General features: G+C 47.5%; 1 pseudogene; it reads left to right on the forward strand.

Annotated features, from left to right (window-relative positions):
- Window positions 1-3,530: 3,530 nt before the first annotated feature.
- LOC109750087 (uncharacterized) lies at window positions 3,531-24,400 on the forward strand (annotated as a pseudogene).
- The last annotated feature ends 47,689 nt before the right edge of the window (window positions 24,401-72,089 follow it).

Genomic DNA, 72,089 nt, shown 5'->3' on the forward strand with positions numbered 1-72,089 from the left:
GGATTTGCAAATGCATCAGATTATTTAGAAGCCTGGGATGACTCGGACAGCATAACGGCTGTAAATGCTCAAAGGATTTGAGACATCCTACAAAAAATGGTGGAATAACCACTTAACATTACAATATCAATGTTCTGAGATCAACTAAGAACACATGGAAGTAGTAGAAACTGAACTGGGGCTTAAATCCATCAATCCTAAGATTCTACGGATTAGTAACACGTGATCCTGATAGAAAGATGAGAAGCCTAGTTCTTAATCCCCGTAGAAGAGAAGAGGGTGACTCAGATCAGAAGGGCATAAGGTAAAGGAGTAAAAAGAGCCATACGTTCCCTTCCACAATCAATTCCCTTATATAACTAAAGCATTTCTAGACTCAACTTCGACCAGTTTGGCTTCGTAAACCTACAGGCAGTCAGGCTCTGATACCAACGCTGTCGGGACCCCGATTCCAAGTCACACCGATCTAGCCTGTAACACCTCATATCACTTTGCGGCCTCACGCACGGTACCCCCACGGGTGTCGCCTTACCATGGCCCGGGACCGTTTGCGCCTTTTGGCTCACGTATATGACAATGTCGCTAGCATCCATATGACAAAGAACCCGGGCCGACATGGCTAGTCGTGAACCCAAAGCGGCACTAACGTATGGGGACAGGCATACCTGAATCAACATCGAACGTGTCGGTCAGCAGCGTGCGAATCCGGGCTGTAGCACTGGGCTAACAGGACTCCGGGAACCCGGGCTGTAGCAGGCTAGGCAGGACTCCGGATGTCACCGCGTGACATTTCCCCGAAGGGACAGACACAGGAACGATATGAAACACATGCCGGCCAGTCAAGTGTTCCGGAGTAGTAGTGCTGGGCTAGCAGGACTCCGGTGAACCGGGCTGTAGCGGACTACTATGGCTCAAGGAGGCACTAGACTACATTTCCCCATAAGAGAGGCTGCTAAGGATAGACAACTAGATTGTCGGATCCCACACATACCAAGCATTTCAATCATACACACAATATGCTCGATATGTGCAAATACAACATGGCATCACAACAAGACTCTACGACTCAGAGTATTTATTCATTAGGCTCCGAAGAGCCAGATATTAGAAACATGGGTCTCATGACCCAACATTCAGAGCATACAAGTCAAAACACATGCGGAAGCTTAACATGTCTGAGTACAGACATCTACAAATGAAAAAGGTTGAGAAGCCTGACTATCTACCAGATCCTGCCGAGGGCACAAGATCGTAGCTGAGGTATCAAGCTAAACGTCGAAGTCCACACGGAACTACTAGCGAGACTGACGTCTCTCTGCAAAACATAAAATAAGCAAACGTGAGTACAAATGTACTCAGCAAGACTTACATCAGAACTATCTACATATGTATCGGCATCAACAAAGGGGGGGGGTGGAGTTTAACTGCAGCAAGCCAGCTTTGACTCAGTGGCTAACCTGAACTACGACTGCAAGCAACTCTTTTGAGGTGGCGCACACGAGTCCACATATTCACCATATCAATACTCCACTATGGACCCGCTCCCGTCTCCCTACGAGAACGCCATCCATAGCACTCACGCTTATCTTGCGCATTTTAGAGTATCCACTTTCACTTGTCTATGAACTGTTATAGGCAACCCAGAAGTCCTTTACCGCGGACACGGCTATTCGAATAGATGATGTTAACCCTGCAGGGGTGTACTTCGTCACACACGCTCTCGCCACTTACCACCATGTACACGTCGTGTACCTCGGCAACCTTCAAGCGGAAGCCTGGCGAGGGAGTCGGCCACAGCCTACCTAAACACTCAAGTCTCTAGTCCAGGTTTATCGCGTATTCAGGTTCCATCCGCAGGGAGTCCGGCCGAGGTTTCCACATACGGCCCCGAACGATGTGTGAAGGGTTCCCGAGACACCAAACGGGCGCCCGGTACACCGTGCCACGTGCCTACCGCATCACAGCCCACCCCTCGGTCAGCGCTGTCCACGGCCTCCAGCATACTACAAACACCAGAAAATACTTGCAACTCCTGGACAGAGGACAAGGGTGATTAAGAAGCCGAGAGGGTCCATTGGTTTCGGGCCCAATGCGTGGTAGTAACTGTATCATGGATCACAAACACAGAACTCAGTTCCTGAGGACGGCTTCAATGAGACAACCCACCATGTACTCCTACATGGCCTCTCACCGCTACCTTTACCAAATCGTGTTCACACACTTGGCTCACACACAGTAGGACATGTTCATCACCATTCCAATTCATCCCCGATGAATCAGACCCGACTCAACTCTAAGCAGTAGCAGGCATGACAAACAAGCATGAATGAGTAGGCACATCAGGGCTCAAACAACTCCTACTCATGCTAGTGGGTTTCATCTATTTACTGTGGCAATGACAGGTCATGCAGAGGAAAAGGGGTTCAACTACCGCAGCATCTAACAGTTGAATCGATTGTCCTAATGCAGTAGAAGAGAGCAGGAGCGAGAGAATGGGATTGTATCGGGTTGAACAAGGGGGGGGGGGGGTTTGCTTGCCTGGCACTTCTGAAGATATTATAGTTCTTCATCGGTGTCATCGATCACGTCATCGGAGCATCGGCTACTGAGAGGGGACGATTACCGGCAAACAGAGAAGGGCACGATCAATGCAATGCACAATATGATGCATGCTATGACATGGCAATATGAATGTGTTTTGGGCTAATGCAAGCTAGAGCAGAATGGTTTGAGTTGATTTGAACCAAAGATTCAAATTCACATTCAAACTATGAATTCAAATAGTGCATTATCATGTTTTCACCTATACAGCAGGTATAACTTAGTTTGACATGCATGAAAATGATACAGATGGATAGATTGCATTTTTCTGATAATTTTTCATATATAAATTATTTCATTCTGAGCTACGGTTGATTTTATATGATTTTTAGAAGTTTATACTATTTTCTGGAATTTCCTGAATAAACTTAAATCCAGAAAATGCTTTACTGCGTCAGCCTGACGTCAGCAAGTCAACAGGGGCTGGTCCGGGTCAAACCTGACCCATGGGACCCGCACGTCAGTGTGACAGGGCAGGAACAGAGGCTGACCAGTGGGGCCAGGTCAACGGCCACGTCAGCGTAGTCAAACTGACACGTGGGGCCACTGAACTTAGATTGACTTAATCTATTTTTATTAGCTGGTTAATTAGACAGTGGGGCCCGGCTGTCATTGACTCAGGTGGTAGTTAGTGGGGTGATTAGCTCCTAACAGCCGGGTTGGGTCGGCGGTTAGTCGCCGGCGACGTCCAGAGACGGCGGCGTCGCTCGGGTTTTGCCCTCCGGCGACCAAATCGGCGGCGGAGGGGCTCTACGTGCAACTGCGACTCGTCCGCGTCCAACGGTGCCATTAGCTCGAGCCGGGGTGAACCAGAACAACGGCGGGGAGCACATCCGCGGCGGCGCCCGCACGGGGTTGGCCGAGGCAGCGTTGTGGTGTGCGGGAAGAAGAGTTGGTGGGGGTTATCAGCTCCTGGGAGCGTGGTGAGCATGACGACGGCCTCGGACGCGAGCTACAGCAGCTGTGGCCGCGACGGCACCATGGCCGGTGGCGAGGAGCGCTCGGCATGGTGGGGCGGCAGCTGGAGGACAGGCACGAAGGGGGCGAGCAAGGGGAAAGAATCAGGAGCTCACAGGGATGCGACAGGGCAGGTCAGCGGCCTCGGGGACGCTCTGGTCGAGGCGAATCGACACCGGTGATCTCCGGCCAGAGGCGGCGGGGACGAGCTCGATGGCGACGCTTCCGGGCGTCGGGGCTTGCTTCCTTCGTCGAGGGGACGTAGGAGACGATGGCGGTGCTGCTGGATATCCTAGCTAGGCGAGGGGGGCTCGGTGGCCACGGCAACGGCGACGGTGGCGACGGCTCCGTTCGGTGGTGCTGCGGGGAGAGAGATAGAGGAGGGGAGGGAGTGCAGCGAGTGAGGGAGAAGTGAGAGGGGGTCGGGGAGGTGCCGTGGCACTCGTGGAGGCGTCAAGAAGCGGCGGAAGCAGGAGGTGGCCTCGCGCGCGGCGACCACACGCCCGGCGTCCCTCTGGCGTCCTTCTGGCGCGAGGTGGGAGACGGTGGCGGCTCTGGTGGGCTGGGCCAGCTCCTGGGCCGTGGTGGGGCGCCAGGTATGTCCAGGTGAGGGGCCCAGTGGCCTTCTCTCTCTCTCTCTTACTTAATTGTTTCTGTTTTCTAGTTTAATTTGTTTTGTTTTGATTTAGTAAAATACTAAACCATTTTATAAAATCCTGGAAATAATTAGGGGTGCTGTCTGAATTATTCCAGTGACCCATAACAATTTCCAACATATTTGGAGCACCTAAAATGTATATAGCATTTAAATAGCTCCAATTCAAATATGTTTGAATTAATTTCAAAGACCATAAATGCCTTGGAAAAATGTGCATGACCTCTGGTGAAGGTTTTAACCTTTTTCCATAAATAATGAACATTTTTGAAGGGCATTTTGGGTTTAATGAAAATATTTTTATTTTGAACCTAGTTGAATTCATTTGGTGCTAGGGTTTGGTCATCCCCAATTCAAATTCATTTGAATTAGACATGATGACATGAATGCTTTCATGCAACTAACTACAAGCAATTCTAGGGCTGTGACACGCATGATCCCGTGGCTAACTCCTTAGTCACATTGAGCTCATTATGATGATGCATTACCGAGTGGGCCCAGAGATACCTCTCCGTCGTACGGAGTGACAAATCCCAGTCTCGATTCGTGCCAACCCAACAGACACTTTCGGAGATACCTGTAGTGCACCTTTATAGCCACCCAGTTACGTTGTGACGTTTGGTACACCCAAAGCATTCCTACGGTATCCGGGAGTTGCACAATCTCATGGTCTAAGGAAATGATACTTGACATTAGAAAAGCTCTAGCAAACGAACTACACGATCTTGTGCTATGCTTAGGATTGGGTCTTGTCCATCACATCATTGTCCTAATGATGTGATCCCGTTATCAATGACATCCAATGTCCATGGTCAGGAAACCATAACCATCTATTGATCAACGAGCTAGTCAACTAGAGGCTTACTAGGGACATGTTGTGGTCTATGTATTCACACATGTATTACGGTTTCCAGTTAATACAATTATAGCATGAACAACAGACAATTATCATTAACAAGGAAATACAATAATAACCATATTATTATTGCCTCTAGGGCATATTTCCAACAGTCTCCCACTTGCACTAGAGTCAATAATCTAGTTCACATCACCATGTGATTAACACTCAAAGTTCACATCGCCATGTGACTAATACCCAAGAGTTTACTAGAGTCAATAATCTAGTTCACATCACCATGTGATTAACACTCAATGAGTTCTAGGGTTTGATCATGTTATGCTTACGAGAGAGGTTTTAGTCAACGGGTCTGCAACATTCAGATCCGTGTGTGCTTTACAAATCTCTATGTCATCTTGTAGATGCAGCTACCAGGCGCTACTTGGAGCTATTCCAAATAACTGCTCTACTATATGAATCCGGTTCACTACTCAGAGTCATCCGGATTAGTGTCAAAGTTTTCATCGACGTAACCCTTTACGACGAACCCCCTTTCCACCTCCATAATCGAGAAAATTCCTTAGTCCACTAGATACTAAGGATAAGTTCGACCGCTGTCATGTGATCCCTTCCTGGATCACTATTGTACCCCTTGACTAACTCATGGCAAGGCACACTTCAGGTGCGGTACACAGCATAGCATATTGTAGAGCCTACGTCTAAAGCATAGGGGATGACCTTCGTCCTTTCTCTTTCTTCTGCCGTGGTCAGGTCTTGAGTCTTACTCAATACTCACACCTTGTAACACAGCCAAGAGCTCCTTCTTTGCTGATCTATTTTGAACTCCTTCAAAATCTTGTCACGGTATGTATTCATTTGAAAGTACTATTAAGCGTTTTTGATCTATCCTTATAGATCTTGATGCTCAATGTTCAAGTAGCTTAATCCAGGCTTTCCATTAAAAACACTTTTCAAATAACCCTGGATGCTTTCCAGAAATTCTACATCATTTCTGATCAACAATATGTTAACAACATATACTCATCAAAAATTCTATAGTGCTCCCACTCACTTCTTTGGAAATACAAGTTTCTCATGAACTTTGTATAAACCCAAAATCTTTGATCATCTCATCAAAGCGTTCATTCCAACTCCGAGATGCTTACTCCAATCCTTAGAAGGATTGTTGGAGCTTTGCATACTTGTTAGCATCTTTCAGGATTGACAAAACCTTCTGGTTGTATCACATACAACCTTTTCTCAAGAAAATCGTCGAGGAAACAATGTTTTGACATCCTATCTGCAAGATTTCATAAATAATGCAGTAACTGCTAATATAATTCTAACAGACTCTTAGCATCACTACGAGTGAGAAAGTCTCATCGCAGTCAACTCCTTGAACTTGCCGGAAAACATCTTAACGACAAGTCGAGCTTTCTTAATGGTGACACTTACCATCATTGTCTGTCTTCCCTTTAAAATCCATCTGTACCCAACAGCCTTACGACCATCAAGTAGTTCTTTCAAAGTCTATACTTTGTTTTCATACATGGATCCTCTCGAATTTTATGGCCTCGAGCCATTCGTCGGAATCCGGGCCCACCATCGCTTCTCCATAGCTCGTAGGTTCATTGTTGTCTAGCAACATGACTTCCAAGACAGGATTACGTACCACTCTGAAGTAGTACGCATCCTTGTCGTCCTATGAGGTTTGGTAGTGACTTGATCTGAAGTTTCATGATCACTATCATAAGCTTCCACTTCAATTGGTGTAGGTGCCACAGGAACAACTTCCTGTGCCCTGCTACACATTAGTTGAAGTGACGGTTCAATGACCTCATCAAGTCTCCACCATCCTCCCACTCAATTCTTTCGAGAGAAACTTTTCCTCGAGAAAGGACCCGTTTCTAGAAACAATCACTTTTGCTTCCAGATCTGAAATAGGAGGTATACCCAACTGTTCTGGGTATTCTATGAAGATGCATTTATTCGCTTTGGGTTCGAGCTTATCAGCCTGAAACTTTTTCACATAAGCGTCGCAGCCCCAAACTTTTAAGAAACGACAGCTTAGGTTTCTCTAAACCATAGTTCATACGGTGTCGTCTCAACGGAATTGCGTGGTGCCCTATTTAAAGTGAATGCGGTTGTCTCTAATGCCTAACCCATAAACGATAGTTGTAATTCGATAAGAGACATCATGGTATGCACCAAATCCAATAGGGTGCAGTTATGATGTTCGGACACACCATCACAATATGGTGTTCCAGGCGGTATTAGTCGTGAAACAATTTCCACAATTTCTTAATTGTGTGCCAAACTCGTAACTCAGATATTCATCTCTATGATCATATCACAGACATTTTATCCTCTTGTCACGACGATCTTCAACTTCACTCTGAAATTACTTGAACCTTTCAATAATTCAGACTTGTGTTTCATCAAGTAAATATTCTCAGCATCTACTCAAATCATCTGTGAAGTAAGAACATAACGATATCCACTGCGTGCCTCAGCACTCATTGGACTGCACACATCAAATGTATTACTTCCAACAAGTTGCTCTCTTGTTCCATCTTACTGAAAACGAGGCCTTTCAGTCATCTTGCCCATGTGGTATGATTTGCATGTCTCAAGTGATTCAAAATCAAGTGAGTCCAAATGATCCATCTGTATGGACTTTCTTCATGCATATATACTAATAGACATGGTTCGCATGTCTCAATCTTTTCAAAAATGAGTGAGTCCAAAGATCCATCAACATGGAGCTTCTTCATGCGTTTTATACCAATATGACTCAAGTGGCAGTGCCACAAGTATGTGGTACTATCATTACTATCTTATATCTTTTGGCATGAGCATGTGTATCACTACGATCGAGATTCAATAAACCATTCATTTTAGGTGCAAGACCATTGAAGGTATTATTCAAATAGACAGAGTAACCATTATTCTCCTTTAATGAATAACCGTATTGCGATAAACATAATCCAATCATGTCTATGCTCAACGCAAACACCAAATAATAATTATTCAGGTTTAACCCCAATCTCGATGGTAGAGGGAGCATGCGATGCTTGATCACATCAACCTTGGAAACACTTCCAACACATATCGTCATCTCACCTTTAGCTAGTCTCCGTTTATTCGCAGCTTTTATTTCGAGTTACTAACACTTAGCAACCGAACCGGTATCTAATACCCTGGTGCTACTAGGAGTACTAGTAAAGTACACATTAATATAATGTATATCCAATATACTTCTGTCGACCTTGCCAGCCTTCTCATCTACGAAGTATCTAGGGTAGTTCTACTTCAGTGACCGTTCCCCTCATTTCAGAAGCACTTAGTCTCGGGTTTGGGTTCAACCTTGGGTTTCTTCACTGGAGCAGCAACTGATTTGCCGTTTCATGAAGTATCCCTTCTTGCCCTTGCCCTTCTAGAAACTAGTGGTTTTACTAACCATCAAAAATTGATGCTCCTTCTTGATTTCTACTTTCGCGGTGTCAAACATCGCGAGTTGATCAAGGATCATCATGTCTATCCCTGATATGTTATAGTTCATCACGAAGCTCTAATAGCTTGGTGGCAGTGACTATGGAGAACCATCACTATCTCATCTGGAATATTAACTCCCACTCGATTCAAGTAATTGTAGTACTCAGACAATCTGAGCACATGCTCAACGATTGAGCTTTTCTCCCTTAGTTTGCAGGCTTAAGAAACTTGTCAGAGGTCTCATACCTCTTGACGTGGGCATTAGTCTGAAATCCCAATTTCAGTCTTTGGAACATCTCATATGTTCTGCGACGTTTCAAAACCGTCTTTGGTGCCACAATTTTAAACCGTTAGCATCACACACTAAACTATCACGTAGTCATCAAAACGTGTATGTCAGATGTTTCGTAACATCTACAGACGACGCTCGAGGTTTAGCACACCGAGCGGTGCATTAAGGACAAAAGCCTTCTGTGCAGCAATGAGGACAATCCTCAGTTTACGGACCCAATCCGCATAATTGCTACTATCAACTTTCAACTAAATTTTCTCTAGGAACATATCTTAGTAGAACTAAAGCGTAAGCTACGACATTATTTGCAAAGACCTTTTGACTATGTTCATGATAATTAAGTTCATCTGATTATTTAATGAACTCCCACTTAGATAGACATCCCTCTAGTCATCTAAGTGATACATGATCCGAATCGACTAGGCCGTGTCCGATCATCACGTGAGACGGACTAGTCATCATCGGTGAACATCTCCATGTTGATCGTATCTACTATACGACTCATGTTCGACCTTTCGGTCTCTTGTGTTCCGAGGACATGTCTGTACATGCTAGGCTCGTCAAGTCAACCTAATTGTTTTGCTTGTGTTCCGAGGCCATGTCTGTACATGCTAGGCTCGTCAACACCCGTTGTATGCGAACGTTAGAATCTATCACACCCGATCATCACGTGGTGCTTCGAAACAACGAACCTTCGTAACGGTGCACAGTTAGGGGGAACACATCTCTTGAAATTTTAGTGAGGGATCATCTTATTTATGCTACCGTCGTTCTAAGCAAATAAGATGTAAACATGACAAACATCACATGCAAATCATAAAGTGACATGCTATGGCCAATATCATCTTGCGCCTTTTGATCTCCATCTTCGAGGCGCGGCATGATCACCTTCGTCACCGGCATGACACCATGATCTCCATCATTGTGTCTTCATGAAGTTGTCTCGCCAACTATTACTTCTACTACTATGGCTAACGGTTAGCAATAAAGTAAAGTAATTACATGGCGTTTTTCATTGACACGCAGGTCATACAATAAATTAAGACAACTCCTATGGCTCCTGCCGGTTGTCATACTCATCGACATGCAAGTCGTGATTCCTATTACAAGAACATGATCAATCTCATACATCACATATATCATTCATCACATCCTTTTGGCCATATCACATCACATAGCATACCCTGCAAAAACAAGTTAGACGTCCTCTAATTGTTGTTGCATGTTTTACGTGGCTGCTATGGGTTTCTAGCAAGAACGTTTCTTACCTACGCAAAAGCCACAACGGTGATATGCCAATTGCTATTTACCCTTCATGAGGACCCTTTTCATCGAATCCGATCCGACTAAAGTGGGAGAGACAGACACCCGCTAGCCACCTTATGCATCAAGTGCATGTCAGTCGGTGGAACCTGTCTCACGTAAGAGTACGTGTAAGGTCGGTCCGGGCCGCTTCATCCCACAATGCCGCTGAATCAAGATAAGACTAGTAACGGTAAGCAAATTGAACAAATTGTCGCCCACAACTACTTTGTGTTCTACTTGTGCATAGAATCTACGCATAAACCTGGCTCATGATGCCACTGTTGGGGAACGTAGCAGAAATTCAAAATTTTCCTACGTGTCACCAAGATCAATCTAGGAGATGCTAGCAACGAGAGGGGAGGAGTGCATCTACATACCCTTGTAGATCGCGAGCGGAAGCGTTCAAGAGAACGGGGTTGATGGAGTCGTACTCGTCGTGATCCAAATCACCGATGATCCTAGCGCCGAACGGACGGCACCTCCGCGTTCAACACACGTACGGAGCGGGGACGTCTCCTCCTTCTTGATCCAGCAAGGCGGGAGGAGAAGTTGATGGAGATCCAGCAGCACGACGGCGTGGTGGTGAAAGTAGCGGGATCCCGGCAGGGCTTCGCCAAGCGCAAGCGGGGAGGAAGAGGTGTCACGGGAGGGAGGGAGGCGCCAGGGCTTGGGGTGCTGCTCCCATGCGCCTCCCCACTATATATAGGGGTGGAGGGGGCTGGTTTCTTGCCCTCCAAGTCCATTGGGGCGTTGGCAAAGGTGGGGGAAAGAAATCCCATCATTTCCCTTCCCCACCGATTGTTATCCCCCCTTTTTAGGGATCTTGATCTTATCCCTTCGGGATATGATCTTATTCCTTCTAAGGTGGGATCTTGGTGCGCCTTGACCAGGGGTGTGGGGCCTTGCCCCCACTACCCACGTTCATGTGGGTCCCCCCATGCAGGTGGGCCCCACTTCGGAACCTTCTAGAACCTTCCCGGTACAATACCGAAAAATCCCGAACATTTTCCGGTGGCCAAAATAGGACTTCCCATATATAAATCTTTACCTCCGGACCATTCCGGAACTCCTCGTGACGTCCAGGATCTCATCTGGGACTCCGAACAACTTTCAGTTAACCGCATACTAATATCTCTACAACTCTAGCGTCACCGAACCTTAAGTGTGTAGACCCTACGGGTTCGGGAGACATGCAGACATGACCGAGACGACTCCTCGGTCAATAACCAACAACGGGATCTGGATACCCATGTTGGCTCCCACATGTTCCACGATGATCTCATCGGATGAACCACGATGTCGAGGATTCAATCAATCCCGTATATAATTCCCTTTGTCAATCGGTACGTTACTTGCCCGAGATTCGATCGTCGGTATCCCAATACCTTGTTCAATCTCGTTACCGGCAAGTCACTTTACTCGTACCGTAACGCATGATCCCGTGGCTAACTCCTTAGTCACATTGAGCTCATTATGATGATGCATTACCGAGTGGGCCCAGAGATACCTCTCCGTCATACGGAGTGACAAATCCCAGTCTCGATATGTGCCAACCCAACAGACAGTTTTGGAGATACCTGTAGTGCACCTTTATAGCCACCCAGTTACGTTGTGACGTTTGGTACACCCAAGCATTCCTACGGTATCCGGGAGTTGCACAATCTCATGGTCTAAGGAAATTATACTTGACATTAGAAAAGCTCTAGCAAACGAACTACACGATCTTGTGCTATGCTTAGGATTGGGTCTTGTCCATCACATCATTCTCCTAATGATGTGATCCCGTTATCAATGACATCCAATGTCCATGGTCAGGAAACCATAACCATCTATTGATCAACGAGCTAGTCAACTAGAGGCTTACTAGGGACATGTTGTGGTCTATGTATTCACACATGTATTACGGTTTCTAGTTAATACAATTATAGCATGAACAACAGACAATTATCATGAACAAGGAAATACAATAATAACCATTTTATTATTGCCTCTAGGGCATATTTCCAACACCTTATACCTTCCTTGTGCCACTTCAAAATTTTGGCAGACTCCTTCAGGATGAAAAGGCGCTGCAGTCTTTTTATAAAATCAAGATACCGAAGAACCTTAACGGGGATGGTTAGCTGCTTTTTCTCACCATCCTCAGCGACCACCTCAATGCACCGAGACGAACCGCACTTCCTACAGTACTTGTCATCCGCATACTCGTGCCTAAAAAAAGGCAATTCTTAGGGCAAACATCTATTTTCTCATAATCCATAGAGAGTGCCTTCATGCTTTTCTTTGTATCGCACATGCTTTTCGGCAGTTCATGACCCTCAGGGAGGCTGTTAGCCCATACTCCCAGGAATGCTTCGAAGCATTTCTGGCTACAGCCGTACTCAGCCTTGACTGCAATCAGTTGCGAGATGGCATCCAGCTGAGATATTTTCGCACCCGCATAAAGAGGTTTCTTCGACGAGGCCAAGACCTCCAAGAAGGCCTTTGCGGTTGCCTCCGGCTCCTCCGGTTCATTCTCTGAAGGTGTCGCATTTGCCGTTTCTGCAACAATGACATCATCTAGCATGTCCCTGACCCCGTCGTCCTCATATCCATCGATGCGTTGTCGCATCACCTCCTCTCTACCACGGTCCTGCTCGGTTATGTTTATCGGCAGCATGTCAAAGTTTGGCATATATCCGTGCGTGCGAAGGTGCTCACTCATGTTCGTCTGATTTCTACGGTGACGTCTGGCACATCTCGCACAGGGGCATGGTGGGATAATTCTCATTGGACGAGGGAATATCTCCTTCAAATACACATCAGTTTTCGCGATCCACTCTGATGTTACTCGATTCCGACGGATAAAACCACTGTACATCCACTGATTATCTGCCATCCTCTGCTTTTTTGCAAGCCACACAACATAATTAAGGATTCACTTAAATTAATCACATCAAATTTTCAGTTTCTACCGCGTTGAATCCACCTACATCTCTAATAGGTAAAGATGGGTCCTAATCCCACCCGAGGATGTGTAGATTGAGTACGTTCTCCATTTTACCCCGTTCTGAGACAAAATTTCGGCAACACCTCCCCGTTGTTCTCCAGATACACGTCTCGGCAAATAGCCGAGAGAATGTGCTCCGGAGAACAATGGGGAGGCGCCGCCGAAATCCTGTCTCGGAACGGGGTAGAACATGGAGAACATACCCAATCTACACATCCTCGGGCTATCCATGGAAAACGCTGGACAATCCGAAAGAGCTGCGGTGATAAATATGCAATTGAATGCATATTTATCGATGCAACCCTTTCGGACGGGAGACGCCTAGGTTACGCCAGTTGACTTGAGAATGAAATCTAGTGATATGAAAAAATGGAGGAGATGGACTTGTAGCTCACCCTCGGCTGTAGAGGAAGTAGTCGAACAGCAGAGGGATGCTCAGGGGGAACAACGCGTCGGACAACGGTCATTCCGATGAAATGCGACACCACAAAGCCTGCAAATTCCATCGCGACAAAAAATTAGAACATCACAACTCATAGAACATCACAATATCATCATCATCGTCTAACAATCATCGAATCATAAAAAACATCATCATCATCTAAAAATTATCGAAGCATAAAAAAACATCATCATCTATCATCAATATCATCATCTACCAATCATCTATCATCTATCATCTATCATCATCATCATCTCAAAATCATCGAAGCATAAAAAATCATCATTATCACTTCTTATCTAACAATCGTCATCATCTCAAAAAAAAATCATATGAACAAGTTATCTATCTAACTACCATCTATGTGTCTAACTATCACATTTAGCCCTCTTATCCTCTGCAAAATCATGAAAAAAACAGAAAAAATGTTCTTGGGAGGGAAGGGGCCGGACGTAACGGAGAGGAGGTCGAGGAGGCAGTTACTCCTGGGAGGGAGCGCGGCGACTCCGGGCAGGAGGCCCTCCCCTCACCACTTAGCGGCGGCGGCGTTGGGTGGGATGAGGTCGAGTCGGGGCGGGGTGGCGGCGTTGGGTGGGACGAGGTCGGGGCGGGGCGGCGGCCAGGGCGGGGACGAGGTCGAGCCGGGGCGGCGGCCGAGGCGGGGCGGCGGCGACGAGTTCGGGGCGGGGACGAGGTCGGGGCGGGGAAGGTCATCGGCCGGGGCGTGGACGAGGTCGGGACGGGGTGTCGGCCGGGGCGGGGAAGAGGTCGGTGCGGGGCCGGGCGTCGGCCGGGGCGTGGACGAGGTCGGGGCGGGGCAGCGGCGTTCGGCGGCGTTGGGTGGCGGCGGCTATCGGGGTCGAGAGAGAGGTTGGGGTCGGGGTGAGACAGAGAGGGAATGGGTGGAGGAGGATGAATAGCGAGTGGATAAGGTCACCCCTATGCTGACGGCCCGGCCGTCGGCATAGGCTGGGTCCACAAGTCAGTGGAGCGGGAGGAGTGGATAAGGTGGCCTATGCCGACGGCCAGGCTGTAGTCATAGATGGCAACCACTTTTTTTTGAAGAAATTAGTCCCACCTCGCCCGGGGACAAGCAATTTGACCTGTTTAAATAGTTCACTAACCCATACGTTATAAGCTCCGGTATTCATTAGACTTATATGAAGAAAACAGACAATTACGGTAAAACTTTCAATGCCCGGGCAGCCGGCCCGGTGCCCGGGCACTGAAGGTTTCACCGTGATAGTACGTTTTCCATGATGAATACCGGAGTTTTTAATAAATTCAATTATTACATTTTTTAGATTTTTAGTTTACCATGTGTATGGGACCCAGTGCGACGCCAGTGAGGAGGGCACATCCCGGAGCCGCGTGCCCTGGGGGGTAGCAATGCCACCGGAGCGTCGGGTCTACACGGAGGGGATTTTGCTGTGGCTTTGGCCCGGATGTTGCTCCAAAGTGATCCTATGGGCTAACCTGACACAACCGGGTGGATAGTTCCATTGGTCAAAGCCCGTCCGTGCAAAGTCAAAGGGCTAGATCCCGTGGTCAAACGCTACAGGGTTAGGCGGGACGGGGGCCCTGGGGGGGTAGCAATGCCACCGGAGCGTCGCACCAGGACCTCATACATGCCGTACGGTATGGTGGCATGTCCGAAGAGGCGGCACACGTCTCCGGGGTGTGGCCCCCCTCACGGACGGTGATGACACGGTAGTAGACGTTCTGCGGTAACGATGCGGCGTGAATATTATTAAATACTCGGAGAGCGATAAAATCGTTTTTTACACGACGTGGGCACATGTGCTATAGGACTGATGGTAATTTTTCTTAATTTTTCGTGATGGAGAAGTATCTGAACACTTCCCTCTACGCGGATTGCTCTTCGCGTGTCTACGACTCTGGCCGGCGGCCTCCAGGAGCCAGCATGCCGTCAAATCTTGCGTAGGCGACCTCTCACAAGTCTGGGAGTGTTGTGGCGGTTCCAAACGCCCGGCACGCTTGTCCGAGGTGTGCCCCCCTCACGGACGGCGCCGCCGCCTGCACACGGAGGGGGGAAACCGACGCGTCGGGTCTACACGGAGGGGATCTTACTGTGGCTTTGGCCCGGATGTTGCTCCAAAGTGTTCCTATGGGCTAACCTAACACAACTAGGTGGAGAGTTCCAGTGGTCAAAGCCCGCCCGTGCAAAGTCAAAGGGCTAGATCCCGTGGTCAAACGCTACAGAGTTAGGCGGGACGGGGGCCCTGGTGGTAGCAATTCCACCGGAGCATCGCACCGGGACCTCATACATGCCGTACAGTGTGGTGCCATGTCCTAAGAGGCGGCACGCGTCTCCGGGGTGTGCCCCCCTCACGGACGGCGGCGCCGCCGGCACCCGGAGGGGGAAACGGACGCGTTGGGTCTACACGGAGGGGATCTTACTATGGCTTTGGCCCGGATGTTGCTCCAAAGTGTTCCTATGGGCTGACCTAACACAACCGGGTGGATAGTTCCACTGGTCAAAGCCTGTCCGTGCAAAGTCAAAGGGCTAGATCCCGTGGTCAAACGCTACAAGGTTAGGCGGGTCGGGGGCCCTAGGGGGTAGCAATGCCACCGGAGCGTCGCACCAGGACCTCATACAAGCCGTACGCTATGGTGGCATGTCCGAAGAGGCGGCACGCGTCTCCGGGGTGTGGCCCCCCTCACGGACGGCGATGACACGGTAGTAGACATTCTGCGGTAACGATGCGGCGTGAATATTATTAAATACTCGGAGCGCGATAAAATCATGAGTTTTTTACACGACGTGGGCACATGTGCTATAGGACAGATGGTAATTTTTCATGATTTTTCGTGATGGAGAAGTATCTGAAAACTTCCCTTTACGCGGATTGCTCTTCGCGTGTCTACGACAATGGCCGGCGGCCTCCAGGAGCTAGCATGCCGTGAAATCTTGCGTAGGCGGCCTCTCACAAGTCTGGAAGTGTTGTGGCGGTTGCAAACGCCCGGCACGCGTCTCCGGGGTGTGCCCCCCTCACGGACAGCGCCGCCGCCGGCACACGGAGGGGGGACACGGACACGTCGGGTCTACACAGAGGGGATCTTACTGTGGCTTTGGCCAGGATGTTGCTCCAAAGTGTTCCTATGGGCAGACCTAACAAAACCGGGTGGAGAGTTCCACTGGTCAAAACCCGTTCGTGCAAAGTCAATGGGCTAGATCCTGTGGTCAAACTCTACAGAGTTAGGCGGGACGGAGGCCCTGGGGGGTAGCAATGCCACCGGAGCGTCACACCGGGACCTCATACATGCCGTACGGTGTGGTGGCATGTCCGAAGAGGCGGCACGCGTCTCCGGGGTGTGCCCTCCCTCACGGACGGCGCCGCCGCCGGCACCTGGAGGGGGGAAACGGACGCGTCAGGTCTACACGGAGGGGATCTTACTGTGGCTTTGGCCCGGATGTTGCTCCAAAGTGTTCCTATGGGCCGACCTAACACAACCAGGTGGATAGTTCCACTGGTCAAAGCCAGTCTGTGCAAAGTCAAAGGGCTAGATCCCGTGGTCAAACGCTACAGGGTTCGGTGGGACGGGGTGCCTGGGGGGGGGAAGCAATGCCACCGGAGCGTCGCATCGTGACCTCATCATGCCGTATGGGGTGGTGGCATGTCCGAAGAGGCGGCACGCGTCTCCGGTGTGTGGCCCCCCTCACGGACGACGATGACATGGTAGTAGACGTTCTGCGGTAATGATGCGGCTTGAATATTATTAAATATTCGCAGCGCGATAAAATCATGAGTTTTTTACACGACGTGGGCACATGTGCTATAGGACTGATGGTAATTTTTCATGATGGAGAAGTATCTGAACACTTCCCTCTACGTGGATTGCTCTTCGCGTGTCTACGACTGTGGCCGGCGGCCTCCAGGAGCAAGCATGCCGCCAAATCTTGCGTAGGCGGCCTCTCACAAGGCTGGAAGTGTTGTGGCTGTTGCAAACGCCAGGCACGCGTCTCCAGGGTGTGCCCCCCCTCATGTACGGCGCCGCCGCCGGCACACGGAGGGGGGAAACGGACGCATCAGGTCTACACGGAGGGGATCTTACTATGGCTTTGGCCCGGATGTTGCTCCAAAGTGTTCCTATGGGCTGACCTAACACAACCGGGTGGATAGTTCCACTGGTCAAACCCGTCCGTGCATAGTCAAAGGGCTAGATCCCGTGGTCAAACGCTACAGGGTTAGGCGGGACGGGGGCCCTAGGGGTAGCAATGCCACCGGAGCATCGCACCGGGACCTCATACATGCCGTACGGTGTGGTGGCATGTCCGAAGAGGCGGCACACGTCTCCGGGATGTGGCCCCCCTCACGGACGGCGATGACACGGTAGTAGATGTTCTGCGGTAACGATGCGGCGTGAATATTATTAAATACTCGGAGCGCGATAAAATCATGAGTTTTTTACACGACGTGAGCACATGTGCTATATGAATGATGGTAATTTTTCATAATTTTTCGTGATGGAGAAGTATCTGAACACTTCCCTCTACGCGGATTGCTCTTCGCGTGTCTACAACTATGGCCGGCGGCCTCCAGGAGCTAGCATGCCGCCAAATCTTGCGTAGGCGGCCTCTCACAAGTCTGGAAGTGTTGTGGCGGCTGCAAACGCCTGGCACGCGCCTCCGGGGTGTGCCCCCCCTCACGGACGGCGCCGCCGCCGGCACACGGAGGGTGGAAACGGACGCGTCGGGTCTACACGGAGGGGTTCTTACTGTGGCTTTGGCCCGGATGTTGCTCCAAAGTGTTCCTATGGGCTGACCTAACACAACCGGGTGGAGAGTTCCACTGCTCAAAGCCCGTCCGTGCAAAGTCAAAGGGCTAGATCCCGTGGTCAAATGCTACAGGGTTAGGCGGGACGGGGCCCTGGGGGGTAGCAATGCCACCGGAGCGTCGCACCGGGACCTCATACATGCCGTACGGTGTGATCGCATGTCCGAAGAGGCGGCACGCGTCTCTGGGGTGTGGCCCCCCTCACGGACGGCGATGACACAGTAGTAGACGTTCTGCGGTAACGATGCGGCGTGAATATTATTAAATACTCGGAGCGCGATAAAATTGAGAGTTTTTTACACGATGTGGGCACATGTGCTATAGGACTGATGGTAATTTTTCATAATTTTTCGTGATGGAGAAGTATCTGAACACTTCCCACTACGCGGATTGCTCTTCGCGTGTCTACGACTGTGGCCGGCGGCCTCCACGCGCTAGCATGCCGCCAAATCTTGCGGAGGCGGCCTCTCAAAAGTCTGGAAGTGTTGTGGCGGTTGCAAACGCCCGGCACGCGTCACCGGGGTGTGCCCCCCCTCACGGACGGCGCCGCCACCGGCACACGGAGGGGGGAATCGGAAGCGTCTGGTCTACACTGATGGGATCTTACTGTGGCTTTGGCCCGGATGTTACTCCAAAGTGTTCCTATGGGCTGACCTAACACAACCGGGTGGAGAGTTCCACTGCTCAAAGCCCGTCCGTGCAAAGTCAGAGGGCTAGATCCCGTGGTCAAACGCTACAGGGTTAGGCGGGTCGGGGGCCCTGGGGGTAGCAATGCTACCGAAGCGTCGCACTGGGACCTCATACATGCCGTACTGTGTCGTGGCATGTCCGAAGAGGCGGCACGCATCTCCGGGGTGTGCCCCCCTCACGGACGGCGCCGCCGCCGGCACCTGGAGGGGGGAAACGAACGCGTCGGGTCTACACGAAGGGGATCTTACTGTGGCTTTGACCCGGATGTTTCTCCAAAGTGTTCCTATGGGCTGACCTAACATAACCGGGTGGATAGTTCCACTGGTCAAACCCGTCCGTGCATAGTCAAAGGGCTAGATCCCGTGGTCAAACGCTACAGGGTTAGGCGGGACGGGGGCCCTGGGGGTAGCAATGCCACCGGAGCATCGCATCGGGACCTCATACATGCCGTACGGTGTGGTGGCATGTCCGAAGAGGCGGCACGCGTCTCCGTGGTGTGGCCCCCCTCACGGACGGCGATGACACGGTAGTTGATGTTCTGCGGTAACGATGCAGCGTGAATATTATTAAATACTCGGAGCGTGATAAAATCATGAGTTTTTTTACACGACGTGGGCACATGTGCTATATGACTGATGGTAATTTTTCATAATTTTTCGTGATGGAGAAGTATCTGAACACTTCCCTCTACGCGGATTGCTCTTCGCGTATCTATGACTGTGGCCGGCGGCCTCCAGGAGCTAGCATGACACCAAATCTTGTGTAGGCGGCCTCTCACAAGTCTGGAAGTGTTGTGGCGATTGCAAACGCCCAGCACGCGTCTCCCGAGTGTGCCCCCCCTCACGGACGGCGCCGCCGCCGGCACACGGCGGCAGCGACGCCCGTGAGGGGGGCACTCCCCGGAGCCGCATGTCGGGTGCCTGCGCCTGCCACCATGCTTCCACAACCATAGGAGGGCCAACCGCAACACCTGGCGGCATTGCTACCCCCCATACCCCGTCCCGTCTAACCCTGACACACACGACCGTCGGGTCTAGCCCTTTGACTTTCGCTGGACGTAGTTTGACCAGTGGACCTTTTCACCTGGTTGTCATAGCCCAGCCATAGCTACACCCCCGACACAGTCCCGGCACAACCCACCCCAAGATTCCCTCCGCGTCGGCCCGACGTGGCCATTTCCCCCCTCCGGGGCACGGCAGCATCCACGCCCATGAGGGGGGAGGGGGCACACCCCGGAGCGGCGTGCCGGGTGCCTGCGCCTGCCACCACGTTTCCACAACCGTAGGAGGGCCCACCGCAACACCTGGCAGCATTGCTACCCCTCACTGGTACCCCGTCGTCCCGTCTACCCTCTCCATGACACGACGGAAGCAAGGCCCGTGTGGGGGGCAATCGATATATGTTTTTTGTACATTTAAGTTAATGAAATTAGTTTTGAAAAAAAATAAAAAAAGAGAAAATAGATAAAATATTAAAATATTATTAGAAATCTATGCCTACGGCAAAGCCGTCGGCATAGCTACGGCCACGGAACAGTAGAGCCCTGGATCGATGACGTGGCGTAGGGCGGGGATCGATGATGTGGCAAAATCCATGGGCCAGGCCTATGCCGACGGTAAGACCGTCGGCATAGAAATGCCACCCCACGGGATCGGCGAGCGACGCGGATCGATGATGTGGCGGCGCCGCGGATCGATGACGTCGGCATAGCTATGCCGACGGCCACCGTTAGCCTGTCGGCATAGCCTGACGCCGTCAAACTGTCGTCGCCGCCCGGGTAGACGGGCCCACGTGATATGCCGACGGCCGCCGTAGGTATATTTGAAGCAAGGCCGGCGGCTGATCTATGCCGACGGCCCCCGTCGGCATAGATGGGCATACACCGACGGCCTTTCTACGCCGACGGCTTTAGCTGGGCCGTCGGGGTATGCCCATCTATGCCGACAGGGGCCGTCGGCAACACAAATTTTTCTGGTAGTGATTTACTTGAACTTTTGAAAACGTTCACCCCGCATTTGAAAAATGTTATCACAGTGTAATGATTTGTTCATGTAATTTTTTTAAAATATTCATACCATTATTTTAGAACACGCACAAGCGTGTGCGCATCAAGCATTAAAGAAGAATAGGGAAGAAGAGCCCTGGCCACCAGTGTCTTACCAGATGTCTGGGGCTAAGTCAGAGGCCCAGGCCCCTCCCTGGAGGGCCTCAAAGACTGTCTTGGAAGCACGCACACGCCTAGGTGTGCGCTGATACAACTTGGGAGCAATGTCATGAAACCTACAACCCAGCCCCTGCAACCAACTATCTTCCTAGGAAAGCGTGCTATGGCCGTCGCCCAATAGTGTCATGTTCGTATACCATTGAAAAACATTTCACGCGTTTCGAAAGAATGCTTCATGATGTTTTAAAAAATAATTATACAATAGTAAAAAACGTTCGCATAAGTTTTAGAAAATATTTCGTACCATTCAGAAAAATGTTTGCAGCATATAAAAAATGCTATAACACTTGGAAATGTTTGCACGTTTTATGAAAATGAGAATCTTCCAGAGCGAACGTGCACAGCGGCACGTTACAGCGCGACGGGCTGGATATATAGTCTTCCGACTACGTGTAGGATCAGGATGACCTGCCGATCTGAGCAAGCGTCACGGAGACGCGCGCTGTTCGTGCTATAATAAGGCATAACAGGCCCTTGCCGGCAGGCCGATTCCGAGACCAAGACCGACGGGAGGACCGGCAAGCCGATGGAGACACAGAGCAAGATCGGCGGCGAGGACGGCGAGATGGAAACGGGAGGGAAGCCGTCCAAGGGAAGGATCGCCGGCGAGTGCCTGAAACTAGAGGAGCTGCTCCAGCACGCCGCTGTAAAAGAGGCTTCTGGACACCTCTTATCCATACCCTACAATGTTGCTTTAAGATCTATGCTACACAACTAACTTCTTACATGAAAATTTCCTTTTTTTGTTTCTTCAAAACAAAACAATATATGAACTTCAAACTTCGCAGGACCACAAAACATTCTTACTACAATGTGGGAAAAAACTTTCAGATTTTTTGATACGACATAAATATACAAAATGAGATTTTTTTAGATAAAAAGTATTAGTTTTAGTATATATGTTTCACGAAAAAATCTGAAAGTTTTTTCCAATATTCTAGTTAGAATGTTTTGTTGTCCTCCAAAAGATTGAAGTTTATATGTTGTTTTATTTGAAACAAACAAAAAAAACAAAAATACTCACACAAATCTTGATGCAGAAATGAATGGCTAGATAAGGGAGTATATGAAAGCCTATGCTTTATCAAATGTTAACGGACGAGAATCCGGCGTCCTGCCGGGAGGAGACCGCGCACAGACTGGTTAGCGACATCATGTCGAAATTCGAAGCGAAGGTCGGCGACGTCGCCTCCGTACTCGAAGCAGAGGAGACCCGGAAGGAGGCGGCGGCGGCGCTGAGCTTGGGCTTCAAGCTGCAGCTCTGCTCCGAGCAGATCGAAGAGCTGCGGCGCGAGATGTGCGGACTGCTGAGGTCGTTCTCGCCGGAGAACAAGGACGTGAAGAGGACCATGATCGCGTTTTGCTCCGACCCGTACGTGCGCCGCATCGCCAAGCTGCAGTGGATCGCCAAGCGCATCAGCATGCTCCAGCAGATGGACCCGGACCTCGACTCCAAGGTGAAGTCGAACATCGTCCAGCTGAAGTCGGAATCCTTCTTATCAGCCATGGACGAGGTGGACGAGGAGTGCAGCAGGGAGGGAGTCGCCGGCGAAGGCCGCCGTGGCCAAGAAGTTTCCATGGAGATGGAGGCGAAGAGATTCGCTGCCTACCGTTTCTACTGGAAACGTCTATGGGGCGTCCACAACAGCTTCGAAAACCAAACTGAGCACACAACACACATGCTGCATGCGTGCTACTTAGTTACTCTATGCTACTCCTACATCTCTAACTCATCCCTCACTTGTCTGTGTGCAGCGCTGATGAGCTCCATGCTCTACACACATTGCACGCCGCGCCACCGCCCGGCTGAAGCTGTCGCTGGGAGCACCTTGCAGGTCTACTCCATCAAAGTCTCGGCCATAAAAGGACTCGAGTGGCCACTGGAGGTGTAAGGAGTGGTCGCGGCCCGAGACGTCGCGGACCGTCGTCGCAACCCTATCTTCCTTCGTACGCGGTGTTCCTGCCAAATCCTCACAGAACAAGTATGTGTGCTACTTTCTTTTTCTCATCTTATTTGTTTCCTGCAATCCTTTCTGATTAGTCAATGGCAAATGGCGATGCTCGCAGGATCCTTTCATGCGATTGAACGGCCCGGTTCGCGCAATCGTGTCGATGGACACCGTTTACATCGAGATCCAGTTGAGAGTAAAGGGCGCAACAGTATCTGAGGATAGAGCATTGATCGACACATTCTACTTTTACAATGGTGACGGTTTCCGCACCCATCTGGTCGACAACGACTTTTGCACACTCGAGTTATGCTATGAGCAACTTGAACGGTCGGTCCAGGCCACTATCCTGAGTGTGGTTGTTACACCCAAACTAGGGTCATTGCCTTTTCCACATGGCGTCCGAGTTGTTTGCTCTTCGCTACCTCGTGACGACAATGAAGTGCTCGCTGAGCTCCCATCGAGACAAGTTTTGTTGGTTGATTCAGAAGATGGAACAATGCCAATGGCTAGCAATGGCCACCTTGATCGCTTAAGACATGTAGTTTCTGTGGAATTAGAAGGAAAGCTGCAAGTCCTCATAATGGCCTATTCACCGTCACAATCTGCTGACATTGTTGCTCGATTGCTCTTCACGCCCAAAAAATGCAACATAAGTAAAGAGGCATGCTACCTTGATGATGCCTCTGTGGTGGAGATTACTGTTGCTTGGTCCCTTATTCCCTCGAAAATGATATCTTGATTAATAGATATGTGGACTCTTATAACAGTGTGAACACTTTGAATCCTGTTGAAGATTGAATGAACTTGTTAAAGATGACATAGAAAAGAAAATCATGATGACTAGACATATGCGGACCCTTTGGTTGGATATGAGTCTTTTTCTGTCATTTGGTGATCTATTGTGTCTTTAGTCATCATTTAATACACTATGTTCCCTTATTTTAGAGCCCTCTCATTCAATTGAGATGTTCAACTTTTAATTTGGTTCACGATTTTAACTGGGTCAACGATTTGTCAATGAGCTCTCTCATTCAGTTAAGCTATTCAATATTGGATTTGGTCCATAATTTTGAGTATCAATGGATTCTCAAATTAACCGGCAGCAACCAGTCTAAAAAGCACATCAGTCCCATGCATTCTCTCACCACCTAGAAAGAAAAAGTGTCAACATGTGACATTGTCGCGTCAAAATAATACATCAGCCACCAACGCAAGAAACATCCTAAGATAAGTATGAGTTAATTAATAGATAACACAGAATAACGTCGTCAGGAAAGCCCATCAAAACACCATGTTATAAAAAGGAAACACACACCGTCTTTCCCACACGCCAAACCAAATAACAAATAAAAAAAAGGTGAAATGCCAACAACATCAACGGCACAGTGAACACGCTCAACCCTTCTAGTTGTCAAGAAATGTGACCCTTCTAATCATTGTCAAGCTATGCTAACCATTTAATTATGGTAAATGATTCTTATCGGCCAGTCGGTCGCACCAATTTGTTCGCTCGCGTACTCGCGCAACACTCAGTCAATGTGCACAGCTGGACCCACCCACGCCCTGCCCACGTCTCTTCCACATTCTTATCTCATCGTGCTTTTTTCACCATGGCCACACCTCGTCTTCTACCTCTCTTCCTCCACCTCTCTCCCCACACGTGAGAGCCATCGAACAGCTGTCCCGCCATGTCTCATCCATCAACGCCGGCGAGGTCATCAGCCTCATGCTCCTCTGCAGCAGTGCCACGAACCACTCAGGGCGGTGGGAGCTACTAGGATCGCCTGGGCGCCCGTGCTGCGACGCGCGACGAGAGGTGCTGGAACTCCAACCGACATGCTCCGACAAGCTTCTCTGGTGCTGAGCGGCAGGGTCGACCAAAGTTGCAACTGGTTGTAACCAGCGGGTTTTACTGTGCTGGAAACAACAAATCATGGTGTTGAAAGAGAAATTCGTGTTGCTGGAACCATGCATCACAAATGTTGGAACCGGCTCGACGACGCTGCGACCGGGCGAGACGACGATGCTAGAACCATCACCGGTTTTTGGTGCAACCGGCCGACAAAGGAATTGGAACCATAACAGACGGTGTTGCGACCGGCGGGGAGCTACATATATTTGTGTTGGGAACCGTCTTCTACCGGAGATGCAACTAGGGAGCTCAACGGAGAAGCTGTTCTGGGCGCAGTACGCCGTGCCAGAACATCCGGTGCCCTTTACCGATCAGCTGAAATGGCTGGTCGAGCTGCACAGGGTGGCCGAACTGGCCATGAAGGATTTGATAATCCGGTTGTGGCCGGCCGAGGCGATATCCAGCAGTTACTTTGGCCTCGTGAGGCGGGTGGTAGAGGCCTGTCCTCGGCTAGACATCGTCAAGCGATTGGTCTGCATGGAAGGTGCCCGCATGGCCTTCGCCCACTGCAAGATGTGGTGGGCGAAGATGAACGCCGTCGAGGTGGCTACGGGGCCGCCAGGAGGCAAAGAGCACCGCACACCCGAACGATATTTCGCTGACGTCCTCGAAGGGTCTCAGCTTGCGGCAGCGCAGTGCGGGCGGGACATAATTTTCGAATGAATACACTCGTGTTTTGTCCCTGCCTTGTATAATGAAAACAAAGCCGGCTTGTAATGGAATGATTATTATGTTTTAATTGTATCCTCATGTGCGGCCGTGTTATATTTAATCTGAGGGTTGGCCAGTCGTTGGCTTCTGCCCTCACGTAGGTAGTACGGAGGTGTTCGGGATGGTATCTAAACAATCTTTATCCAATTATATGGTCCTTGAAGGAGTTGTTTAGCGCAACGAACCAAGCAATCAGACTATGCGGCTTAAACGCCCTCACTTAGCATAGGAGTTTTATAATAAAACATAGGCGCAGCCCCTGGTATACGAACCAGAGTGCTGTCTGCGTCTGATCGGGAAGTACCGATCCTTCGCGCAACGTGGAAAAAATCTCTAACGATTTGTGACCTCCGAACAGCTGACCGGCTCTCGCCGCATCATGACAGTCAGTTTTCGGCTTTCTCTACTGAGGTGCTCATCCGGTTTAGGCCAGGGCACAATCGCAGTAGTTCTCCCTCTACTACCCTAGCCGATGTAGCGGAACGTAGGGTAGCAAGCACAGGAGCCGGACAACCCAACTATTGACCAAAGACATGATTCGGAGCCAATGCATATAATGCTAAATTTGGGGTGCCGAACTTATCGATAAGAAGTGTTCAGACTTTGCTGCCGTATTATGGGGCGATCGTGAGCCCCTGGCGAATATGAAGCGTACCAAAGTGTACGAATGCCGTCGATAAGAAAATTGAAATAAAATGCAGTAAGAAGCGAAAACCACAGGAACTGGGTCGCAAACTATTTTCATTATAAATGGATGGATACGTCAAGGCGTATCTTGTACAGATAATGCGAGAAGCATCCGGGCTATTTGACATGCCGGAATCTAAGGGGCACAACGTGCGGGTTCTGAGCAATAAGTAAAAATACCGTCAAGAAGAACGTATAGAGGCTACCCTACAGACCTGTGCTGCTTGCCGCTTTTGTATGCCGATCCTATGAAAGGACTGGTGATCAGGCCTACGGGAAAAGGAACCTGAAACAGATAAAAAAAAGAAGACAAAGGATAAAAGTATGTGTGAGTCCCAAGTCGGTCAAGCCGTACTATGGACCACGAGCTATGCCTCCGTCGATGCCCATGGGATTTTGAGTGCGTAGTTATGTACGCGTGGTACTAGCGCCACTATGTTATCATGACCGGGACGGGGGCAGGGCTGCTAGTCAAGCTCATGATGAGCCGGGCTGTCCTCATGCGGTGTAGTTTGGACTTTTTTGACGGTGTCCAGGGGCTCGGCAGCCGGATCCCGGTTCTGCTTGAGAAGGTCGTTCTGTACCTCTGCTGCTAGGGCGGCGGTGTGTTCTTCTGTGCGGAGAGAACGTTCTGTATTTCCATTGACTGTTATAACGCTGCGTGGACCGGGCATCTTGAGCTTAAGGTAAGCATAATGTGGCACCATGTTGAATCGAGCAAACGCGATTCGTCGGAGCAGGGCATGATAGCCACTGCGAAAGGGGCTGATATCGAAGATGAGTTCTTTGCTACGGAAGTTGTCCGGAGATCCAAAGACCACCTCCAGCGTGATTGAGCCCGTACAACGGGCCTCTACGCCGGGTATAACTCCTTTAAAGGTAGTCTTTGTGGGCTTGATCCGTGAGGGGTTAATGCCCATTTTCCATACTGTATCCTGATAGAGCAGGTTTAGGCTGCACCCGCCGTCCATAAGGACACGTGTCAGGTGGAATCCATCGATGATCGGATTGAGGACCAGCGCGGCTGAACCGCCATGACGAGTACTAGTCGGGTGATCTTGACGATCGAAGGTGATCGAGCATGACGACCACGGATTAAATTTTGGGGCGACTGGCTCTACCGCTTAGACGTCCCTGAGTGCGTGCTTGCGCTCCCTTTTGGGGATGTGTGTAGCATATATCATGTTCACCGTTTTGACCTGGGGGGGGGGGAAACTTCTTCTGTCCCCCTGTGTTCGGTTGCCGGGGCTCTTCGCCGTCGTCCTCACTTTGTGACCCCTTTTCCTTGGTTTCGGCGTTTAGCTTGCCTGCCTGTTTAAAAACCCAACAATCTCTGTTGGTATGATTGGCCGGTTTATCTGGGGTGCCATGTATCTGGCACGGACGATCAAGTATGCGGTCTAAGCTGGATGGTCCTTGATTGTTCCTTTTATACGGTTTCTTCCGTTGGCCGGACTTGGAGCCACTGAATCCGGCATTGACTGTAGTGTCATCGGTGTTGTCGCTGTTGTTTCGGCGTTTATGCCTGTTATGTCGAAGCCTGCCGTTGCTGCTTTTGACCTCAGAGGGGTCTGTCTCGCTAGCTGTATTTTTGCTGCGAGCCAGCCAGCTATCCTCACCCGCGCAAAAGCGGGTCATGAGTGCCGTGAGGGCTGCCATAGATTTTGGCTTTTCCTGGCCGAGGTGGCGGGCGAGCCATTCGCCATGGATGCTATGTTTAAAGGCTGCTAGGGCTTCGGCATCCGGACAGTCGACGATTTGGTTCTTTTTAGTTAGGAACCGAGTCCAGAACTGCCTGGCTGACTCTCCAGGCTGTTGAACTATATGGCTTAAGTCATCGGCGTCTGGTGGCCGGACATATGTACCTTGGAGGTTGTTCAGGAAGGCTTCTTCCAAGTCCTCCCAACTACCGATGGAATTTTCAGGCAGGCTGTTAAGCTAGTGCCGAGCTGCCCCTTTCAGCTTTAGTGGGAGGTATTAATGGCGTGGAGATCATCTCCACGAGCCATGTGGATACGGAGAATAAAATCCTCGATCCATACTGCGGGATCGGTTGTGCCGTCATATGATTCCATATTGATGGGCTTAAAACCCTCAGGGAAATCGTGATCCAGTACCTCATCTCTGAAGCACAGGGGGTGTGTGGCGCCTCTATATCGGGCCGCGTCGCGACGTGGCTCCGATGGAGTCCGTCTGCGGCATTCGGCTCGGGCGTGGTTAAGTTTGTTACGTCCGAATAGGTAGCTGTCGTCGTGTCTCGGGGCACGTCCTCGCGATCCGTAGATCGATCTTGTATGTCCTGCTCTACTATCCAGGGTCTGCCAGAGGTCGTACATGTGATCTCGAGTTGTTCTATCTCTATTTTTACGGGGCGGTGGAGCAGGCTTGTGACCCCCGGATAATCATGCTATAGTAATCTCACGTTAACGATGCCACGTCATCTCTGTCACTGGAGTTAATCTCGGTTTAGTTGAAAAACCCATTCAAATAAAAATTCAAAGTAATATCAACAAAAAAAGTTTTTCAAAAATTTAAAACAAAAATGTTCCGGAGATGCCATATTTTACATAAGTCAATATGGTGCAATAAACACAATTTTATAAAATGCCTAAATATTTTAAAATAAATAAAAACCCCCCGGCCAATTGGGCTTCGGCCCACCAGGCCGCAACCCACCGGGCCGCCAGGCCGGCCCACCCTGCCGCGCACTTCCCCCACTCCCCCTTATCCACTCCCTCCCCCAAACCCTAACCCCACAAACCCACTCACCACTCTCTCCCCCCCCCCAAAATATCTCCTCCCTCTCTCCCCCGATTGGATCGGGATCGAGAGGAGGAGACCGCTCGTCGCCGCCGAACGCCATCGCCCCCCCCCCCCCCGCCTGGACCTCGCCGGAGCTTCCCCGCCGGCCTGCCTCTCCGACGTCGACGTCCCCGTCACCCTCCTCGCGCACCGCTGCCATTTCCCTACCGGCACCGTGAGCAACCGCACCTCCCTACCTCCCTCTTGCTCTCCGCCTCCGCCCTCACGCGCCGCTAGCCGCGTCGCGGTCCCACTCGCCCCGCTCCGTTCCTCCCCCAAACGCGCGCGCTCACCGCGTTCGCCGCTTCGGCCACGCGCCCCGCCGCACTAGGCCGCGCCCGCGCCCGACGCCGTCGGCGCCCCCTGCCGCCCGCGCGTTCCGCGGCCTCCCTGCTCACTACTGCGCGCCCCGGCGCGCCCAACCAGTCCCCCCTTGCCGCCGCCACCTGCTGCTACGCCTCTGCTGCGCGCTCACACGCTGGCGCCCGCCCTCACCCAGCTCCATCGCCCCATGGTCCCGTGCCTCGCCGCGCCTCGCCTCCGCCCGCGGCCGAGCCACCGCGTCCGCCCGCGCGCCACTGGTCGCGCCGGCGCCATCACTTGCCGTCCCGCTCCGCCGTGGCCTCGTCAGCGCCGCGCCGGCGCCCGCTCCGCGTCCCCTCGATTCGGACGGTTACGCTCGCCCAGATGCGCCCCAGCGCCTACTAACCCGCATCGGCCTCCTGGCCCTATGACAGGAGGGGCCCACGACCAGAACGTTTAAAAAAAGAATTAAAAAATATATAATTAAAAAATAATTAATAATAAAAATAATTAACTTAATTAATCCTGTTTGAGTGAAACTAATTAAACTTAATTAACCTAATAACAAGTTAACCTAATTAACCACTGTTAATTAGCTAAACAGTCCCTGACACATGGGACCCACCTGTCAGGTTGACCAGGTCAACGGTTAATGTTGATTGCTGACGTCAGCATGACATCATGCTGATGTCATAAATCCATTTTCGAATTAAATTAAATAATTAATTAAATTCCAGAAATTATTAAAATCTTTAGAAAATCATATCTTTTAATCCGTAACTCGGATTAATTTATTTTCAACATGAAAGTTGCTCAGAACGACGAGACGATTCCGGATACGCAGCCCGTACGTCCGCCACGCGTCCCTAGCATAGTGAACCTACAACATTTCACCTCCGGCACCTCTGCCCGAAAACGCGAAACACCGGGAACACTTTCCCGGATGTTTCCCCCCGTCGTCGGTATCACCTCCTACCACGTTAGGGCATACCTAGCACCGCGTTTTGCCTCCTTATGTTTTGTGATGCTTTGTTTGCTCCGTATTTACTGTTTCTCCCCCCTCTCCTTCTCCGGTAGACTACGAGACCGACGCTGCTGCTGCCCAGTTCGACTACGGAGTTGACGACCCCTCCTTCTTGCCAGAGCAACCAGGCAAGCCCCCCCTTGATCACCAGATATTGCCTATTCTTCTCTATACTGCTTGCATTAGAGTAGTGAAGCATGTTACTGCTTTTCGTTTATCCTATCCTGATGCATAGCCTGTCCTTGCTTCTACTGTTGTTACCTTTACCTGCAATCCTACATGGTTAGTATAGGGTGCTAGTTTTCCATCAGTGGCCCTACATTCTTGTCCATCTGCTGTGCTATACTATCGGGCCGTGATCACCTGGGCGGTGATCATGGGTATATACTTATATACTCTATACATGACACAGGTGGTGACTAAAGTCGGGTCGGCTCGTAGGAGTACCCGCAAGTGGATCTTTGTGGCGGAGCGACAGGGCAGGTTGAGACCGCCTAGGTGAGAGGTGGGCCTGGCCCTGGACGGCGTCCGCGGTTACTACGACATAACACGCTTAACGAGTTCTTGGTATTTGATCTGAGTCTGGCCATTTGGTCTATACGCACTAACCATCTACGCGGGAGTAGTTATGGGTATCCCGGCGTCGTGGTATCAGCCGAAGCCTTCGTGACGTCAGCGACTGAGTGGCGTGCACCGGATTGGACTAGAACGCCACTAGGCTAGGTCTGCTTCCGGCCGCGTACGCAACGTGCAGGTGTGCAATGGGCGATGGGCCCAGACCCCTGCGCGCATAGGATTTAGACCGGCGTGCTGACCTCTCTGTTGTGCCTAGGTGGCGCTGCGACGTGTTGATCTTACGAGGCCGGGCATGACCCAGGAAAGTGTGTCCGGCCAAATGGGATCGAGCGTGTTGGGTTATGTGGTGCACCCCTGCAGGGAAGTTTATCTATTCGAATAGCCGTGTCCCTCGGTAAAAGGACGACCCGGAGTTGTACCTCGACCTTATGACAACTAGAACTGGATACTTAATAAAACACACCCTTCCAAGTGCCAGATACAACCCGGTGATCGCTCTCTAACAGGGCGACGAGGAGGGGATCGCCGGGTAGGATTATGCTATGCGATGCTACTTGGAGGACTTCAATCTACTCTCTTCTACATGCTGCAAGATGGAGGCTGCCAGAAGCGTAGTCTTCGACAGGATTAGCTATCCCCCTCTTATTCTGACATTCTGCAGTTCAGTCCACTGATATGGCCCTTTACACATATACCCATGCATATGTAGTGTAGCTCCTTGCTTGCGAGTACTTTGGATGAGTACTCACGGTTGCTTTTCTCGCAACCAGATGCTGGAGTCCAGGAGCTAGAGATCCCGAGGATGATTCTACATGGAGTTCGGCTTCGAGGAGTAGTTAGGAGGTCCCAGGCAGGAGGCCTTGCCTTTTCGATCGTTGCTACTTTTGTGCTACCCTTCTTAAGGCACACTTGTTTAACTTATGTCTGTACTCAGATATTGTTGCTTCCGCTGACTCGTCTATGATCGAGCAATTGTATTCGAGCCCTCGAGGCCCCTGGCTTGTATTATGATGCTTGTATGACTTATTTATGTTGTAGAGTTGTGTTGTGATATCTTCCCGTGAGTCCTTGATCTTGATCGTACACATTTGCGTGCATGATTAGTGTACGGTCAAATCGGGGGCGTCACAAGTTGGTATCAGAGCCAACTGCCTGTAGGAATCCCCCTTCCAAACTCCTTGGCCGAAGTCGAGTCTAGTCATTGAAAAAACTTTTACTAACATGGTTGTGTGTCTTACGGGCCCACGTCGCCATTGGGTGGTATTAGGATCTTTTACTCCTTGTCTATACTCTGGGACTCTGATCTCTCTTCTATTCGGGTTAATTGAATTTTGCTAAATCTGACATTAGGATCTCGTTATCACTTTCACCCGGAGAGCCCCTTATTACTGATGATCGTCTGCTGCACGTGAAGACCCTGAAGATACTCTCCGCTGATAACTCGAGAACTTGTGTTCATCGCTTTTGCAATTCCCTTTCATCGATAAACTCCTATGGATAACCACGTATACTCGCCATTCATACAATGTTTCCCAGTTGATCTTGTTATTACAAGATACCCCGAAATTCCCTTTGCTGCTCCGAGAATCCTTTGAGCTTACTGCCTTGCTGTTGTTTGCCACATGAATACCACTATGGATAATTTCTAGCACTCACCGGATATTTGCTCATCCCTAGTTGATTCATGTATTTCACAAAAGTCCTCAAAATACTATTTGAACTTCCGAAATCCTGAGTAGCCTATTGCTCTTGAAATTCTTACTTGCTTGCATTATGGTTAATCCCATAAGTCTAATTCTTATTGGCATCTCTTGTCATTATCATTTTGAGTCCGTTGATTCAATTTGTTGCGAAAGCTCGCAATCCTCAATCAGATCCTATAATTCCTCCTTCCGGCTCAGATGTCATTTTAAACGTGAGCTGGATCTCGACCAATCAAATTTGCCATCGATTGTACCCGTAAGTTTACTCGACTTATCCATCCTCAATCAGGGCGTTTGCTTCGATCCCTTGAATTTGAAATTATAATTCCTTTGCATTGAGCTTTGAGTTAGTCAGTTGTTTCTATAATCTGATCTCCTTGCATTTGTTTCCTCTGGTTGAGTACTGATGCTCACATCAGATCCCTTGTGGACCATCAGACGCTTTTGTCGGATTTTATCCGACAATGTCCTTCATATTAAATAAGCTTGTGAGCTTTTCCTCGGATACCTGATGCCTATGGTAAATTGTATCCTCTGCTTTGTGAACCATGCTCTACTTTCGAGCTTGTATTAATTACTCCGAAGTTTGTGGTATATGTTTCCACGATGCCCCGATGGGTTGAACCTATGCCTTCCATAATATGTGTGAACTCGAAAGTTTTCATGAGTCATACTCTTCTGGTATTTTGCCAGATAAAATTTCAACACTACAACTTCTTTGAAAAATGTGAATGAAAGGTTATGCATTGGAGAAGTGGGAGTCGACCTTGAACCTTTGTGTTCATGCCCATGGACACGATGTAGATCCTATCATGGAAGCTTCTTATAATAATAGCTATTTCCCTGGTATAATATCATCTGGTATCGGTGAATTGATCCTTTGCAATCGTGGTTCCGACCATGTTTCTCCTTGATTCCGTTTCTCGTGCAAGTTTGAGCACTTGTCTTCTGCAGAGCAATACCCTAGTCCAACCTCTACCTTTATCTGTCGTCGAGTATTACCCCCTGGTATCTCGAGATTAACATGGAACTGCATAACTTCTTATGAGTTCTTCATCAAGTGCTACATTCTCACTGATTCCAATTTTCCACGGGCTCTGAGTTATTAATCATGCAAAGACACCGATAACTGAACCGAGTCCGCACTACGGTTCAACAACTCTTAGTAATCTTCTTTAAGTACGAGTTTGTACTCGATCACGCCATTCCTAACCTGTTTGGCTATATCATTATCTTGATGATTTTAACTGTGCTACCTGGTCCTTATTCCCGGAGCACCACTTTCGACGATGAGCTAAGCTTATGTCGATTTTCCTCGTCATATCGTTTCACCTCGAACAACAAACTTGACCCCGAGTTTGTGTAGTATCCGTGGCTCCAATAATCTTTTGTTGCATCAGTCCTTTTGCTTGATGCAGTCACTGATCAATTGCTTCTTCGTGGATCCCCTCGACAACAAAATGTCGTGATCATCATCAACATTTTGAGCTCTTCCAGGATATCAGTCGAAATTCAAGATGAGAAATACCATCCTTGCCCCTCGATGAATTGTGTTATCATCGACAACATTCTTGCCTACCCCCAACACATACTTGTTCATATTTTGTGTTGTATCTTGATTTCCCTGCTATCCAACTTATGTTATGTTCTACCATGGAGTATTACCATCTTTGATGTCAAGAATGTTGTGAGCATTACTCCACCTCTTAAGAATTCTTGGTACAGTGATACTTCTCGCCATCACCATTCTTTCTTGGTCCCCGTGTTGTTTCTAAACGAAATACCGACAAATGGTCTGTGATGTGTAAATTCTAAACTTCTAGCAACCCTATTGCTTTGAGGTTATTGGTCTATAGTTTCATTCTACGTCTATGGCTTAATGAATCATCATTCGAACATTGATCGTGCTACCTAGCCCATATTTCGGGTGCACATTTCAACCAATGTTTAACTGTGTATGATTTCCCCCAGCATACATCATTAAGTCATTTGATCTGGCTAATGTTATCTCCTTGTTCACATAGTTGTGGAAATCCATCCTTTTTGGAAATGTCAATGGATTGTCGCTGAGTCAATCAGTCACCTCCTCACCTCTCCTTGATTTAATGATGAACTCTTGTTTCGGAACTCGCTTCCATAGTTCATTTCCCGAGAATCTTACAATGTCATCTCGTCAAATTGTGCCGCACCTTTTCTTCTCAGGCATCCTAAGTCTGAGGTATCGTGACACCAATCAGATCTGAATCTCGGTCAGATGTGAAGGTTGGAACATATTTCCAAGAGTTATATTGTTGGTCTTTATATGACCCGGTAAGGTTATGTCATGCCTAGCACACCTGGCCGGAGGACCTATTATTATAGTTTCCTCTTTAGCAAGGTTAACCATTCTTCCATGAGGAAATTGTAAGACTTATTCTATAAGTTGTTCCTAATAAATCCTTTGTGTATCTAGAGTCTGTCCTTTGCCTGAAGATCATGTCAATGCTATCTCGAAGCATGTCTATGGTACTCCGATTTTCAACAGGAACATTTGAAGCCCAAAGCTAATTGTTTCCTGCTCAATTATCCAAACACCGTTGTATGGGTAATGTCATGAAATTTCTCTCCCCTTACCTAAAGGGTTTTCTACATTATATCCTGTCATGGATATCATGCTCTGCTTGTCCTTGGGAAGGATATACCCTTGAAATATGTGTTTAAGCACATTTTCCTTTCCATTGTTTTGTTTACTCTGATAATCATATTTTCCTTTCCATTGTTTTGTTTAACCTTTCTTGTAATATGACTTAGCTGAGCAGAGATAATTCCCTACTTAGTTGAGCACCTCGTTGTACCACTCTCTCAGTAGACCATGTTACTTTTGTTGATGACATTTCGGTAGCCACCGATGGATGAGAACTTTGCCTATTGGTCCGCCTTGTTTCAACGAGCAGGAAAATGGTTCTCTTCGTCCCTTGCCCTTGGTACCAACGTGTTGCCGACATAACTGACAGGGTACTCTCTGACATGCCTTGCTATCATGACCGTGCAAGATGTCACTGCTCCTATTAAAAAAACCACATGGTGGGCCCATAACCCACAGTTCCACAGGATCGAAACCTGACTCTCTTGTACACCCCTGTTCCCAAGGTTATTCCTCACGCTTGGCTTCGTATGTAATTCACGTGCCACCTTTCGTGAGATCATCAATTTTGGTATCAGACACAATACTTATTCCTGTTGCTCTGAACCCTTCAGGCATCGAACGATTGCCTGCCCGCTCGAAACTTCCCCACGATACCTCCTTACTTTGCTCTCGATATTGTCTTAAATTTCCATTCGAGAGTTACTTTCCGCCACCTTCCCCGATGTTATCAACCAGATAGTCAACCGTTCAGAGGTCTGTTATTCCGAAGTTACCCCTTGTCCTTCGTAAGTACGATGGAGTTCCCGAAGAAAGGATGCCGACTTCATCATGATGACATGAAGAAGAGAAATGAAGACCTCAAGTAATGGATCGACCTCTTCGAGAAGAGCAACCAAGACCGAGAAGATTCATTAGAATTTCGTAACCAGATATTCCCCCTTACTCCATCTCTTAAATCTCGGGACGAGATTTCTTGTAGTGGAGGAGAATTGTGACGCCCGGATAATCATGCTACAGTAATCTCACGTTAACGATGCCACATCATCTCTGTCACTGGATTTAATCTCGGTTTAGTTGAAAAACCCATTCAAATAAAAATTCAAAGTAATATCAACAATAAAAGTTTTTCAAAAATTTAAAACAAAAATGTTCGGGAGATACCATATTTTACATAAGTCAATATGGTGTAATAAACACAATTTTATAAAATGCCTAAATATTTTAAAATAAATAAAAATAGAAAAGGAAAACAAATAAAAGAAAGGAAAATACAAAAAAAAACTAACACAAAAAAGGGGAGAAAACCCCCCGGCCAATTGGGCTTCGGCCCACCAGGCCGCAACCCACCGGGCCGCCAGGCCGGCCCACCCTGCCGTGCACCTCCCCCACTCCCCCTTATCCACTCCGTCCCCCAAACCCTAACCCCACAAACCCACTAACCACTCTCTCTTCCCCCCCCGAAATATCTCCTCCCTCTCTCCCCCGATTGGATCGGGATCGAGAGAAGGAGACCGCTCGTCGCCGCCGAACGCCATCGCCCCCCCCCCCCCCCGCCTGGACCTCGCCGGAGCTTCCCCGCCGGCCTGCCTCTCCGACGTCGACGTCCCCGTCACCCTCCTCGCGCACCACTGCCATTTCCCTACCGGCACCGTGAGCAACCGCACCTCCCTACCTCCCTCTTGCCCTCCGCCTCCGCCCTCACGCGCCGCTAGCCGCGTCGCGGTCCCGCTCGCCTTCCTCCGTTCCTTCCCCAAACGCGCGCGCTCACCGCGTTCGCTGCATCGGCCACGCGCCCCGCCGCACCAGGCCGCGCCCGCGCCCGACGGCGTCGGCGCCCCCTGCCGCCCGCGCGTTCCGCGGCCCCCCTGCTCACTATTGCGCGCCCCGGCGCGCCCAACCAGTCCCCCCTTGCCGCCGCCACCTGCTGCTACGCCTCTGCTGCGCGCTCACACGCTGGCGGCCGCCCTCACCCGGCTCCGTCGCCCCATGGCCCCGTGCCTCGCCGCGCCTCGGCGCGCCTCGCCTCCGCCCGCGGCCGAGCCACCGCGTCCGCCCGCGCGCCACTGGTCGCGCCGGCGCCATCACTCGTCGTCCCGCTCCGCCGTGGCCTCATCGGCGCCGCGCCGGCGCCCGCTCCGCGTCCCCTCGATTTGGGCGGTTACGCTCGCCCAGATGCGCCCCTGCGCCCGCTAACCCGCATCGGCCTCCTGGCCCTATGACAGGAGGGCCCCACGACCAGAACGTTTAAAAAAAAGAATTAAAAAAATATATAATAAATAAATAATTAATAATAAAATTAATTAATTAAGTAAATAATCCTGTTTAAGTTAAACTAATTAAACTTAATTAACCTAATAACTAGTTAACCTAATTAACCACTGTTAATTAACTAAACAGTCCCTGACAGGTGGGACCCACCTGTCAGGTTGACCAGGTCAACGGTCAACTTTGACTGCTGACGTCAGCATGACATCATGCTGATGTCATAAATCCATTTTCGAATTAAATTAAATAATTAATTAAATTCTAGAAATTATTAAAATCTTTAGAAAATCATATCTTTTAATCCGTAACTCGGATTAAATTATTTTCAACATGAAAGTTACTCAGAACGACGAGACGAATCCGGATACGCAGACCGTACGTCCGCCACGCGTCCCTAGCATAGTGAACCTGCAACATTTCACCTCCGGCACCTTTGCCCAAAAACGCGAAACACCGGGAACACTTTCCCGGATGTTTCCCCCCTTCGTCGGTATCACCTCCTACCACGTTAGGGCATACCTAGCACCGCGTTTTGCCTCCTTATGTTTTGTGATGCTTTGTTTGCTCCGTATTTATTGTTTCTTCCCCCTCTCGTTCTCTGGTAGACTACGAGACCGACGCTGCTCCTGCCCAGTTCGAATACGGAGTTGACGACCCCTCCTTCTTGCCAGAGCAACCAGGCAAGTGTTGGGGAACGTAGTAATTTCAAAAAATTTCCTACGCACACGCAAGATCATGGTGATGCATAGCAACGAGAGGGGAGAGTGTTGTCCACCGACAGCGGAAGCGTTATCACAACGCGGTTGATGTAGTCGTACGTCTTCACGATCCGACCGATCAAGTACCGAACGCACGACACCTCCGAAGTTCTACACACGTTCAGCTCAATGACGTCCCTCGAACTCCGATCTAGCCGAGTGTTGAGGGAGAGTTTCGTCAGCACGACGGCGTGGTGACGATGATGATGTTCCACCGACGCAGGGCTTCGCCTAAGCTCCGCCACGGTATTATCGAGGTGTAATCTGGTGGAGCGGGGGGCACCGCACACAGCTAAAATATCGTATATCAAGTGTGTTCTTAGGTGCCCACCTGCCCCCGTATATAAAGGAGCAAGGGGGAGGCCGGCTGCCCTAGGCGCGCCAAGGAGAGAGGGGGAGTCCTCCTCCTAGTAGGAGTAGGACTCCCCTTTCCTAGTCCTACTAAGAAAGAAGGGGGGAAGGAAAGAGAGGGAGAGGGAGAGGGAAAGGGAAAGGGGGCTGCGCCCCCCTCTCCTAGTCCAACTAGGATTCCCCTTGGGAGGGGGCGCGCCACCTCATGGCTGCTGCCCTCTCTCTCCCCTCAAGGCCCACTAAGGCCCAATACTTCCCCGGGGGGTTCCGGTAACCCTCCGGCACTCCGGTTTAATCCGAAACTTCTCCGGAACACTTCCGGTGTCCGAATATAGTCGTCCAATATATCAATATTTACGTGTCGACCATTTCGAGACTCCTCGTCATGTCCGTGATCACATCCGGGACTCCGAACAATCTTCGGTACATCAAATCACATAAACTCATAATATAACTGTCATCGTAACTTTAAGCGTGCGGACCCTTTGGGTTCGAGAACTATGTAGACATGACCAAGACACCTCTCCGGTCAATAACCAATAGCGGGACCTGGATGCCCATATTGGCTCCCACATATTCTACGAAGATCTTTATCGGTCAGACCGCATAACAACATACGTTGTTCTCTTTGTCATCGGTATGTTACTTGCCCGAGATTCGATCGTCGGTATCTCGATACCTAGTTCAATCTCGTTACCGGCAAGTCTCTTTACTCGCTCCGTAATACATCATCCCGCAACTAACTCATTAGTCACAATGCTTGCAAGGCTTATAGTGATGTGCATTACCGAGTGGGCCCAGAGATACCTCTCCGACAATGGGAGTGACAAATCCTAATCTCGAAATACGCCAACCCAACAAGTACCTTTGGAGACACCTGTAGAGCACCTTTATAATCACCCAGTTACGTTGTGACGTTTGGTAGCACACAAAGTGTTCCTCCGGTAAACGGGAGTTGGATAATCTCATAGTCATAGGAACATGTATAAGTCATGAAGAAAGCAATAGCAACATACTAAACGATCGGGTGCTAAGCTAACGTAATGGGTCATGTCAATCACGTCATTCTCCTAATGAGGTGATCCCATTAATCAAATGACAACTCATGTCAATGGCTAGGAAACATAACCATCTTTGATTAACGAGCTAGTCAAGTAGAGGCATACTAGTGACACTCTGTTTGTCTATGTATCCACACATGTATTATGTTTCCGGTTAATACAATTCTAGCATGAATAATAAACATTTATCATGATATAAGGAAATATATAATACTTTATTATTGCCTCTAGGGCATATTTCCTTCAGTCTCCCACTTGCACTAGAGTCAATAATCTAGATTACATAGTAATGATCCTTACACCCATGGAGTCTTGGTGCTGATCATGTTTTGCTCGTGGAAGAGGCTTAGTCAACGGGTCTGCTACATTCAGATCCGTATGTATCTTGCAAATTTCTATGTCTCCCACCTGGACTAAATCCCGGATGGAATTGAAGCGTCTTCTGATGTGCTTGGTTCTCTTGTGAAATCTGGATTCCTTTGCTAAGGCAATTGCACCAGTATTATCACAAAAGATTTTCATTGGTCCCGATGTACTAGGTATGACACCTAGATCGGATATGAACTCCTTCATCCAGACCCCTTCATTCGCCGCTTCCGAAGCAGCTATGTATTCCGCTTCACACGTAGATCCCGCCACGACACTTTGCTTGGAACTGCACCAACTAACAGCTCCACCATTCAATGTAAATACGTATCTGGTTTGCGATTTCGAATCGTCCGGATCAGTGTCAAAGCTTGCATCAACGTAACCCCTTACGATGAGCTATTTGTCACCTCCATAAACGAGAAACATATCCTTAGTCCTTTTCAGGTATTTCAGGATGTTCTTGACCGCTGTCCAGTGATCCACTCCTGGATTACTTTGGTACCTCCCTGCTAAACTTATAGCAAGGGACACATCAGGTCTGGTACACAGCATTGCATACATGATAGAGCCTATGGCTGAAGCATAGGGAACATCTTTCATTTTCTCTCTATCTTCTGCAGTGGTCGGGCATTCAGTCTTACTCAATCTCACACCTTGTAGTACAGGCAAGAACCCTTTCTTTGCTTGATCCATTTTGAACTTCTTCAAAACTTTGTCAAGGTATGTGCTTTGTGAAAGTCCAATTAAGCGTCTTGATCTATCTCTATAGATCTTAATGCCTAATATATATGCAGCTTCACCGAGGTCTTTCATTGAAAAACTCTTATTCAAGTATCCCTTTATGCTATCCAGAAATTCTATATCATTTCCGATCAGTAATATGTCATCCACATATAATATCAGAAATGCTATCAAGCTCCCACTCACTTTCTTGTAAATACAGGCTTCTCCAAAAGTCTGTATAAAACCAAATGCTTTGATCACACTATCAAAGCGTTTATTCCAACTCCGAGAGGCTTGCACCAGTCCATAAATGGATCGCTGGAGCTTGCACACTTTATTAGCTCCCTTTGGATCGACAAAACCTTCCGGTTGCATCATATACAACTCTTCTTCCAGAAATCCATTCAGGAATGCAGTTTTGACATCCATTTGCCAAATTTCATAATCATAAAATGCGGCAACTGCTAACATAATTCGGACAGACTTAAGCATCGCTATGGGTGAGAAGGTCTCATCGTAGTCAATCCCTTGAACTTGTCGAAAACCTTTCGCAACAAGTCGAGCTTTATAGACAGTAATATTACCATCAGCGTCAGTCTTCTTCTTGAAGATCCATTTGCTTTCAATGGCTTGCCAACCATCGGGCAAGTCAACCAAAGTCCATACTTTGTTTTCATACATGGATCCCATCTCGGATTTCATGGCTTCAAGCCATTTTGCGGAATCTGGGCTCACCGTCGCTTCTTCATAGTTCGTAGGTTCGCCATGGTCTAGTAACATGACCTCCAGAACAGGATTACCGTACCACTCTGGTGCGGATCTTGATCTAGTTGACCTACGAAGTTCAGTAATAACTTGATCTGAAGTTTCATGATCATTATCATTAACTTCCCCACTATTTGGTGTAGGTGTCGCAGAAACTGATTTCTGTGATGATCTACTTTCCAATAAGGGAGCAGGTACAGTTACCTCATCAAGTTCTACTTTCCTCCCACTCACATCTTTCGAGAGAAACTCCTTCTCTAGAAAGGATCCATTCTTAGCAACGAATATCTTGCCTTCGGATCTGTGATAGAAGGTGTACCCAACAGTCTCCTTTGGGTATCCTAGGAAGACACATTTCTCCAATTTAGGTTCGAGCTTATCAGGTTGAAGTTTCTTCACATAAGCATCGCAACCCCAAACTTTAAGATACGACAACTTTGGTTTCGTGCCAAACCATAGTTCAAAAGGTGTCGTCTCAACGGATTTCGATGGTGTCCTATTTAGAGTGAATGCAACCGTCTCTAAAGCATAACCCCAAAACGATAGCGGTAAATCAGTAAGAGACATCATAGATCGCACCATATCTAATAAAGTACGATTACGATGTTCGGACACACCATTATGCTGTGGTGTTCTGGGTGGCGTGAGTTGCGAAACTATTCCGCATTGTTTCAAATGTAGACCAAACTCGTAACTCAAATATTCTCCTCCACGATCAGATCGTAGGAATTTATTTTTCTTGTTACAATGATTTTCAACTTCACTCTGAAATTCTTTGAACTTTTCAAATGTTTCAGACGTATGTTTCATTAAGTAGATATACCCATATCTGCTCAAATCATCTGTGAAGGTGAGAAAATAACGATATCCGCCACGAGCCTCAATATTCATCGGACCACATACATCTGTATGTATGATTTCCAACAAATCTGTTGCTCTCTCCATAGTACCGGAGAACGGTGTTTTGGTCATCTTGCCCATAAGGCACGGTTCGCAAGTACCAAGTGATTCAAAATCAAGTGATTCCAAAATTCCATCAGTATGGAGTTTCTTCATGCGCTTTACACCGATATGACCCAAACGGCAGTGCCACAAATAAGTTGCACTATCATTATTAACTCTGCATCTTTTGGCTTCAACATTATGAATATGTGTATCACTACTATCGAGATTCATTAAAAATAGACCACTCTTCAAGGGTGCATGACCATAAAAGATATTATTCATATAAATGGAACAATCATTATTCTCTGATTTAAATGAATAACCGTCTCGCATTAAACAAGATCCAGATATAATGTTCATGCTCAACGCTGTCACCAAATAACAATTATTTAGGTCTAATATTAATCCCGAAGGTAGATGTAGAGGTAGCGTGCCGACGGCGATCACATCGACTTTCGAACCATTTCCCACGCGCATCGTCACCTCGTCCTTAGCCAATCTTCTCTCAATCCGTAGCCCCTGTTTCGAGTTGCAAATATTAGCAACAGAACTAGTATCAAATACCCAGGTGCTACTACGAGCATCGGTAAGGTACACATCAATAACATGTATATCACATATACCTTTGTTAACCTTGCCATCCTTCTTTTCCGCCAAATACTTGGGGCAGTTCCGCTTCCAGTGGCCAGTCTGCTTACAGTAGAAGCACTCAGTTTCAGGCTTAGGTCCAGACTTGGATTTCTTCTCCTGAACAACAACTTGCTTGCTGTTCTTCTTGAAGTTCCCTTTCTTCTTCCCTTTGCCCTTTTTCTTGAAACTAGTGGTTTTACTGACCATCAACACTTGATGCTCCTTTTTGATTTCTACCTCCGCTGCCTTTAGCATTGCGAAGAGCTCGGGAATAGTCTTATTCATCCCTTGCATGTTATAGTTCATCACGAAGCTCTTGTAGCTTGGTGGCAGTGATTGAAGAATTCTGTCAATGATGCAATCATCCGGAAGTTGAACTCCCAGTTGAATCAAGTGATTATTATACCCAGACATTCTGAGTATATGCTCACTGACAGAACTATTCTCTTCCATCTTGCAGCTATAGAACTTATTGGAGACTTCATATCTCTCAATCCGGGCATTTGCTTGAAATATTAACTTCAACTCCTGGAACATCTCATATGCTCCATGACGTTCAAAACGTCGTTGAAGTCCCGGTTCTAAGCCGTAAAGCATGGCACACTGAACTATTGAGTAGTCATCAGCTTTGCTTTGCCAGACGTTCATAACTTCTGGCGTAGCTCTTGTAGGAGGCCTGGCACCTAGCGGTGCTTCCAGGACGTAATTCTTCTGTGCAGCAATGAGGATAATCCTCAAGTTACGGACCCAGTCCGTGTAATTGCTACCATCATCTTTCAACTTAGCTTTCTCAAGGAACGCATTAAAATTCAACGGAACAACAGCACGGGCCATTTATCTACAATTAACATAGACAAGCAAGATACTATCAGGTACTAAGTTCATGATAAATTAAAGTTCAATTAATCATATTACTTAAGAACTCCCACTTAGATAGACATCTCTCTAATCATCTAAGTGATTACGTGATCCAAAGCAACTAAACCATGTCCGATCATCACGTGAGATGGAGTAGTTTCAATGGTGAACATCACTATGTTGATCATATCTACTATATGATTCACGCTCGACCTTTTGGTCTCTATGTTCCGAGGCCATATCTGTACATATGCTAGGCTCGTCAAGTTTAACCTGAGTATTCCGCGTGTGCAACTGTTTTGCACCCGTTGTATTTGAACGTAGAGCTTATCACACCCGATAATCACGTGGTGTCTCAGCACGAAGAACTTTTGCAACGGTGCATACTCAGGGAGAACACTTTTATCTTGAAATTTTAGTGAGAGATCATCTTATAATGCTACCGTCAATCAAAGCAAGATAAGATGCATAAAGGATTAACATCACATGCAATCAATATAAGTGATATGATATGGCCATCATCATCTTGTGCTTGTGATCTCCATCTCCGAAGCACCGTGCTCGTGATCTCCATCTCCGAAGCACCGTCATGATCACCATCGTCACCGGCTTGACACCTTGATCTCCATCGTAGTATCGTTGTCGTCTCGCCAACTTATTGCTTTTACAACTATCGCTACCGCTTAGTGATAAAGTAAAACTATTACATGGCGATTGCATCTCATACAATAAAGCGACAACCATATGGCTCCTGCCAGTTGCCGATAACTCGGTTACAAAACATGATCATCTCATACAACACATTATATCACATCATGTTTTGACCATATCACATCACAACATGCCCTGCAAAAACAAGTTAGACGTCCTCTACTTTGTTGTTGCATGTTTTACGTGGCTGCTACGGGCTTAGCAAGAACCGTTCTTACCTACGCATCAAAACCACAATGATAGTTTGTCAAGTTGGTGCTGTTTTAACCTTCGCAAGGACCGGGCGTAGCCACACTCGGTTCAACTAAAGTGAGAGAGACAGACACCCGCCAGTCACCTTTAAGCAACGAGTGCTCCGAACGGTGAAACCAGTCTCGCGTAAGCGTACGCGTAATGTCGGTCCGGGCCGCTTCATCTCACAATACCGCTGAACCAAAGTATGACATGCTGGTAAGCAGTATGACTTATATCACCCACAACTCACTTGTGTTCTACTCGTGCATAGCATCAACGCATAAAACCTGGCTCCGATGCCACTGTTGGGGAACGTAGTAATTTCAAAAAAATTCCTACGCACACGCAAGATCATGGTGATGCATAGCAACGAGAGGGGAGAGTATTGTCCACGTACCCTCGTAGACCGACAGCGGAAGCGTTATCACAACGCGGTTGATGTAGTCGTACGTCTTCACGATCCGACCGATCAAGTACCGAACGCACGGCACCTCCGAAGTTCTACACACGTTCAGCTCGATGACGTCCCTCGAACTCCGATCCAGCCGAGTGTTGAGGGAGAGTTTCGTTAGCACGATGGCGTGGTGACGATGATGATGTTCCACCGACGCAGGGCTTCGCCTAAGCTCCGCGACGGTATTATTGAGGTGTAATCTGGTGGAGCGGGGGGGCCCCGCACACGGCTAAAATATCGTATATCAAGTGTGTTCTTAGGTGCCCCCTTGCCCCCGTATATAAAGGAGCAAGGGGGAGGCCGGCTGCCCTAGGCGCGCCAAGGAGAGAGGGGGAGTCCTCCTCCTGGTAGGAGTAGGACTCCCCTTTCCTAGCCCTACTAGGAAAGAAGGGGGGAAGGAAAGAGAGGGAGAGGGAGAGGGAAAGGGGGCTGCGCCCCCCTCTCCTAGTCCAACTAGGATTCCCCTTCGGAGGGGGCGCGCCACCTCATGGCTGCTGCCCTCTCTCTCCCCTCAAGGCCCACTAAGGCCCAATACTTCCCCGGGGGGTTCCGGTAACCCTCCGGCACTCCGGTTTAATCCGAAACTTCTCCGGAACACTTCCGGTGTCCGAATATAGCCGTCCAATATATCAATCTTTACGTGTCGACCATTTCGAGACTCCTCGTCATGTCCGTGATCACATCCGGGACTCCGAACAATCTTCGGTACATCAAATCACATAAACTCATAATATAACTGTCATCGTAACTTTAAGCGTGCGGACCCTTTGGGTTCGAGAACTATGTAGACATGACCGAGACACCTCTCCGGTCAATAACCAATAGCGGGACCTGGATGCCCATATTGGCTCCCACATATTCTACGAAGATCTTTATCGGTCAGACCGCATAACAACATACATTGTTCTCTTTGTCATCGGTATGTTACTTGCCCGAGATTCGATCGTCGGTATCTCGATACCTAGTTCAATCTCGTTACCGGCAAGTCTCTTTACTCGTTCCGTAATACATCATCCCGCAACTAACTCATTAGTCACAATGCTTGCAAGGCTTATAGTGATGTGCATTACCGAGTGGGCCCAGAGATACCTCTCCGACAATCGGAGTGACAAATCCTAATCTCGAAATACGCCAACCCAACAAGTACCTTTGGAGACACCTGTAGAGCACCTTTATAATCACCCAGTTACGTTGTGACGTTTGGTAGCACACAAAGTGTTCCTCCGGTAAACGGGAGTTGGATAATCTCATAGTCATAGGAACATGTATAAGTCATGAAGAAAGCAATAGCAACATACTAAACGATCGGGTGCTAAGCTAACGTAATGGGTCATGTCAATCACGTCATTCTCCTAATGAGGTGATCCCGTTAATCAAATGACAACTCATGTCAATGGCTAGGAAACAAAACCATCTTTGATTAACGAGCTAGTCAAGTAGAGGCATACTAGTGACACTCTGTTTGTCTATGTATTCACACATGTATTATGTTTCCGGTTAATACAATTCTGGCATGAATAATAAACATTTATCATGATATAAGGAAATATATAATACTTTATTATTGCCTCTAGGGCATATTTCCTTTAGCAAGCCCCCCCCCCTTGATCACCAGATATCGCCTATTCTTCTCTATACTGCTTGCATTAGAGTAGTGAAGCATGTTACTGCTTTCCGTTTATCCTATCATGATGCATAGCCTGTCCTTGCTTCTACTGTTGTTACCTTTACCTGCAATCCTACATGCTTAGTATAGGGTGCTAGTTTTCCATCAGTGGCCCTACATTCTTGTCCATCTGCTGTGCTATACTATCGGGTCGTGATCACCTGGGCGGTGATGACGGGTATATACTTATATACTCTATACATGACACAGGGGGTGACTAAAGTCGGGTCGGCTCGTAGGAGTACCCGCAAGTGGATCTTTGTGGCGGAGCGACAGGGCAGGTTGAGACCGCCTAGGTGAGAGGTGGGCCTGGCCCTGGACAGCGTTCGCGGTTACTTCGACTTAACACGCTTAAAAAGTTCTTGGTACTTGATCTGAGTCTGGCCATTTGGTCTATACGCACTAACCATCTACGCGGGAGTAGTTATGGGTATCCCGGCGTCGTGGTATCAGCCGAAGCCTTCGTGACGTCAGCGACTGAGTGGCGCGCGCCGGACTGGACTAGAACGCCACTAGGCTAGGTCTGCTTCCGGCCGCGTACGCAACGTGCAGGTGTGCAATGGGCGATGGGCCCAGACCCCTGCGCGCATAAGATTTAGACCGGTGTGCTGACCTCTCTGTTGTGCCTACGTGGGGCTGCGACGTGTTGATCTTACGAGGCCGGGCATGACCCAGGAAAGTGTGTCCGGCCAAATGGGATCGAGCGTGTTGGGTTATGTGGTGCACCCCTGCAGGGAAGTTTATCTATTCGAATAGCCGTGTCCCTCGGTAAAAGGACGACCCGGAGTTGTACCTCGACCTTATGACAACTAGAACTGGATACTTAATAAAACACACCCTTCCAAGTGCCAGATACAACCCGGTGATCGCTCTCTAACAGGGCGACGAGGAGGGGATCGCCGGGTAGGATTATGCTATGCGATGCTACTTGGAGGACTTCAATCTACTCTCTTCTACATGCTGCAAGATGGAGGCTGCCAGAAGCGTAGTCTTCTACATGATTAGCTATCCCCCTCTTATTCTGACATTCTGCAGTTCAGTCCACTGATATGGCCCTTTACACATATACCCATGCATATGTAGTGTAGCTCCTTGCTTGCGAGTACTTTGGATGAGTACTCACGGTTGCTTTTCTCCCTCTTTTCCCCTTTCTATACCTGGTTGTCGCAACCAGATGCTGGAGTCCAGGAGCTAGAGATCCCGAGGATGATTCTACATGGAGTTCGGCTTCGAGGAGTAGTTAGGAGGTCCCAGGCAGGAGGCCTTGCCTTTTCGATCGTTGCTACTTTTGTGCTAGCCTTCTTAAGGCAGACTTGTTTAACTTATGTCTGCACTCAGATATTGTTGCTTCCGCTGACTCGTCTATGATCGAGCAATTGTATTCGAGCCCTCGAGGCCCCTGGCTTGTATTATGATGCTTGTATGACTTATTTATGTTGTAGAGTTGTGTTGTGATATCGTCCCGTGAGTCCCTGATCTTGATCGTGCACATTTGCGTGCATGATTAGTGTACGGTCAAATCGGGGGCGTCACAAGGCTGCTGCTCGGCTTGAGTTACCGCTTTATCCCGTCCGCGGGGTGGTCGGTTTGCCGCACTGCTTCGCACTCGAGGTGCTCGCTCGGCATTGCGCGAGGGAGGTATAGGCTTCTCCGGCGCCTCCTCATCGAACTGAGGTAGCAGTTTGCGTTTTGGGTAGCTCTTGGCTGGGCGCTTAAGGCCGTATTCTTCAGCTGTCAGGACATCAGTCCATCTGTCGACGAGCAGATCTTGTTCAGCTGGAAGCTGCTGCTGTTTCTTCTTCAGGCTCTTTGAAGTGGTTATGAGTTGAAGCTTAAAGCGCTCCTATTCCAGAGGGTCCTCAAGCACGATGAAGTCTTCGTTGCCGAGGCTCGTCTCTTCTTCGGAGGGCGGATGGTAACTATCGTCCTCCGAATTTTCTTCTGCGGCCTGTTCGTCAGGGTTGACTTGCCTTGGCTCCCGATTGTCTCGTTCTATAGTTTGCTCATCGGGTTCTTCTGTTTGTTCGGCGCCATCCGGAGTGTTGCCCTCTTCTGCGCCAGTATTACTATCCCTGCTGCGGCGGGATTTAGAGCGGCGCCACTGACGCCGGCGCTTTTGTTGTGCTTTATGGGGGTCCTCCTTTGCCGGACTTTCCCTGTCATCGTCGCTGTTATTTTTCGGCGTGTCTACCATCTAGACATCATATGAGGAGGTGGCCGTCCAACATCCAGTAAATGGCGGGTCCTGGCCCTACTCCTGATCGACATCGTCGTCCATACCATTGATGTCTTCGGAGCCGTAGTCAAGCACATCGGTTAAATCATCAACAGTGGCTGGATTGGAGACCCCGGCAACCGCACCCCTTCGCCCCGATAAACAAGTGGGTGGTAGGTGGGAAACAAAATTCCCCCTCCTAAGCCCCTTGCCCGAACTGGTTGTAGTTCGGCTGTGAGTTCCCTGCCAAGGACAGGTTCTTAAAAGAGTCTAGCAAATCGCCCAAAGGTGAGTGCTGAAAGATGTCTGCGGCGCTGAACTTGAAGATCGATAACCGATCGAGTTCGGTATCCGCGGACTCGTAAGGTTCGGAACTTATCGCCGGAGACGAGTCCGGGGTTCCGTTGATACAGATATCATATGAAGTAGAATCTGTGTGCGGCTCCAACGCCGTGGAATCGACAGCCTTCATGATGGGGTTAAGCTTCCCATCTTCGGATGACCCGACCTGCTCCGGATCTAGGGCCAGTGTTGCTGCAGGAGCTATCTCCTGGATGCGGCCCGACGACAGGTTTAATCCATGTTTATCGGGGCGAAGGGGTGCGGTTGCCGGGGTCTCCAATCCGTCAGAGATCGAATCTTCGCGGATGTCCGCGATGTGGTTCAAGCTTCCAAACCTGACCTGATGGCCAGGGGCGTAGCTATCGATCTACTCCAGATGGCCAAGCGAGTTGGCCCGCAGTACGAAGCCGCCGAATACTAAGATCTGTCCGGGGAGGAAGGTTTCTCCCTGGACAACGTCATTACAGACGATCGAAGGGGCCATCAAACCCTTTGCCGACGGCACATTGGAACTCTCAATGAAAGCACCAATGTCGTTGTCAAAACCGGCGGATCTCGGGTAGGGGGTCCCGAACTGTGCTTCTAAGGTCGATGGTAACAGGAGACAGGGGACACGATGTTTCACTACTACAAAAACAGCTATAGCCAATATGGACACTAATGGCGCACTATGCATGTGGTGCGCCAATACTAAATAGTAATGGCGCACCATGTGTTGAACTAGTAATGGCGCACCAAGGGATAGTGCGCCATTACTAGTTAAACTAGTAATGGCGCACCACTCCGATGGTGCGCCATTAGTAATTATGTTTCAAAAAAAATTCAAATTTTATTTTATTTTATTTTTTAAACTACTAATGGCGCACCGTGGGTGTGGTGCGCCATTACTAGTTGAACTAGTAATGGCGCACCACTCCCACGGTGCGCCATTAGTAATTTGGCCCAAACATTCCCCCGAATGCACCCCCCCCCCCCCGGACCGCCTTTTCAGTTTCAAAAAACATAAAAGAAAATTATAGAAATGTCAAAAAAATAAAAAAATAATAAGATTCCCATGTGATATGTGGTCTAGTTGTTAGCAAAATTTACAAACATGAATTTTTGACTTTTTTGCAAAATCTCTCGAGAATTTGTAAAATGGGCATAACTTTTGCATACGAACTCGGATGAAAAAGTTTTTTATATGAAAAATCATCTACTCGAAAAGTTACATCCGAATTTAACAGGGGGACTCCCGTTAAACATTTTCAAAATCCTCAAAAACCTAACAGAAAAAAAGATACGGGGCATTTAAGATCTGGAGAGGCAAAAAAATTCAAAAAAATTCAAACTTACTAATGGCGCACCTGCCCATGGTGCGCCATTACTATCTTCCCGCCTTCAAAATTCAAAATAAATTAAAAAAAATAAAAAAAAGTTAGTAATGGCGCACCTGCCCACGGTGCGCCATTACTATGCCGTATATATGGCTGGGCGTGGTCGTCTCCTCCTTACCTCTTCATTCTTCTCCTCCACTCCACCTCTCCTCCACTCCATCTCCTCCTCTCCTACACTCCATCTCCCATTCTCTCCTCCACCATACTACCCTCCTCCTCTCCGGCGACCTCCTCCTCCTCCTCTTCGGCGACCTCCTCCTCCCTCCTCTCCTCCCCTCCCCTCACGGTTTCTCCTCCCTCCTCTCCGGTGATCTCCTCCTCGCTCCTCTCCGGTGATCTCCTCCTCCCTCCTCTCCGGTGAGCTCCTCCTCCCTCCTCTCCTCCCCTCCCCTCATGGTTTCTCCTTCCTCCTCTCCGGCGACCTCCTCCTCCTCTCCGGCGATGTAGGCGAGCGCCTCTCCGGTGACCTCCTCCTCCCCCTCTCCGGTGACCTCGGCCCTCCTCTCCGGCGAACTCCTCTCCGGCAAAAGAACGTACAAGATACAAAAACTAGAACAAAATTTGAAAAACTATCGTGCAAAAAAATGAGCAAAAAAATGAGCAAAAAAAACGAGCAAAAAATGGGCAAAAAAATCGCGATCTAGATCCAAATTCAAAATTCAAAAATAGCAATGGCGCACGGTGGGGGTTAGACGGTGCGCCACTACTATTTTCCCGCCTTCAAAATTCAAAAATACTAATGGCGCACCATGGCCTATACTAATGGCGCACTGCGTGGTATACTAATGGCGCACCAGTGGTGCGCCATTAGTATTAATTACTAGTGGCGTGGTACTAGTGGCGCACCAGTAGTGCGCCATTAGTAGGCAAAACTGGTGCGCCACTAGTAGGCCTTTTCCTAGTAGTGTTTACCCAGGTTTGACCCCTCTCTATGGAGGTAATACCCTACTTCCTGCTTGATTGATCTTGATGAATAAGAGTATTACAAGAGTTGATCTACCACGAGATCGTAGAGGCTAAACCCTAGAAGCTAGCCTATGGTTATGATAATGTGTCCCTGCCTATCCGGACTCTCTCCGGTTTATATAGACACCGAAGAGATCTAGGGTTACATGGAGTCGGTTACATAAAAAGGAATCTACATGATTGATCGCCAAGCTTGCCTTCCACGCCATGGAGAGTCCCATCCGGACACGTAGAGGGTCTTCGGTCTTCACATCTTCATGGCCCATCAGTCCGGCCCATGGCTAACAGGCCGGACGCCCGAGGACCCCTTAGTCCAGGACTCCCTCAGCCACCACCAAAGCCAAGTGACCCGGATTATCAACCCAGGGCGGGTGATCCTCTCGACTCCACATAATAGGTTGCTCAGACCATCGCAAGTAATGGGGAACTGCCGGCTCAACGGCGTTCACAGCCCTCTTGTGGAGCTTCTGGTCCCGCTTGCATAAACTTGTGGTGAACACGTGATACTGGCCACTATTTAGCTGCTTTGGATGACTTTGATATCCAGACTGCTGCTGCTGCTGACCCCCCTGACCGGATTGTTGATTGTAACCACCCTGATTACCTTGATGGTTTTGGTGACCCTGGAAGCCGGAACTAGAACCGCCACCACCGTAACCCGGGCCATGAGAACCGCCGCCACCTCCCGGCCCATGATTGTTCTGGAATAAATCAGACTTTTGAACTCCCTCATAATTTGACAATCTTTCCAAAGGTGACTGGACGGCCTTTCCTTCGTGCCATGCTTTGGGCAGGGCTGATTCAGCAACTGCTCAAGATTGGGACCTGATCCACCTGTCCGAGGAGGTGGCCTCCCCTTACGATGCTGACCATTGTTCTGCGTGTTGGTATTAGCCACAAAATCTGAATTACTATCAGCCTTGCGCTTACCATTGCCCCCTTGACTGGCCGGGTTATGCTGCGGACCCTTGGTGTTGCCACTCTTCTTTCCCTTTTTCGGCTTTTCATCATCAGACTCGGGGTCCTTGGTACTATCAGAGTCGGCATATATAACTAGAGCCGCCATCAGCTGCCCCATATCATTGCAATCGCGCTTGAGCCGCCCTAGCTTCTGCTTGAGAGGCAAAAAAGGGCAATTCTTCGCTAACATTAGAACTGCTGAGCCGGCATTGATGTTATCCGATGAGTGTAGGATAGCCTTGACCCGGCACACCCAATGGGTCGTTGACTTGCCCTCTTCTTGGGCGCAAGCATCCAAATCCACAATCGACATGGGTTGTTTGCACGTATCTTTAAAGTTCTGGATAAACCGGGCTTTTCGCTCATCCCATGACCCGATGGAATTGGCAGGCAGCCCTTTTAACCAAGTACGGGCCGTCCCATCCAGCATCATGGTGAAGTATTTTGCGCACGCAGCATCACTGACCTCCAACAGCTCCATGGCCATCTCATAACTCTCAATCCACGCCTCAGGGGGTAAGTCGGCTGTGTAATTGGGCACCTTATGAGGTCCTTTGAAGTCCTTGGGCAGACGCTCATTCCGCAGAGCCGACACTAAACATGGTATACCCGTGGTTCTAGAGGTCACGCCTGCCTCCACTGAAGTCATCGGATAAACCGGAAGATGTTGATTGATACGTCTCCAATGTATCTATAATTTTTTATTGTTCCATGCTGTTATATTATCTGTTTTGGATGTTTAATGGTCTTTACTATACACTTTTATATTATTTTGGGACTAACCTATTAACCGGAGGCCCAGTCCTAATTGCTGTTTTTTTGCCAATTTCAGTGTTTCGCAGAAAAAGAATATCAAACGGAGTCCAAATGGAATGAAACCTTCGGGGGAGTTATTTTTGGAACAAACGCAATCCAGGAGACTTTGGGTGGACGTCAAGAAAGAAACAAGGCGGCCACGAGGCAGGAGGGCGCGCCCAGGGGGGTAGGCGTTCCCCCACCCTGGTGGGCCCCTCGTGGCTCCCCTGACCAACTTCCTTCGCCTATATATATATATATATCCATATACCCTAAAAACATCCAACAGCACTAGGAAACCCTATTTCCACCGCCGCAACCTTCTGTACCCGTGAGATCCCATCTTGGGGCCTTTTCCGGCGCTTCGCCGGAGGAGGAATCGATCACGGAGGGCTTCTACATCAACACCATAGCCTCTCCGATGAAGTGTCAGTAGTTTACCACAGACCTTCGGATCCATAGTTATTAGCTAGATGGCTTCTTCTCTCTCTTTGATTCTCAATACAAAGTTCTCCTTGATCTTCTTGGAGATCTATTCGATGTAATACTTTTTGCGGTGTGTTTGTCGAGATCCGATGAATTGTGGGTTTATGATAAAGATTATCTATGAACAATATTTGAATCTCCTCTGAATTCTTTTATGTATGACTAGCACATATGCCCGTGCGTTGTAACGGAAGGTATTTTTTCGAGAAGCAACGGGAAAGATAATTGACATGTCATCCAAAAAAATGGTATCCACAATGGTAGGTGATAAAGCAAGGTGTTATGGTCTTCTCAATGGACATGTTTGACACGCGAAATCTTGATGGTGGTGTGATTGGTCGGTGTGGTGGCGAGCATTCAACTCATGCCTTTCTTTCCCGCGACGGCGTAACCGGGTGGATTATTAATTCCAGCGCATAAATCTCGTTTTATTAGCATCATCAGGCATGAATCTTCCTTCTTTTTTAGGCTTTAATCTCTTTGATTATTTTAGTGCTCAAGTGCCCATAATTTTGCTCTAATTAAAGCCAAACAACATATTCTCTTTTATTGGTACGTGCCCACAGTTTTTTTCATTTATAGTCAACCAGCATAGAGCGAACGTGCACCGCTAACCAATGGCCATCACGAATATTTAAGAAAATACTATATCATCAGATTAGAATTTTTTTTGATTTTTTTGAACATTCAAAAAAATATGAGCTGGCAAACATTCTTGGAAACATGAACAATTTTTGAATCCTGATTTTTTTTAAATGCAACATTTTTTAAATTACAATATCTTTTTGGAAAACACAAAAAATAGAAACATTAGCAGTTTTTGAAATTCGCAAACAGTATTTTGAAAACGTGAAAATTTTATTAAAAAAATAATGAATTTATATTTCTTTAAAAGGGGAACATTCAAAATAATTTTAGAAAATGTTTTCTTAGACACAAATGTTATTTTGGATTTGTGAACATTTCACTAAAACACAAATATATTAGAAATATTGAATGTTTAATAAAACGCAATTTTTATATAAAAAATCTCAAAAGAATTTTTGAAAACACGAACATTTTTTGAATGTTGAGAAAATTTCAAAACATGTATTTTTATTTAAATTTTTGAACATTTTTCAAAACAGGAACAAAATTTTGGATTGAAGATTTGAACAAAAATTGAAATTCTAACTATTTTTGCAAATTTTACTTCATAGAAAAATAAAAATAAAAAGGAAAAATAAATTTAAAAGGGAAAGAAAAAGGAACAGAGAAAGGAAAATATAAATAGAACAATGAAAAGGGGAAACGGGCAGACCCAGTCTTAGGGGCCCGGAGGGAAGCTTCAACTATTTATCGTTCCGTGCAACAAATAAAGTCTTCCCAACAGCATGGGCAATAATAAGTGGGCTGGTTTCGTTGGGCCGGAGCGCGCGCGGCCCAGTTACGGAATTCTGGACAAACCTTTTTCTAGCGGATAGACGCACAAAAATTTAGTACCACTTCGGTTAAAAAGAAAATAAATTCAACGGTGAACAGATGAAAAAATTGGAGAAACACACCTTGCTTTATTAGTAGGTATAGATTTGTTATCTTTGCAAGTCTCTTCGAATTATCAGTTTGGTTTGGCCTACTAGATTGATCTTTCTTGCAATGGGAGAAGTGCTTAGCTTTGGGTTCAATATTGCGGTGTCCTTTCCAAGTGACAGCAGGGGCAGCAAGGCACGTATTGTATTGTTGCCATCGAGGATAAAAAGATGGGGTTTATATCATATTGCTTGAGTTTATCCCTCTACATCATGTCATCTTGCCTAATGTGTTACTCTGTTCTTATGAACTTAATAGTCTAGATGCATGCTGGATGGCGGTCGATGTGTGGAGTAATAGTAGTAGATGCAGAATCGTGTCGATCTACTTGTCGCGGACGTGATGCCTATATACATGATCATGCCTAGATATTCTCATAACTATGCGCTTTTCTATCAATTGCTCGACAGTAATTTGTTCACCCACCGTAATACTTATACTATCTTGAGAGAAGCCACTAGTGAAACCTATGGCCCCCGGGTCTATTTTCCATCATATAAGTTTCCGATCTATTTTATTTTGCAATCTTTACTTTCCAATCTATACCATAAAAATACCAAAAATATTTATTATCTCTATCAGATCTCACTTTAGCAAGTGGTCGTGAAGGGATTGACAGCCCCTTTATCGCGTTGGTTGCAAGGTTCTTATTTGTTTGTGCAGGTACGAGGGATTTGCGTGTAGCCTCCTACTGGATTGATACCTTGGTTCTCAAAAACTGAGGGAGATACTTATGCTACTTTGCTGCATCACCCTTTCCTCTTCAAGGGAAAACCAACGCATGCTCAAGAGGTAGCAAGAATGATTTCTGGCGCCGTTGCCGGGGAGTCTACGCTCAAGTCAAGACATACCAAGTACCCATCACAAACTCTTATCCCTCGCATTACATTATTTGCCATTTGGCTCTCGTTTTCCTCTCCCCCACTTCACCTTTGCCTTTTCTTCGCCTTCTTCCCGTATGTCTTTTTGTTTGTGTTTCCACATGCCTTCTATTTGCTTGCATCTTTGCTTGCTAAAAATCTATTGATATGGATCCACTTAAAGTGTTGTACTTGGATCATCTTCGATCCTTATGCGCTCGTGCTGAAACCCAACTAGCCTAGTTGATGGGAAATCTTTAGATGAGCATGCTCATTTTGTGCGTCACCATTTGTCTGAAAAGGGGAGACTCTTACGGGATCAAATAAACAGATTGTTGTGCTATGCTTGGAATCTTTGTGAAATTTATGATTTTACTTGTTGCTCTAAGAACCCTGAAAAACACATCCCCTACCTATGTGAGTTTAATGATAATGAAATCTTATCTTCTTATGCAAAGGGTGTTTATAGTTATTATGATATCAAACAAATTGAAGAATTTGTTGCTTTTAAGGGTGCTTATGAAGTTGCTTCTTTGATTGAAAAGTATGATATTACTCTCTACGAATCTGAAAATATTGACATACTTAAATATTGCTATGAAAACTATACTCATAATGTCTATGTCAAAGAATTTATTCAGAGAATGACCGTTGCTTTGGAAGAAAATAATGATATGCATGAATCTATAGATACTTATGATTCGATGATTTGATTGAAATATCCCTTGATGAACATGATGCTTGCTATTCTTGTGGCCATGATGCCAATATTTATAAAGATGAATTTGCTATAGTTCCTTATGTTAAACATGAGATCGTTGCTATTGCAGCCATACTTGGTAGTTCCTTCGATAAAAAGCATGATTGCAATGATTTTACTATAAATTCTCTTGATGTCAATTGTGCTAACAATATGCAAAACCCTAAGCTTGGGGATGCTAGTTTTGCTATGTCTACTACTTGTTGCAATGATCATGATTGGGGTGATTGTTCTTATGATCTTGAAAATTTATTTAAGCCCCATGATGAATATGAGATTGATAATAATGTTTGCAATAATATTGAAAGTGGGTTTGGAAGAGTGTCAACTTTAGATCCCACATATTTGGAAAATGTTCAATCTTATGAATTTTTTTGATAAAAGTGGGTTTGGAGAGGTCATGACTTTAGTTAATGATAATCCCACTATTTTGGAAGAGTGTCAACTTCGCATACATGAGGATCATGTTGAGAATATGTTATGTGATAGATATTTTGTTAAATTTGCCTATGATCCTACATTTAATTATTATGAGAGAGGAAAATATGGTTGTAGAAATTTTTATCTTACTAAATTACCTCTCGTCATGTTGAGATTGCTATCGTCTCATTCTTCTTCCTTGCATATGCTAATTTTTGCTTGCTATAATAATTTGATATCTTATAAATGCCTATGCATAGGAAGTATGTTAGACTTAGATGTGTTTATCACGTGTTCTATGATGCTCTCTTTGTGCTTCAATTCTTGTCTTTCATGTGAGCATCATTAAAATTATCAATGCCTAGCTAAAAGGCTTTAAACAAAAGCGCTTGTTGGGAGACAACCCAATATTTTTCCTTGCTGTCATTCAATAAATAATTCATCTAGCCTCTGGTTAGTTGTGTTTTATGTTTTAATTAGTGTTTGTTCCAAGTAGAACCTATAGGATCATCTTGGGTGATAGTTAATTTGATCTTGCTGAAAAACAGAAACTTTTGCGCGCACGAGAATAATTTTAATAAATCACAGAAACGTGTTTTTCAGTTGATTCTTTTTGCAGAAGATTAATAGAAAAATTTCCTAGGACTTCCTTGTTTGGTAGAATTTTTGGAGTTCCATAAGTATTCGAAAGTTACAGATTACTACAGACTGTTCTGTTTTTGACAGATTCTTTTTTGGTGTGTTGTTTGCTTATTTTGATGAATCTATGGCTAGTATCGGGGGGTATGAACCATAGAGAAGTTGGAATACAGTAGGTTTAACACCAATATAAATAAAGAATAAGTTCATTACAGTACCTTAAAGTGGTGGTTTGTTTTATTGCACTAACGGAGCTCATGAGATTTTCTGTTGAGTTTTGTGTTGTGAAGTTTTCAAGTTTTGGGTAAACATTTGATGGATTATGGAATAAGGAGTGGCAAGAGCCTAAGCTTGGGGATGCCCAAGGCACCCCAAGGTAAAATTAAAGGACAATCAAAAGCCTAAGCTTGGGGATGCCCCGGAAGGCATCCCCTCTTTCGTCTTTGTCCATCGGTAACTTTACTTGATGCTATATTTTTATTCACCACATGATATGTGTTTTGCTTGGAGCGTCTTGTATGATATGAGTCTTTGATTTTTAGTTTACCACAATCATCCTTGCTGTACACACCTTTTGGAGAGACACACATGAATCGGAATTTATTAGAATACTCTATGTGCTTCACTTATATCTTTTGAGCTAGACAATTTTGCTATAGTACTTCACTTATATCTTTTTAGAGCACGGTAGTGGTTTTAATTTGTAGAAATTATTGATATCTCATGATTCACTTATATTATTTTGAGAGTATCTTAGAACAGCATGGTAATTTGCTTTGGTTATAAAATTAGTCCTAATATGATGGGCATCCAAGTTGGGTAAAATAAAAACTTTCATACAGAGTGCATTAAATGATAAATTTGATACTTGATAATTGTTTTGAGATATAAAGGTGGTAATATTAGAGTCATGCTAGTTGGGTAATTATGAAATTGAGAAATACTTGTGTTAAAGTTGGCAAGTCCCGTAGCATGCACTTATGGTGAACGTTGTGTGACAAATTTGAAGCATGGGGTGTTCTTTGATTGCCTTCCTTATGAGTGGAGGTCGGGATCGCGCGATGGTTAACTCCTACCAACCCTTCCCCTAGGAGCATGCGTAGTAAGACTTTGCTTTGAGGGCTAATGAACTTTTGCAATAAGTATATGAGTTCTTTATGACTAATGTGAGTCCATGGATAATACGCACTCTTACCCTTCCACAATTTGCTAGCCTCTACGGTACCGTGCATTGCCCTTTCTCACCTTGAGAGTTGGTGCAAACTTCGCCGGTGCATCCAAACCCCGTGATACGCTCTATCACACATAAACCTCCTTATATCTTCCTCAAAACAGCCACCATACCTACCTATTATGGCATTTCCATAGCCATTCCGAGATATATTGCCATGCAACTTTCCACCGTTCCATTTATTATGACACGCTCCATCATTGTCATATTGCTTTTGCATGATCATGTAGTTGACATCGTATTTGTGGCAAAGCCACCTTTATAATTCTTTCATACATGTCGCTCTTGATTCATTGCATATCCCGGTACACCACCGGAGGCATTCACATAGAGTCATATTTTTTCTAAGTATTGAGTTGTAATTCTTGAGTTGTAAATAAATAAAAGTGTGATGATCTTCATTATTAGAGCATTGTCCCATCTGAGGAAAGGATGATGGAAGCAATGATTCCCCCACAAGTCGGGATGAGTCTCCAGACTTTATGAAAAAATAAAAGAGGCCAAAGAAGCCCAAATAAAAAGAAGAGGCCAAAGAAGCCCAAACAAAAAAAATATGAGGGAAAAAGAGAGAAGGGACAATGTTACTATCCTTTTCCACACTTGTGCTTCAAAGTAGCACCAAGATCTTCATGATAGAGAGTCTCCTATGTTGTCACTTTCATATACTAGTGGGAATTTTTAATTATAGAACTTGGCTTGTATATTCCAATGACGGGCTTCCTCAAAATGCCCTAGGTCTTCGTGAGCAAGCGAGTTGGATGCACACCCACTTAGTTCCTTTTGTTGAGCTTTCATACACTTATAGCTCTAGTGCATCCGTTGCATGGCAATCCCTACTCAGTCACATTGATATCTATTGATGGGCATCTCCATAGCCCGTTGATACGCCTAGTTGATGTGAGACTATCTTCTCCTTTTTTGTCTTCTCCACAACAACCATTCTATTCCACATATAGTGATATGTCCATGGCTCACGCTCATGTATTGCGTGAAGATTGAAAGTTTGAGAACATCAAAAGTATGAAACAATTGCTTGGCTTGTCATCGGTGTTGTGCATGATTTAAATATTTTGTGTGATGAAGATAGAGCATAGCCAGACTATATGATTTTGTAGGGATAACTTTCTTTGGCCATGTTATTTTGAGAAGACATGATTGCTTTATTAGTATGCTTGAAGTATTATTATTTTTATGTCAATATTAAACTTTTGTCTTGAATCTTTCGGATGTGAACATTCATGCCACAAAAAAGAAAATTACATTGAGAATTATGCTAGGTAGCATTCCACATCAAAAATTCTGTTTTATCATTTACCTACTCGAGGACGAGCAGGAATTAAGCTTGGGGATGCTTGATACGTCTCCAACATATCTATAATTTTTATTGTTCCATGGTATTATATTATCTGTTTTGGATGTTCAATGGGCTTTATTATGCACTTTTGTATTATTTTTGGGACTAACCTACTAACCGGAGGCCCAGTGCAAATTGCTGTTTTTTTGCTATTTCAGTGTTCCGCAAAATAGGTATATTAAACGGAGTCCAAACGGAATGAAACCTTCACGAGGATCGTTTTTGGAACAAACGCAATCGAGGAGACTTGGAGTGGACGTCAAGGAAGCAACGACGCAACCACGAGGTAGGAGGGCGCGCCCCCCACCCTCGTGGGCCCCTCGTAGCTCCACCGACCTACTTTTTCGCCTATATATAATCATATACCCTAAAAACATCCAGGAGCACCACGAAACCCTATTTCCACCGCCGCAACCTTCTGTACCCGTGAGAAGGGACAATGTTACTATCCTTTTTCCACACTTGTGCTTCAAAGTAGCACCATGATCTTCATGATAGAGACTCTCCTATGTTGTCACTTTCATATACTAGTGGGAATTTTTCATTATAGAACTTGGCTTGTATATTCCAATGATGGGCTTCCTCAAAATTCCCTAGGTCTTCGTGAGCAAGCAAGTTGGATCCACACCCACTTAGTTTCTTTTTGATGAGCTTTCATACATTTATAGCTCTAGTGCATCTGTTGCATGGCAATCCCTACTCCTCGTATTGACATCAATTGATGGGCATCTCCATAGCCCGTTGACTAGCCGCGTCAATATGAGACTTTCTCCTTTTTTGTTCTCTCACATAATCCCTATCATCATACTCTACTCCACCCATAGTGCTATATCTATGGCTTACGCTCATGTATTGCGTGAGGGTTGAAAAAGCTGAAGCGCGTTAAAAAGTATGAACCAATTGCTTGGCTGAAACCAGGGTTGTGCATGATGGGAGCATTTTGTGTGACGAAAATGAAGCATGGCCTAACTATATGATTTTGTAGGGATAAGCTTTCTTTGGCTATGTTATTTTGATAAGACATGATTACTTTGTTAGTATGCTTGAAGTATTATTACTCTTATGTCAATATTAAACTTTTATCTTGAATCTTTTGGATCTGAACATTCATGCCACAATGAAGAAAATTACATTGAGAATTATGTTAGGTGGCATTCCACATCAAAAATTCTGTTTTTATCATTTACCTACTCGAGGACGAGCAGGAATTAAGCTTGGGGATGCTTGATACCTACTCGAGGATGATTGTTCCATGCTATTATATTATCTGTTTTGGATGTTTAATGGGCTTTACTATACACTTTTATATTATTTTTGGGACTAACCTATTAACCGGAGGCCCAGTCCAAATTGCTGTTTTTTTTACCTATTTCAGTGTTTCGTAGAAAAGGAATATCAAACAGAGTCCAAACGGAATGAAACCTTCGGGAGAGTTATTTTTGGAACAAACGCAATCCAAGAGACTTAGAGTGGACGTCAAGAAAGAAACGAGGCAGCCACGAGGCAGGAGGGCGCGCCCAGGGGAGGTAGGCGCGCCCCCACCCTGGTGGGCCCCTTGTGGCTCCCCTGACCGACTTCCTTCGCCTATATATATCCATATACCCTGAAAACATCCAAGAGCACCACGAAGCCCTATTTCCACCACCGCAACCTTCTGTACCCGTGAGATCCCATCTTGGGGCCTTTTTCAGCTCCGCCGGAGGAAGAATCGATCACGGTGGGCTTCTACATCAACACCATAGCCTCTCCGATGAAGTGTCAGTAGTTTACCACAGACCTTCGGGTCCATAGTTATTAGCTAGATGGCTTCTTCTCTCTCTTTGATTCTCAATACAAAGTTCTCCTCGATCTTCTTGGAGATCTATTCGATGTAATACCTTTTGCGGTGTGTTTGTCGAGATCCGATGAATTGTGGGTTTATGATAAAGATTATCTATGAACAATATTTGAATCTCCTCTGAATTCTATTATGTATGATTTGTTATCTTTGCAAGTCTCTTCGAATTATCAGTTTGGTTTGGCCTACTAGATTGATCTTTCTTGCAATGGGAAAAGTGCTTAGCTTTGGGTTCAATCTTGCGGTGTCCTTTCCCAGTGACAGCAGGGGCAGCAAGGAACGTATTGTATTGTTGCCATCGAGGATAAAAAGATGGGGTTTATATCATATTGCTTGAGTTTATCCCTCTACATCATGTCATCTTGCCTAATGCGTTACTCTGTTCTTATGAACTTAATATTCTAGATGCATGCTGGATAGCGGTCGATGTGTGGAGTAATAGTAGTAGATGCCGAATCGTTTCGATCTACTTGTCGCGGACGTGATGCCTATATACATGATCATGCCTAGATATTCTCATAACTATGCACTTTTCTATCAATTGCTTGACAGTAATTTGTTCACCCACCGTAATACTTATGCTATCTTGAGAGAAGCCACTAGTGAAACCTATGGCCACCGGGTCTATTTTCCATCATATAAGTTTCCGATCTATTTTATTTTGCAATCTTTACTTTCCAATCTATATCATAAAAATACCAAAAATGTTTATTATCTCTATCAGATCTCACTTTAGCAAGTGGCCGTGAAGGGATTGACAACCCCTTTATCGCGTTGGTTGCAAGGTTCTTATTTGTTTGTGCAGGTACGAGGGATTTGCGTGTAGGCTCCTACTGGATTGGTACCTTGGTTCTCAAAAACTGAGGGAAATACTTATGCTACTTTGCTACATCACCCTTTCCTCTTTAAGGGAAACCCAACACATGCTCAAGAGGTAGCATTGATGAGCCGCCCGTCGAGCCGCCTGCTCAGCTTGTCGACGTGCCCTGTCCTGATCGACCAAATCATGAGCCCCTTCACGCGCCGGGTCATGCCAACGCGGCTGGTTACGGCGCTGGTCATTACTTGAAACGGCCGGTGAGTCCATATGTCTGCTATAGCTCCGGCTTGGGCAAGGGGTCGAATGAATCCTCTCTCAACTGTAAGAATATGCCTCCTGTTGTACCAATGCTGTTTGAAGAAGCTCTCTAGCCCTCCGCATTTCAACCGCCGCTGGAGAATCGCCTTCAACTGGGAGAGCCACCAATCGTGTCGCCGCTTATCCAAAGGGTTGGAATAATGACCCGGTGGTATCGACACATACTGAGGCGGAGTATTATTCAGACGGGGTGGCTCCATCGTGCGCGGTTGAGCCGGCGCTCCAGCCCCGGGCGCTTCGACCCGGTTTACCTTTCGTTGGTTACTAGTCCATGCTCCGGGCGTGCAAAAGAGATTCCTCGCCTCGTAAACCGGCGGCAGACGACTCCGGTGCCTTCTTCTCATGATTTCATTTGAAGCGTTCTGATCCAACGAGAGCCGGAGGGAACTAGCCTGGATCCGCTGTGCCTGGGCATCCAAAACAGCTAGCTCCGATGTCATCCTAGCATCCTCCGCCGCCAGGTCTTCCTTGGCTTGAGCTTCCTCGTCACGTAGTTTTCCAATTTCCACGTTATACCGAGCTTGATTCGCCGGGCTAACCTCTGTTGTTAACAAGGCTGTCAGTTTATCCAGCAAATCCGTCAAAATCTGAGCCGGCGGGTGAGGGAGTCCTGGATTAAGGGGTCCTCGGCAGCAGGACTATATACTTTGGCCGGACTGTTAGGCTATGAAGATATAAGACGAAGACTTCTTCCCGTGTCCAGATGGGACTCTTCTTGGCGTAGAAGGCACGCTTGGCGATTCGGATATGTAGATTCCTTTCTCTGTAGCCGACTTTGTACAACCCTAGCCCTGTCCGGTGTCTATATAAACCGGAGGGCTTAGGCTTCTAGGGTTTAGCCACAACAATCATAATCTCATAGGCTAGACTTATAGGGTTTAGCCATTACGATCTCGTGGTGGATCAACTCTTCTAATACTCATATTCATCAAGATCAATCAAGCAGAAAGTAGGGTATTACCTCCATAGAGAGGGCCCGGACATGGGTAAACATTGTGTCCCCCGCCTCCTGTTACCATTAGCCTTAGACGCACTGTTCGGGACCCCCTACCCGAGATCCGCCGGTTTTGACACCGACATTGGTGCTTTCATTGAGAGTTCCGTTGTGTCGTCACCAGAAGGCTTGATGGCTCCATCAATCATCTACAACAACGCAGTCCAGCGGGAGATCTTCCTCCCCGGACAGATCTTCGTATTCGGCGGCTTCGCACTGCGGGCCAACTCGCTTGGCCATCTAGGGCAGATCGATAGCTACGCCCCTGGTCGTCAGGTCAGATTTGGAAGCCTGAATTTTGTAGCCGATATCCGTGGAGACTTGATCTTCGACGGATTCGAGCCCATGTCGGCTGTCCCCTGCCACCAAGATGAACATGACCAAAATCTGTCATCTGGCCGCGCTCACGAAATAGCCCCTGTAACCGCTCTGGCCCTAGATCCATAGCAGACTGCGTCGCCCGAAGACGGGAAGCTTAATCCCGCCACAGAAGCCGCATACTCAGCGGCGCTCGAGCCGCACAGAGACCCAACATCGAGCTAGGTTTGTTTTGCCGGAACCTCGGACTCATCTCCGGCCATAGGTTTCGGACCGCGTGCATCCGCGTCCATCGAATCTGATCAGGCGCCAATGTTGGAGTTTAGCTCCGCGGACATCTTCCAGCACTCACCTCTAGGCGATGTGTTAAACTCATTGAAATCCCTCTCCCTGTCAGGGGACTCTCGGACGAACTATGTTCGGCTCGAATGGGAAGTGGACGACGAGGAACTTTGTTTCCCACCCACCACCCACTTCATTGCCACTGTCGAGGACTTAACCGACACGCTCGATTACGGCTCCGAGGACATCGACGGTATGGACGACGATGCCGGAGAGGAGCAGGCACAAAAACCACCACCCTTGGGGCAGTGGATGGCTACATCCTCATACGATATATACATGGTGGACACACCTAAGGAGAAGGAGGCCGACAGCGATAACCGCATGCCTGTTGATGAACCTCCCAAGCGCCGGCGTCAGAAGCGCCGACCTCGATCCGGCAAAACGAAAAACAGCAACATTGTCACGGACGACGATGATAATCTGAACCAAGCCGAGGACCACGCAGACCCAGCGTTGGAGCAGGGTGTGCGAGAGGACGGTGAGCACAGTCCGGAGATGTTGTCTGACCACAGCGATGCCGAAGATAGCAATTATCAACCTGTCTCTGAAGAGGAGATTAGCCTGGGCGACGACGAATTCGTTGTCCCGGAAGAACCATTAGAACTAGAACGCCTCCATCAAAGGCTTATCGCCAATGCAAGGAGCCTGAAGAAGCAGAAGCAGCGGCTTAAAGCCGCACAGGATATGCTCAATGACAGATGGAACGAAGTGCTAGACGCTGAGGAGAAATACGGCGGTAATCGCCAAACAAAGAGCTATCCTAAGCATAAGCTGCTACCTGAATTCGACGACGAGGCTATTGCGCCTATACCACCGAAAAACAAAACGGCTAACAAACCGGACCGACCACCTCGTGGTCGAGACAGAGCGGCTAGCAATGCCGCACAAAAACCTGCACCCCCTCCCCGTAAAGGAAGGGAGGTTGCAGCTCAGGACCAGACACACGATCTACGGGAAGACCTGGACAAAAAGGTTGGAAAAACCAGGTCCATCTATGGATCCAGGGAACGTGCTCCTATACGGGATCATGATTATCAAACGAAATATGCCGGCCATTTACCAGCTCGGAACCAATACCGAACATTACAACCGCCAGACCCGATAGCCAGATACAGGGGTGCCGCACACCCCCTGTGCTTCATCGATGAGGTGCTGGAACATGATTTTCCAGAAGGGTTCAAACCCGTAAACATCGAGGCATATGATGGAACGATGGACCCTGCGGTTTGGATAGAAGACTCTATTCTTCACATCCACATGGCTCGCGGAGATGATCTCCACGCCATCAAATACTTACCCCTCAAGCTAAAAGGACCAGCTCGGCACTGGCTAAAAAGCCTCCCTAAAAATTCCATCGGAAGCTGGGAAGAACTTGAGGACGCTTTTCGGGCCAATTTCGAAGGGACCTATGTCCGGCCCCCGGATGCAGACGATCTAAGTCACATAATCCAACAACCGAGAGAATCAGCCCGTAAGCTTTGGAACCGGTTTCTCACTAAGAAGAACCAAATCATCGACTGTCCGGACGCCGAAGCCCTAGCGGCCTTCAAACACAGTGTCCGGGATGAACGGCTAGCCAGGCACCTTGGCCAGGAAAAGCCAAGGACAATGACAACCTTAACTACACTAATGACCCGCTTTTGCACGGGCGAGGACAGCTGGTTAGCCCGTAGCAGCACCAGTGACCCTGGCACATCCGAAGTCAGGGATGGCAATGGAAAACCACGATGCAACAAAAACAAACGTCGGAACAATGAAGAAAGCCTAGACAATACAGCGGTAAACGTCGGATTCAGGGGCTCCAGACCCGGTCAATGGAAGAAGCCATTTAAAGGCAACAAAGACGGTCGATCCAACCTGGATAAAATTTTAGACAGGCCCTGCCAGATCCCCGGCACTCCTGATAACCAGCCAATCATACCAACAGAGAATGTTGGGTCTTCAAGCAGGCTGGCAAACTCAGCATTGAACACAAAGGGAAGGGACCTCAGAGCGAAGACGAGGACGAATCTCGCTAGCCGAACATAAGAAATTTCCACGGGAGATCAAAACAGTGAACATGATCTATGTCACTCATATCCCAAAGAGGGAGCGCAAACGCGCACTCTGAGACGTCTATGCTGTCGAGCCCGTCGCCCCCAAGTTCAACCCATGGTCGGCATGTCCCATCACCTTTGATCACAGGGATCATCCGACTAGTATCCGTCACGGGGGTTCGGCTGCCTTAGTGCTCGACCCAATAATCGACGGATACCACCTCACTCGAGTCCTTATGGACGGTGGCAACAGTCTCAATCTAATATATCAGGACACTGTCCGCAAGATGGGGATAGACACGTGAAGAATCAAGCCAAGCAGCACTACCTTTAAAGGAGTTATACCGGGCGTAGAAGCCCGTTGCACGGGCTCTTTAACATTGGAAGTCGTATTCGGCTCTCCTCATAACTTTTGAAGCGAAGAGCTAATCTTCGACATAGCTCCGTTCCGAAGCGACTATCATGCACTACTCGGAAGAACGTCCTTCGCCTGTTTTAATGCAGTCCCGCATTATGATTATCTAAAACTTAAAATGCCTGGACCACGCGGCGTCATTACGGTCAGCGGAAATACGGAGCGCTCTCTTCGTACAGAAGAATACACGGCGGCTCTAGCAGTCGGAAGACAAAATGGCCTATTCAAGCCGAGCAGCTCATCGGTCATTAAGACTGCAGACAAAGCTAAACGTGTCCGGCACACACCTCAGTGCGGCAGCTAAGATAAACCCGAGCTCTATTAGCAGCTACGCCCCCATCGACCGCCCCATAAGGAGATACACTCAAAATTCCTTGGGCGGCGTTGGGGGCACTCTGCACGCAAAAAGTCCATAGTTCGGCTCGACCCTATTCGGACTCCAGAAGTTATCTTTCATGATTCATTAAAACGAACCAGCTTTACTTACGGCCACACCAGATTCTTTTACCTGGTTTTATCCTTTTTACAGATGGCCATCATACTATACCCTTCAAGGACACTTCACAACGGAGACAAAGGCGCAGACATGCAGCAGGGCCCCGCATTCAGGTTTCTTTTTTAGATTAAGACCCTGTGTAAACATTTTTTTATCTCTTTTTGTTTTATACTTTCCTGGCATGTAAAATGTCCAAGAAAGATATCGGCATTATCTGTAAATATACGGCTCGCCGTACTAAAAGTGGATGTTATAGAAGCAGCTTGGTTCGTATTGTGTTTTGAGATTTATGCTCTCACCACCTGCGCTCTTTCCCCACGTCGGATTGCCATACGTGCCTTGATACCAGGGTCTATCACCAGGGGTTGTATTCAGCCAGTGTATATTGAAAAGTCCGGACACCTGTAGGGAGTGTTCGGCGTCGCAAGTTTGGCCTTATATGCATCAGCTCCGAATCATGTCTTTGGTCAATAGTTGGGTTGCCCGGCTCCTGTGCTTACTACCTTACGTTCCGCTATATCGACTAGGGTAGTAAAGGGAGAACTACTGCGATTGTGTCCTGGCTCGTCCGGATGAGCACCTCAGTAGAGAAAGCCGAAAACTGACTGTCATGATGCGGCAAGAGCTGGTCAAGCACTCGATGACTCATCAGAATCTTCGCGATTCCCTCTGTGTTAAACGAAGGACCGTCCTTCTGGTCACGTATGTAAACGCACCGTATTCGGATAACCGCGGACATACTAGGGGCTATATAGTATCCCCACCATCAATCTCCTATGGCTAAGTGAAAGTGTTAAAGCTCTATAGTCCGATTGCCTAGTTCTCCGCACTAACACCTCCTTAACGGACCAAGACGTTGGGTCAAGTGTGATCAAGTGCTTTTCCGAACACCCCCGCGTTATATGCGAGGGGGCTGAAGCTGACGACTGCAAACTTTCAGATTGTATATATAAAAAAAGACGGCCGCACAGGAGGCACCAAAACTTTTCGAGCAAAAAGTATAAAAACATAGCCTTAAATATATCGTAATATTGTTATTACAATTTTGATACACTTTACTCGAACATAATATTTTTCAAGCACTGTGAAAGCACAAGTGCTCCCTGGGTGATTTTGGTAATCAATGTCAACATATCTCTTGTTGGACTAATACTCTTACCTAGTATGTTTCAGATAAGTTCAACAATGGAGTGGCATGGACTAGAGGATGTGGAACCCCTTCAAGATGCTAAGGACAAAGGATTGGCTCAAGCTCAAAGCACAAGACTCTACATTTTACTTTTAGTGATCCAAGATCACATTGAGTCCTTAGGAAAGCCAATACTATTAAGAGGGGATAAGGTGTTGCTTAATGGCTTGCTTGCTCAAAGTGCTTAGTGATATGCTCCAAAGCCCTCAACCACTTTCTCACATCCACATATGTCCCAAACCAAAAGTCAAACTCGGCCCCACCAAATCTTTCTATCCGGCACCACTGAGTTCTCCTGACATAGCCACTGCCAGAAACCCTAATCAAGTCGGTCTCACCGATGGGATCTCGGTCTCACTGAGATGGACTTGCAAACTCTCTGTTCCCTATTGCAATAATTTCGGTCCCACCGAGGTATGCAATCGGTCCCACCGAGTTTGCCTGGCCAACTCTCTGTTTCGCTTATTACCCAAATCGGTCCCACCGAGTTTGTGTAATCGGTCAAACCGAGTTGAGGCTTTAACCTAACCCTAGCACATCGGTCCTACCGAGTTGATCATGTCGGTCCCACCGAAATGCCTAACGGTCACATTATGAACTAAATCAGTCTGACCGAGTTTGGTAAATTTTGTGTAACGATTAGATTTTTCTGTGGAGGCTATATATACCCCTCCACCCACTCTTCATTCATCGAGAGAGCCATCAGAACATGCCTACACTTCCAACATACATTTTCTGAGAGAGAACCACCTACACTTGTGTTGAGGTCAAGATATTCCATTCCTACCACATAAATCTTGATCTCTAGCCTTCCCCAAGTTGCTTTCCACTCAAATCTTCTTTCCACCAAATCCAAATCCTGTGAGAGAGAGTTGAGTGTTGGGGAGACTATCATTTGAAGCATAAGAGCAAGGAGTTCATCATCAACACACCATTTGGTACCTCTTGGAGAGTGGTGTCTCCTAGATTGGTTAGGTGTCACTTGGGAGCCTCCGTCAAGATTGTGCAGTTGAACCAAGGAGTTGTAAGGGCAAGGAGATTGCCTACTTCGTGAATATCTACCCGAGTGAGGCAAGTCCTTCGTGGGCGACGACCATGGTGGGATAGACAAGGTTGCTTCTTTGTGGACCCTTCGTGGGTGGAGACCTCCGTGGACTCGCGCAACCGTTACCCTTCGTCGGCTGAAGTCTCCATCAACGTGGATGTACGATAGCACCACCTATCGGAACCACGGATAAAAAATCTCCGTGTCTCAAAATTGCGTTTGCACACTCCAATCCCATCCCTTTACATTCTTGCAAATTGCATGCTTTACTTTCCGCTGCTCATATACTCTTGTCATGCTTGCTTGATATGTATTGTGAATATTAAAACTTGTGCCAAAACTCCACTTCAACTTAAAGAGATTAAAAACTGCAACTTTTCTTACTTAGAGTCTATTCACCCCCCTCTAGACACCTCTTCTCGATCCTTTCACACTGACCCTCTATCAAGCGGGCACCCTCCAGGACGGCCTCAAAATAATGCTGTGGCGTATGATCGTCCTCGCCCTTGGGTGGACCTTGCGCTGCAATATCGGTGGCTTTCATCTTCGCCCTATACGTCTTAACGCGGGCAAGGGCCATCCGTGCACCTTCTATGCACGTTGACCGCTTCACAACGTCGATACGCGGCGCCGCATCCACAAGCCACCTCACCAAACCGAAATAACTATTCGGAAGGGGCTCAGTCGGCCACAGCCGGACTATGACGTCCTTCATGGCAGTCCCGGACATCTTATGGAGCTCAGCCCATTGGGCCATCTGTTCATTCAACAGTGGACGCTTTGTCGTGTCAAATTGCGACCAAAATAGCTTTTCCGTCGCATGTCCTTCTCTCGCGTGGAAAAACTGATTCGCATCGGCAGCACTCTTCGGTAGGTCCATAAAGGTGTCTGGAGAACTCCACAGTTGATTAAGCGGAGCATACTTTGGAT

Source organism: Aegilops tauschii, chromosome 2 (assembly GCF_002575655.3).
Source record: "Aegilops tauschii subsp. strangulata cultivar AL8/78 chromosome 2, Aet v6.0, whole genome shotgun sequence".
NCBI classification, from domain to species: Eukaryota; Viridiplantae; Streptophyta; class Magnoliopsida; order Poales; family Poaceae; genus Aegilops; species Aegilops tauschii.